This window comes from Hemicordylus capensis, chromosome 3 (assembly GCF_027244095.1).
Source record: "Hemicordylus capensis ecotype Gifberg chromosome 3, rHemCap1.1.pri, whole genome shotgun sequence".
NCBI classification, from domain to species: Eukaryota; Metazoa; Chordata; class Lepidosauria; order Squamata; family Cordylidae; genus Hemicordylus; species Hemicordylus capensis.
Window position 1 is genome coordinate 152,249,290 of NC_069659.1, and position 72,089 is coordinate 152,321,378.

At 43.9% G+C, this 72,089-nt stretch overlaps 2 long non-coding RNA genes across 6 annotated transcripts; one reads left to right on the forward strand and one right to left on the reverse strand.

Annotated features, from left to right (window-relative positions):
- Window positions 1-604: 604 nt before the first annotated feature.
- LOC128352357 (uncharacterized) lies at window positions 605-37,819 on the forward strand. Of its 5 annotated transcripts, none has more exons than XR_008320350.1 (3): window positions 605-1,398; window positions 33,454-33,536; window positions 37,687-37,819. It is a non-coding gene; the product is annotated as an uncharacterized LOC128352357 (long non-coding RNA). The 5 variants fall into 5 exon arrangements; XR_008320349.1 differs by lacking the exon at window positions 605-1,398 and adding an exon at window positions 2,601-2,778; XR_008320353.1 differs by lacking the exon at window positions 605-1,398 and adding an exon at window positions 13,292-13,367.
- LOC128352356 (uncharacterized) lies at window positions 34,643-40,901 on the reverse strand. Its single transcript, XR_008320348.1, has 3 exons — window positions 40,683-40,901; window positions 37,661-39,103; window positions 34,643-35,836 (listed from the first exon to the last, which is right to left on the reverse strand). It is a non-coding gene; the product is annotated as an uncharacterized LOC128352356 (long non-coding RNA).
- Window positions 40,902-72,089: the final 31,188 nt, after the last annotated feature.

Here is a 72,089-nt window from a genome sequence, read left to right on the forward strand (position 1 = left end):
TATATTCACTAGTAGAGGGAAAACCCGTTTTAAAAGACCTTGGCACCATTTGAATGTGCTTTCTCTTCCTACATCTCAATTAATATATTATTACACCACCTGGACTGGGTGAATGACATGGCTGTTCTCCATACCATCTCTGCTTAGGCTGGTGATATTAAAAGGCTTTGGCGTTCTTCAGCTAGAGATTCTGGGAGCCAAATTTTGGCCTACATGCTGCACCATTATGTCAGGGAGCTACAGGTTTGCCTTCTGCAGTGCTCAGTGCCACCAATGCAGCGTCTAGCTCAGCAGTTGTCAGCTGACACAAAACGGCCAATAGGGATCCACCCTAGTCCTATAAAGCCTTAAACTCTGGCTTAGCTCCTCTGTCTGAACAACTGATTATATGAGTGGTGACCAAGATATTTTCAGACCATTTATATTTCTTGCTGAGTCCTTGCTTTGTTTCCAGACCACTAAACTGCCAGCTCAGACTGGTGTAGGAAGGAGCCATGTCATCTGTCTGACCTACATGGCTCATCTTTACGGACCATGTTGTAGGAAACAGCATTGGAATCAACAATAGGGAAGTTGCATCTATACCCCTTTGGTAACATACAAATTGACCCTCTGTTCTGAAAAATAAGTATAAGCTGCCAAGATGAATGGGGCTCTCCTTAGCTGGAGTCAAGAGATTGTGTTTAACACTGAAAGTGGTATGGCAAAGGCATTGTTTATTGGGTGTATACAGGCATTTCCAGTGTCAAGCTGGTTATTTCCAGTCTTCTAGCACTCCTACAACATTAGAACACTCACAACAATGCACACCAGGGGCAATAATGCCCAATACCATCTCACACATAACTTTTGGCAAGAACTCTTGCCTGCATCCAAACCTGCTCAAGCTAATTTTCAATACTAGTATTTTGATTTCATGTCTCCCTATGCTTTCTTTTTCTCTTTACAATGATATTCTGGTACAGGGCCTTTCAAAAATGGGCTGCCAGTGCCAGATGGCCAGCTTGAGAATCTATGCTGCTTCTCCAAAGGCCCTGATTGCCTTTCCTACCAGCTTCATTCTATTTCCAGCTTCATTTTGTTTCCCCTTTGGGCTATCACATTGGAAATATGAGATGTTACATTAATCTTCAACAGGCAATTTCAGACATTTTATATCCACTTATAACTTTGTAATGAATTACTTCACTGTTTGGCAAATATTAAATAACATCTTTTTTGTTGCAGTGTGTTGCTGTGAAAGTGTCTGTGATCTGCAGGCCGCAGCTGGTTCCAGGATTTGTTGCTGTTCAGTCTCAACTCGCCTGCCTCTTCCTCTCTCGTTTGTGTCCTCCTGTTCAAATGCAGCTGGTTTACATCCGTCACGATGGACGGAGAGAAATTCTTCACTATAACCTGGTAATTGCTGAGAAGATCCGGAGTGGATGGGGTTGGGAGCTGCCAATTTGGAGAACAACTCTTGGCTCTTACTGGATAGGACACGTCCGATATGGAAATCATTTATCACACTTTACATAACTGGGGCAATAGATTTGTTTCTTATCCCCACACCCCTTTCTTATCAAATATATCAGGGCCAATTCAAACATGCAGAAATAGCTTCCCATTGTAGGTAGGAGATTGTGAGTCTGAAAACTCCCTCATATTAAAAACAAACAAAACTTCATCTTCATGAAGAAAATAATCATTTTAGGGAGAAGGCTAGGTTAAAGCAGTCATCCCTGTCACGAGAGCTTTCCATGTGTAAAGAATATGGCTTCTAGTCATCATGGCTACATTCTACCTCCAAGTTCAGAGGCAGGATAGCAATGCTGTGCCTTCCTCTCCTGCTTGTAGACTTCCCAGTGGCATCTCATGGCCCATTGTGAGAAACAGAGGGTTAGATAGGCCTTTGGTCTGATCCAGTGGGGCAATTCTTATGTGATTAAAATTAAATTCTCCCTCTTGCATTTGTGTGTGTGTGTGTTCATCCATGCTGAGACCAGTGCTTAGCTATAGAGTAAACAAGTCAGACTGTGTCAGTTTAGGAGAAAGAGAAGCTCCCTACTCGATATCTTCTTTTGGTGGACACAGAATGGGTCAAGAGTAGTGAGAAAGGTTCTATCTCCACCCAATGAATATGCTTTTTCATTTGGCCTTACTAATCAGCTTCCTGCTGTAATAAGAGCATCCCCTTCTCTGTTTGTTTTCAGGAAGAACCTCAAGACCCTCCTGTTCTCCCAGGCTTTTAATCAGAATAAATTTTAATAATTTAAAAAACTTGTTTCTATAATTTTATTCTATTGTTTTTATTGTCATGTATTTTAATTTGTTACTTTTAAATATTTTAAATTTTGTACACTGCCTAGAGATATACATATGAGGTGGTATAAAAATATGATAAATAATATAAATAATAAAAATTTTAAAATTCGCTTGTGAAGCCATGTTGCTTTCCTGCCTTTATTTGCCCCTTGATCGATCAGGTAGGTTTAAAACAGGGCTGCTCAACTTTGGACCTCCTGTAGATGTTGGCCTACAGCTCCCATAATCCCTGGCTATTGGCCATTGTGGCTGGGGATTATGGGAGTTGTAGTCCAAAAACAGCTGGGGGGGGCTAAACTGAGCAGGCCCACTTTAAAATAACAGTCAACAATGCCGTTGTGGTGATAAGTGCTGTCTGTCAAAATAAATAATACTATTTGCTCAACTGAAGTATAAATAACTCTTCAAGTTCATTTGGCAAGGAGAAAGACGGGCCTAACCATGAAACCAAGTGAGCTGTTCAGCCTTTCTGAGGTAGGTCCTCATGCATTCTTCTCATTCTCCATCTCTCTTCTGCTCTTAGAAGAAGCTGTTAACTAGTTGCCACCCCTGTCCTTCCACATGGTCCTTGCTTGTAGCTACTCAGTGCCTTTCTTTCCTCTGTTTCAGGGGGCTCCTCCTAGGAGGACCCTTAGGATGCCTGAGAATCAGAGTAGGAGTCGTGGTAAGAATATCAGAGATGGAGGAGATGTGGCCTGAAAGACTGCTTGTGCCCACTGTTACCAATGTTCCTCACGCACAGCCTCACTCATTCATTCATTTATTTGACATATTTCTATACTGCCCAAAACTTGTGTCTCAAACATTAAAATAATTTAAAACCCAACATCAAAAGTATTAAAACTATAAATCTAATTAAAAGCCTGGGTGAATAAATATGTCTTCAGTGCCTTTTTAAATGTTGCCAGAGATGGGGAGGCTCTTATTTCAAAAGGGAGCACAATTCAAAGTCCAGGGGCAGCAACAGCTAAGGACTGTTCAACCGGAGATGAACCTCTCCAGATGACCTTAACAAGCGGTGAGGCTCATGGTGAGCTGTACCCAGTGTCTAAGCTGTTTAGGGCTTTCTAGGTAATAACCAGCACCTTGTATTTTTCCTGGAAACTTATTGGCAGCCAGTGTAGCTCTTTCAAAACATAGACATGGATTTAAGAGTCCTGTGACAAGAACTTCCTGTGATCAGACTTACTGTCCCCCACCCCCCGCCGCTCCTAAATTCAATCCTAAATTCAAAGCAGCTTCAGAGGACTCAGCTTTTGATTGGTGGGGGTGGGGAGGGGCGATCCTATAGTATGTCAGAGTTCCACAATGACAGGACCCAACCCAATCTGACAATTGGGTGGGGCCAACATGACCTCTCCCAATAGTGCAGCTTTCATGTCTTATCATATTCTGACATTTTTGGCAATGCACAGGCCTAGTGGCTGAGTCCTGCTGCCAGAACTTCTCGTGCCTTATAACTGTAAAAACAGCAATGTGTTTTAAGAACATTTGTTATAGTGACTGGATGCAATACTGAGGACAAGTATTAAAGTAGTCCCATGGAAATTAAAAGGTTAAGAAATTCTTAACTTATCCTTTTAATTTCAGTGGGACTACTTTAAATAATTTTCCTCAGTATGGCAACCACTTTTGGTACCTCCTAACTATAATATTTTCAGCTCAGGTCAAATGGTAATACACCCTGCCACCCACATCCAGACATCTTTTAAGCAAAGAGATTTGTGTTTGGGGTATGCAAATGTAGTACATATATCCATTTCCTTCTGTGAGCTGTTTGGAAATAGAGATACACTGCTGAGGAATAATGGTAGGAGTCCTGCAACACAGAAGGCGGATCATGACTGCTTTCCTTAAGTGGCATTCCTGGCTGCTCCTGCCCCAACTTCATTTGGCTCATCCATCTACTGCCTTTCCCCCTCTTTTCAGATCAGGGTTCTGGATCCTTCTTTTCTATCTTCAGCCTTCCTTGTGACAATTTGAACCTTGTATTTTGCAGCCATGCACAAAATGCACACATACCCCAACATATATGAATGGTAAGCACATATAGACATACGTGTGTACTCAAGTCATCACTTCCAGTGTTTTAAAATCCACTTTGGACAGAACTAGTGAGATTTAGGCTTCCTCAGTATCATAAATTCATGATCAGTATCATTCTGAAACTCCAATTTTATTAGACTGTTTTGAAAATAATTATCCTCGGGAAAACAAAGATATTTATCAATATGAACCTGATTCTACAGCCCTTGTTGTTTGCATATCTCATTCTATCTCCCCAAATAATGCTGTTTTGAATTCCCAATGAAAATGAAGTCATTATTTGAATACTCCACAATCCACACATTATTTGACTAATTCCACAATCCACACATTATTTGACTAATTCCACAATCTATTTGGACCTTTGGTAGCCTTGTTCTATAAAAAGAGTTTGGATCAGAGTATCTGCTCCTTAGAGGAGAGAAAATATGTGATGGTTAATAGAAAACATGGCAGCCAAAGAATTCTTATGAATAAATACCTGGGAACTTTTGTTGATGGAACTGTCTCAGGGGTGTTTGGTCATCACCCCTAGTTCAGGCAAACATGGGGAATTTAGCTCAAAAGGGAAGACACTTCCAAGCAATTTTAATTTGTGCAAGCATCTGAACTCAAGAAAACTGGCTTGAGAAACTGGTTTTTAAATTAAATCAAAAGAGTTTATTGGAAGAAAAACAAATAAAAGGCCCTGGCAACTGTAACTCATGTCCTCATCACCTCTCGGTTGGGCTATTGCAATGCGCTCTACCTGGGGTTGCCTTTGAAGATGACTTGGAAGCTTCAGCTGGCTCAAAATGCTGCAGCCCAGCTGCTTATGAGCAGCAGAAAATATGACCATGTTTGACCTTTGTTGCGATCACTGCATTGGTTGCCAGTTCGCTTCCAGGTCCAATTCAAAGTGCTGGCTATCACCTATAAAACCCTCCAGGGCTTGGTGCCTGTGTACCACCAAGACTGCCTCTCCCATTCAACTTCGACCCACCCTGTAAGGTCATCTCAGGTGGGCCTTCTCAGAGTCCCGGGCCCAGGGGACGTGTGTGGGGCCTGGGCTCATGGGAGGGTCTTCTCTGTTGCAGCCCCCTCCTGATGGAACACCTTGCCACCTGAGATTCATAATGCTCCCTCCCTTCTGTCCTTTAAGAAGCTTCTGAGAATGTATTTATTTTGCCAGGCAAAATAAATTACATTATATTTAGTTATTTTATTTATTTTAGTGTGTGTGGGTCCCCCTTCCTTGTCTTCCTTGTTGTTGTTTTAATTTATGTAAACCACCTCGAGTCTAAGGAAGTCAGGCGGTCAATAAATTTACTTAATTAATTAATTAAAAGCAATAAGACTCAGTTACTAGGTGACCCTAACATAAAGGCAATACAATTATGTTTTAAAATATACCATTGTAAGGCACATTTAGCTTAAAGTTCCAGTTTCCCAAGTGGGCAAGAGAGAGATGGTAAGAGAGGGGGAAGGGGGGAGTTTGAAAAGAAGTTATAGATTGGGGTCCTGAGAGCCAGACAACTGCGATACTGTACCTGTCTCTAGGCAACGAGGCTTCGAGCAGCAGGATACTCATGTCCTTTGGGGACAGTGTGTTGGAAGGCAGGACAGTTGCAGAGCTTAGTGAAAGGATGGATGCCCACGAGATAGGTGATTCGGTGGACCCAGCTCCCTAGGCCTGCTAAGGATGCTGGCTGGAAGGGCACACAGACTGATCCAGGGAGTGACTTTTTTGAAGCTCTTTTGAAGTTGCGAGAGAGCATAGGGAATGCTCAACAAGATCCCAAGTAGAGCATACAAGGGAGCATGGAGATGGTCTTGCTGAAGTCCTTGTTGCAGTGGAATCCCAAATGAGAGGCACGAGGGAACACAAGGGAATGTTCTGCAGTTCAAGTCTCCAGTGAAAGACACAGGAGAGCACAATGGGTCATGGAGTTAGGATACTTATATCCCAAAACATGCTTTGGAGGCATATTTATTTTGTCATACTTTGCTGAATAGAAGAGCCCAGATGGGCTGGCATGAAATGCATTGTGTCTGATTGTCCTTCCTGGGTAGGAGGGGGTGTGAATAGCCTATTGTATGCAAGGCTGATTGTAATGCAAACTAGAGTATGCAGGTACATCAAAATAGTACCCTGTGCTGGAACTAACTCTCCCAATAATAAACTCTCTCAATAAAAGTTTCGATAGGCACAGTTACGTCACAGACTCACCCCTTTTGTGATGGAGACTGTTGCTGCACTTGTCTTATCTGCTTTCCCTTCCTAGTCTAATTGCTTCGTTAGCAACAGGTGTTATCTCTGTTGATGAGGGGAGTTTTAAAGTTCATCCTAAGTCCAAAATGACCTCAGATGCCAGATAACTCGCAATAGCTAATTTGAGAGTCTGCTTAGCCAGGCTCTCACACCATCTTCATCATCATCATCATCATCATCATCATCATCATCATCATCATTTATATTTTGCTCTTCCTCCAAAGAGCCCAGAGTGGTTTACTACATACTTAGGTTTCTCCTCACAACAACCCTGTGAAGTAGGTTAGGCCGAGAGAGAAGTTACTGGCCAGAGTCACCCAACAAGTGTCACTGCTGAATGAGGATTTGAACTCGGGTCTCCCCAGTCCTAGTCCAGCATTCTAACCACTACACCACACTGGTCTCCCGCATAGGGAGAGGGTGTGTGAAGCTAATCCCCTTTGCAATTTGTGTTACCTGAAACCCAAATCTAGGGGTGACCAGTCCACTGCCAACTAGCAACTTGTCCCCATGTGTAACATAAACTGGGAGCTCACATTGTGGTGCAGCTCCTGAGCATAGCAAAAGTGCAATCTCCAAGCCTGGAGATGCAGTTGTAAACATGGAGTTTTCTGGGAGGTGGGCAGAATAAGCTCAGCTAGTAACACTTTCTTGGGCATTTCTTTGCAAGACATAAGTTTCATATATGAAATCTAGTAAAACTATTCAGGTCCTGTGAGAGTATATGTACATTTGGTATCAATCAGTTGATGATGTTTCCCGTTTACCACCAAAACCAGTCATAGATCTGTTACTGTTTGTGTGATCCAGCATCCAAAGGATAGGTAATTACTGATACAGCAGAGTATTTCAGGAGCTAACTAACTCCCATTACAGCAGAAGTTAACAGGGTCTCAGCGGCAACAGCTTGTAAATGCTAAACATTCATTCATTCATTCAACATATTTTTATACTGCCTCAAACCTATGTCTCTGGGTGGTTTACAACCAGAACAAAACAAAAGTAAAACATCAGTTAAAAACAAAAACAAGAAATTTAAAACACAACTATTTAAAATTTTAAAAACAATGTTCTAAAACAACATTAAAAACAATCAAAACAGTATCAGTTAAAAGCCTGGGTGAACAAATGCGTCTTTAAAGACTTTTTAAAAAATTGTCAGAAATGTGGAGGCTCTTATTTCACTAGGGAGCGCATTCCAAAACCTTGGGGAAGCAATGGAGAAGGCCTATCCCTGAGTAGCCACCAGATGAGCCCGTGGCAAATGCAGATGGACCTCCCCTGATGATCTCAATGGGAGGTGGGGTTCATAACGAAGAAGATGTTCTGTTAAATACCCAGGGACCAAGCTGTTTAGGGCTTTATCGGTTATAACTAACACCTTGTATTTTGCCCGGAAATATATCGGCAGCCAGTGTAACTCCTTCAATACAGGAGTAATATGGTCCCTCCTAGACGACCCAGAGACCAGCTTGACTGCCGCATTCTGGACCAACTGTAGTTTCCAGACTACATACAAGGGCAGTCCCACATAGAGCACATTACAGTAACCCAGTCTGGAGGTTACCAGTAGATGTACCACTGTTTTGAGGTCATCTATCTCAAGAAACAGACACAGCTGGTGTATCAACCGAAGCTGATAGAAGGCACTTCTGGCCACTGCCCCAACCTGGGACACCAGGGAGAGACTTGGATTCAGAAGCACCCCCAGACTGTGCACCTGTTCCTTCTGGGGAGGTGTGACCCCATCCAGAACAGGCAGATCAAAATGGTCTCTCGAGTTTTGACTGCGCACAATGAGTACCTCCGTCTTATTTGGATGCAGTCTCAGTTTGTTATCCCTCATCCAGCCCATTATCAACTCCAGGCAGGCATTTAGGGAGGTTATGCCCCCTCCCGATGATGCTGACATGGAGAAATAGATTTGGGTGGCATCAGCATACTGATAACACCCTGCACCAAATGACCTGATGATCTCTCCCAGTGGTTTCATGTAGATGTTAAACAACGTCAGAGACAATACGGAGCCCTGAGGGACACCATAGGAAAGTTGAGATTTTGAAGAACAACAGTCTCCAAGGGACACCATCTGGAACCTGACCGAGAGGTAGGAGCGGAACCACTGCAGAGCAGTGCCTCTCACTCCCAACCCCCTCAGACGCTCCAGAAGGATACTATGGTCGATAGTATTGAATGCCTCCAAAAGGACCAACAGAGTCACACTTCCTCTGCAATTCCCAATTGGAGATCATCCATCAGGCCGGCCAAGGCAGTCTCCACCCCATAGCCAGCCCGGAAGCCAGTTTGAAATGGGTGTAGATAATCAGTTTCATCTAAGACTGTCTGGAGCTGGGAGGCCACCACCCTTTCAATTACCTTGCCCAACCACGGAAGGTTGGAGACAGGCCTGTAGTTACTCAGCTCTGAGGGATCCAAGGTAGGAGATTCATGTAAACATGGAGATTCATGTAAGGTTAAACTAATTTACTTTATTCAGAAGAACATGATGATAGGAAAAGACCTATATCTAACTTCTGGCTACATGTTGGTCAGAGAGAGACCTATAGAAGCATGGTGCTCAGAGAGAGTTAGAAGCATTCAGGGAAGAAGGAGGAGGAGAGGAGGAGGTCACTCCCAGAAAGTTCCTGTGTACATTATATCAATAGATGGATTATAGAGGCAGAGATAAATAGGAAAAGAGAATGAGACCCTAACTATCTATCTCTACTCCCGGTACTCATAGTAGTCATGGGTTACTGGTGCAAAAGGTCACTGCCGTCTGGAGCTGGATCTCCAACAGAGGTGACAAGTTTTAGCTGAACTGGCTTTCTAACAGTGGGATCTATGAACCCTAATATGCCACCAAACTTCCATTTAAGAATGCTTTAGCCCTCCTGAAGCTAATGGGACTTTGGCTGCACATGTTCTGGCTTAAGCATTTTGTGAATCTCAGCTCACAATGTCTTCAGTAATGAAATCATTCTCCAAAACTGGGCTTTCCTTACAATCTTTCATAAGGACAGAAAAAGTAATAGGGAAATATATCTTAATCTCCATCACAGGTAGCCTTTGGCTAGTAATCACTACCTCCCAGCCAGGCCTCCCAATCTGTAAAACAAGATGGGAGATAGTGTGGTGTTGTGGATAGAATGTTAGACACCAAGTCATTCTATAAGTAATGCAGAATGAGGTAGTAGTGAGTTCTGCCAGTCCATGAAGTAGTAGAATTCATGGACTGTAACACAGATTCTGGGTTTTTGTTTTGTTTTTTAACCCCCTCTTTTCAGTATTCCTCCCCCCACCCCCCCAAAAGGCAGGGGAAACGCTCCTGGCATGTTGAAAACTTGTATAACAGGGATGAAGGGTTAGTACAGCCCTCTTCTTAAAGTTCAGGCAGTATTATACCTGGGGGAGAATTCAATAATATGAACCCACTTGCAGTCTGTAGTGGAACAGGTCAATACAGGCCAGAATTCTACCACCTTATTCTGCAAAATCTTAACCAGGGAGACTGGAGTTTCAGTCTTCAACTCCATGATGAAGCTCACTGGATTACTTTGGACCAGTCACTGCTTCTTTACCAAACTTACAGGGCTAACCCGAGCAGGGTTTTCTCCGTCAAATGCCCTTCATGCCTCCCCCCCACCAGGATGGATCCTGTGTGAGTTGTTTCACCATTTCCACAAAAGGCTATGGGTGCCGAGGTGGTCTCAGGGGTCAGCAGTGGACCTCTCTAAGGGCACTCTGTAGCTGACCAATGACGTTAACCCCATTGTAGGATGAAATAACTCCATTTTGGCCACCGTCATCTCATTGATGGGGTACAAAATAGTGACTTAACTCAAAGGTGTTTGGCCAAGAAGATAAAGATTGTACACAGAAGTTAGTAAACAAGGCATAAAAATAAACCCACACAAATAATTGTGGATTATTTCATATCTTCATATCCTTGGCCTTCGCTTGCCAGACATAATCAGAAACCTACTCACATTTAGGATCCAGAAAACTGAAGGGCCACATTACTAGACACAATGCAGATGTCTTACATTTTATGAGGCCTAGGTCTTAATAGCAGCTGTCTTTCCCACATGGTATTGGTTGTGACCATCTGTAGATTAAGCTGAACTGCCAGCTCCTTTCTGAAGTGGAGGCCCCAAACAACAACACCACATGCTCCTGGGTGCTCTTTTCATCTTAGGCGAGCCCGGTTCATTTTTGGTTGTCCCAGCTTTTAACATTGAGCCCTTTGAAGAATGGATTCAATTTTCACTGAAGACTGTTCCCAAGTACATAAAAACAAAAGGCACTCGGGTTCTATGGATTATACATTTAATAGGCAGCAGTAGAGCCGCTTCGTGGGAAATACTGAGCTCATATATTTTAGAAGGCAGTGCCATTTGGCATGATACAGCACGGCACTGGTACACAGTTGAAATCAGTTGCAGCAGTCTTATCCACACATATGCTTAGGAGTCAGGAGGAATATGCTGCTGTTATGAAGGTATTATTTGTACTGAGGTTAGTTACTGCTCGACAAACTGGGCAGCAACAGCAGTGGCTGCTCTTAATCTAAGAGTATAGCATTAATGCCACAGGATAGAAGGCTGCTGGGAACTAGCTAGACTGTGGTTGGGTTTACATTCAATTGCCTTCATAGTAAGAGCGTCGAAAGCCTGGGAAAGTTTGACTAGTGAAGAGGCTGGAGATTATATGTGGGAAGAGAGAGAATAAAAACACATCTAACAACCTCCCATAATGAAAGACTGTGAGGGGAAGGGAACACATCTTGTGGGGATGTTTAATTAATCACATGGAAAAGTTCCTTTGCTTCATATATGTCAAAAAGGATTCAGGTATGTTTTGAAGAGTGTGACCATCAACACTCTCCTCATTTTGCTTCTGATTGTCACTTCCTCCATCTCATTCCCTACTCCACCATATACGCAAGGGTTATTTTGTTAAATAAATGAACAGTCACTCATACACTGCACAGAGAAACACTGACGGTTGCAAGGGGCGCCTGTGGTTCTGCAAAGCAGATCATCATCAGCATTCAGGAGAGCTAGGCTTGGTTTAGACACCCCCCTGAGCAGTAACTGTTTCACGTAATGGAGGATCGGGTTCATGCCCCATCCTTCCTTCTACCATTCACATAACTTAATGAGACTATTCTTACAATCAGGCGAAATCGGGCTAGGGGAACCTGATCGTGAGAACCACCGGGCTTGCAGCTGAGCCCAGTCTCACGAAAGCTGATCACCCACTTAGATAGCCCTCCCCAAGCCCAGGTTAGCAGAGCGAGCGCTCCACTAACCCGGGCTTTTTGGTTGTGTGTTGCCGCACCGTGGCTCCATGCTGCAGCAACTCACGAGTAGACCCCCAACCGGGAGGCTGAAAAGCAGCCTTCTGGCTTGGGGGTCTCTCCAACATGCCCTGTGTTCACGTGCAGGACAGGAAGCAGGTGGATCCCACTTATAGTCTCCAGAGCAGGGTTTCTTAACCTTGGGCCCCCAGATGTTGTTGGACTACAATTCCCATCATCCTCAGCCACAAAGGCCATGTCTGGGGATGATGGGAGTTATAGTCCAACAACATCTGGGGGCCCCAAGGTTAAGAAACCCTGCTCCAGAGCATTCAGGGGATCTCAGGAAGCATGGTGATCTGGGGAGCAGTCAGGCAGAAGGCAACCACCTGGCAGAGCAGCAACATCCAGGCAAGGAGCAATGCTGAACAGGCTAAAGTAGTTTCAGCAAGGCTGGTAAACTGACAGCTTGTCATAGAGCAAGTGCTCTGGGTGAGTTATTGTTTTCAGCAAAGCCAAGGAACTAAAACAGGCCAGGTAGGAGCCACACCCTTTTCCTGCTGGTGGTGGTGACCAAACCTCATCATGAGTAGGCCTTCTGTGGGTTGTTACTACTCCTCATGAAGAGACCCTTCTGCTGGTAGCTTACTTGCAGCCAGGCATGCGCTTCTATGCTGAGCTTGCAGTGCCTCGCACACATGCTGGTGCCAATGAGCTGGAGAAAGCGGGGAGCCTCTTCTGGTGGGCTGTGAATCAGTGGGCCCCCCTGCCAATGGATTGGTGAGAGCCCCAAGATCTGGTTGCTGGAGGGTCCTTGAAGGGGTGCTTCATCTTCGAATGTCAGAGATGAGTGTTCAGAAGTTTGTGTGTCCATTAGGGTGTCCAGGGGCATTTGGGATACTGAGCCTGGCTAAGTTTGGGGGAAATCTCCCTGGCTGGTATTGTCTGTGAGCACCTGGATGGGTGTGGTCCCAACAGAGGGTACTACAAGGGGGCAAACCTGCAGTGGATCAAGGGAGTGCATTTCCTCCTCTACAGATGTTTTCCTTTCATCAGATGAAGGTGTCATGGACCGTTCTCAGCTGGGGGCATTCTGACAGTTGTGGCAGCATAGGGCATGTGATTGCTCCTCCACCATATGAAGACTATTGTCCCTTACACAAGTGTCTGAACTTGATAATACATGTTTATCTTTCAGGAGAGAAAAATGTTGGAGATCCAGCTCTAGGTGGCATCAACCTTTTGCACCAGTAACCCTTATGACCACTAGGGATATTGGGAGTAGATAGTCAGTTAGGGTCTCCTTCTCTTTCCTTTTTATCTATGAACCCCTCAATTGATAGAGTGTACTCAGGAAGGAACTTCCTGGGAGTGACTTCCTATCTCTTCTTCCCAGAATGCTTCTAGATCTCTCTCTCTGAGCACCATGCATCTCTCTCTGACCATCGTATAGTCTGCAGTTAGGTATGTCTTTTCTGTCATTATGTACTTCTGAATAAAGTAGATTAGTTTAACCTTACATGAATTTCCATGCTTATCATTTACAAGCTGTTGCGCCTGAGACCCTGTTAACTTTTACTGTAATGGGAGTGAATTAGCTCCTGAAATACTCAGTAATAATTACTCTCAGTTAAAAAAAATAGCAACAGAGTGCTATGTGGGTTGCAACCAATGGTTGTGGCAGAGAGTCTAAAATTCTTCTCCAGTATACCAATAAGAATATCTTGCTCGAGGGATGATGGCACCCAGGAATTTTTCCTCTATATACCGCAGAAGTGATGCACATGTTGCCTTTTTTTCATCACCTTCTTTCAGTTGCTGCTGATAGCACATTGTAGGAAGATGCCACAAGATAGTTCTAGAACTGCCATTGCTATCTGAGAACAGTCCAGCCATTCTATTTTTGGCAGTTAAAATAAGTTTATATAACATTTCACCACAAATATCTGTGCAGTCATATATTTGAATGTTTGCTATCACAACATTCTTCCCAAATGGCATGTATAATTCCAGAGGGTTCCTTGGGTCTCAACCACAGCATGTGTTATAATTTATACAATGATTGGGAATCGTCATCATGCAAATGGGAAATCACACCTCCTCCCTTCCCCCTCCCCAAGTTAGTGGCAGGAAAACAGGCCAACAAAATTGCTTCAGTTTAATGCCATGTGATATTTCACTGCATTGAATGACAATGTTTTGCTTTGGGAAAATGGGCATGTGCCTTGTGGTTTATACCCTGGTAACTGAAGTGGGACACCGAAGATTACAGCACGATTCCTAATTCTCACCAAGTCACGGAGAAGCAAACACTGTTCCCACACATGAACCATCTCCTAGACATATCTAGTCTGTACTGCTTATGCTCTTAATATGTGAAAATGGGACCAAGCCACATTTCTCTGGGCCACCCAGTAAAACTGTATTCAGGCTTGGCCATGTTCTGGTTTCTGGTTTTCTTTGAGCACCAAGATCTCAAAACCCAGCAAACTTTGGAGCTCACTCAACAGATTTGTTTTATACCCCAGTTACCACTGTAATGTTTGGGGGTCTATAAATATTCACAACAGAACTGAGGGCTGGCATAAAACAACCTTAATAAGCAGAATGACTCAAGAACTTCATAGAGCACTCTCCTGCGTTCCTGTGCTTGAACATGTGGCCTTAGGACATGTCCACAAATTACCAGTTTCTTACAATGATTAACTAATAAGGGAATCTCTCTAAATTATAAATCCTCATGACAACTATGACCCTTGGACCAATCAGGCTCTGACCATGACCCACCAGAGTGTGCCAGGTATGCCCATGACTCATTAAGTTCCACCCTTATCAGGGTGTCACCACCCATGACCTATCCCTGGCCCAGCCCAGATCCATCCCCTAACTTGCCCTGGCTCTGCCCTCTAGCTCAGCCCATGGTCCTATTATAAACAAACAAATCCAAAAGTAGCAAATTCTACTTATATTAGTTCACTCTTAATAAAATATGGACCCCATGGTATTCAGGGGCAAGGGACTGGTGCTTAGCTTGTGCCCATTCTGCTCACAGTTCTTGTTTATTTATTTGCATTTATTATAGCTCACCTCTCTTCCATGGAGCTCAAGATGGCGCATTGAGATTCCCAAGGCACTCACCAGACCTAGACCAGCTTAACTCTAGCAGAGTTGCTGCATCATGTACCTTCAGACCATAGCTGTTGTCAGTGAACAAGTGCAGGCCACCATTCTCCTTTCAGGAACAACCAGAAAGAGTCACATTGCCGTGCATTTTCTTGGACTGGCAGGGTGTGTGCAGTACATGAGCCACTGTACACACGAGCCACTGTATGCGCATTGAGCATACCGTGTGAATAAAGCTTCTGTACACAACATTACATTTAATGCATATACAATAGTACACTTCTTACCTGTACCCTGTATTTGAGGGGGCCTGTATCCCGGTTGACTTTTAAAGTTAATGCATGTAGTCATTCACACAAAAAACATGTACATGTGTGTACAGGTGTGTACATGCATAGATAGATGTATGCACATCCATCAGAATGTCTGAATAGGGTCCAATGATCTTTTGTCACACATTTTGCTTTTCTACACATTTCTTGAGGGAGGGAGGGAGCGAGGGGGAGCCAACACAACATAGGGCTGTGAAATTTTGGCCAGCCACATGTCTCCGGTAATATCTAATTCTAGCTTTAGGATACTCTTTTCTGAATATTTGTAATTCATGCATTCCTAGACATGTGTGGTTGTCAAGGAAGAAAGTATGGTTTCATTCACAAACATGCTGGCAAAAGAACACATTCAATCAGTCTGTATTTTTCCTTACATTGCTGAGGAGAATCTACCAAAGTCTGTGACATCCAACAAAGCTTCAGGAATCTGAATTACCAAGCACTGAATGAACTGTTGCCCAATGGCAAATATTTTTCCATTGTGACAGATGCATATTCCAGATATCCATTACTGGCATTTTTTTTCATCTGCCTCATTGGATACTTTGCTTCCTGCTCTGAATCCAGTGTTAAGCACATGTGGTATCCCATCTTTTATCAAAGATGACAGTAGGCCAGTGTTCAGGCATCTCTTTTTCCCCGCCCTTCAAAATTTTGTGGAACTTTGAGATTCAGATTTAAAGATGATCACATCTTTTTTGAACACCAGCCAATGGCATAGCTAGGACGCTTTCTACAAAACAATTTGAACTGAAAGTTATAAATTTAATTCTATTAAAAGCACTCTCCATTTTGAGACATTGCAGGCCTGTATCTTTATCCTGCAAAGAAACTGTCTGGAGGATTTATTTAAAAAAATAAAACAAAACAGGAAAGGAAAGATTACTTTTGCAGTAGTTAGACAGGACAAAGCTAAATGGGACATAGCTGCAGGATCCCAGTTAAGGGTTGCCAGCATCAAAGCAAAGAAATATAAGAGAAAGACACCAACATCAATCCTTGGTAAGCAATGGTAAGCAAAATCCAGACTAACCCTGTACTGATATTTATTTATTTGATTGCTTGCTTGCTTGATTTATATACTGCCCTTCCAAAGTGGCTCAGGGCGTTTTACAACAAGGTAAAAACAATTAAAACCAGTTAACAGTTAAAAACAGTTAACAGATATGCCAGGGTTTCCTGTTGCATGAAGGAGGAGGGGGGATTCTCACCAACCTCCTCTTCCCTCTGTAATCACCTCTGCCCCCTGAAACTATCACCCTGAGGGTTTGGGGACCTACAGATATATAGTTTTGGAAGGCACAGTTGGCTGCGGAGAGAGGAGGGGATTGCCAAATATCATTTCTCCCAGTTCATACAATGGAAAATCCTCATCCATTGGTACAGGGTTAGTCTGGATGTTGGCCAGAGTCTTTAACATCACTAATCAAAACTTGATCTCCAAAGGAATGGCTTCCTCCTTTCCTTTCCTTTCCTTTCCTTCCCTTCCCTTCGCTTTGCTTTTCAATATTATCAGTTCCCACAGAATAGGTATAATGTAGTTGCCAGGATCATGAAGGGAGATGTATCATTTTAACAATTGTTCCCAGGGGTTTTTTCACTCACCACATGAGCCCAACTTTGCAATTTGTCTTGCATACATACACACATGCAAGTCAAATGATAATGCAGCTGGTGATCATTCCCCTTTTCCTCACGCTTCAGATGTGCTGCACACACACACACACACATACACACACTTTTTTAAATCTTAAAAAAATCACTTTTATTAGAAAATTAATTTAAAAGAGCACAAATTGATTTAAAGAAGAACATTTACAATGTATTCATAAACATCAAAACAGAGGCTTGTATTTAAACAATAACAATAAAAACAGTGGCCAACACATGGAACAGTCTTTGGTGTCATAGTAGAGCTGCATCCCTGAGCATCAAGGTTGCTCCCAGATCAGCCAAAGTATTTCAAAGTAGTAAAGTGCATGCAGGGAGGATGAGGGTGAGGGATTTTTGATTTCCTATGCCTCCATTAATGCTCTTTGTCTTCCAGGAATATGTCCCTGAGGGAATTAAAAATTTCCATTCAAGTTTTGGTGAACAGTATACAAGCTCAGATGTTACTGTTATGCCTTGCCTGCTCCACAGCTGTGAAAATCACTGCCTGCTGTGTCAACTGACTTAATTGCATGTAGGCCCTTAGGATTTGTAGCTCTCAGCAGCCCCACCCCAGCTTCCTACACATTGGTCAGCTTACTGGAGCAGGAAGTATAAAGGGACTTCCTGGCTGAAACAGCCTTGCCTCAGTATCAAGGCTTACCTGATCTGGTGTGCAGCTCCTGCTTGCTTCTCCTGACTACTTGATGTGACTCTTGGTCTGCTGTGCCTCTTTCCTGACTCCTCTAACTCCTGATCTGGCACTGACTGCTGGTGTGGCTCCTGTCTTGACCCTCTGACTGGGCTGGGCTGCCATTCTAGCTTGATCCTCCTGTCCACTCCTGGACCTTATCTCCTGCTTTTGCCCCCAGTTCTGCCTTCTGATGGGCTCCCTTCTTGCATGTGCCAAACTCTGGATTACTATCTTGCCCCCTGGCTCCAGCTCATTGGTCTCTCCAGCACCCTGCTTCTGGCACTCCCAGTCCTGGCTCCTAGAACTACGTTCTCGGGTATCACTGCCCATGACCTGACCCCCCTGATAGTTACGATAGAATGTATCAATGCAATAGAGTGTGCACACAGACTGCAATCTCAGATTTTCTCATGTCTGCCTATAAGTGAATTTTAACATAACTGTTATGCCCTCTCATCCTGAACAAGCAGTCGTGTGTGGGGTGTGTCTCTTTTCTTCTAGTGTGATGCATGGAGTATCCTTACCATTGTCAATAAGCTGGTGATCATTCCGATATCATCACATTCAATTATTCTGTTTAAAGAATTCAGCAAAAGGACTTTTTACCATCTTTTTTTTTTTAAAGTAGCATGTATGTGCACGTATTCATTCATAGCCAGTTTCCCCCCCATACAGCTTGAAATACTCTGTAATGCTGCACAACACTGCTGTTTTTGGCAGAGCTCGCCTGGAATATTGCAAAGGAAATAGTCATGGCAAACTGCAGTCAGAGAAGAGTAAAACCAAAGGCAAAACGGAACCATCCCGGTCTTTACTGGCCACTTCTACAGCAGTTCTGTCCCAGACCACCGTGTGAGAATAGCAGCAAGCACGCATGAGATTTTCTTGTTATAGGTCTTGTTTACAACACATTGGAAAACCCCAGAGCAGAAGAACAAAGACTAATGAAATAACAAGTTCAAATTATTTGAGGACTGTCTCTAGCTGCTGGCCCATCTGAACCATTCAGGCTTCTGATGAGATCATTCAGGCTCAACCATTCATACAGACTTCTGGAAAACTGAATGTGTTCTTTCAGTTCTCTCAGTGGCTGCCATACCAACTAACAAAGCGTGCATGTTGGGAGGCTCTGAGGGGATGCAATGGGGCAGGCACACACCACTCCCTCACCCCAGTCCTCTTCCATGTGCTGCTGTTGCGTGAGTGGACAAAACAAACGTCTCAGCTTTGCCCATGCTCTGGAAATATTCTGTAAGATAGGAAACATGTCGCTGACCATCATTTAGACACCATGAATCTCGGGGTTCCTAGCTGCATACTATATTTCAGCCATATGTAGATCCAGCTAATGAAAGCTTAATTTGGCATAGAGCTCCCATGCCCCCCGGAATTTCGGGTTGCACCAGGATTTTAAGCATCTGACCCAGATTTGCTTAGCCCATTCAGATTCGCCTGGATTTCAGCATTTATTTATTTATTTATTTATTTATTTATTTATTTATTTATTTAAAAAGCTAAGCTCCAGCCCTTGTAGAAGTGGAGTTAGGGAGCAAAATGTGCAGTCACTATTCTGCTGAAAATTTATTTTCAGGCCAATTTACATAATATGCAAATTAGGCACTTGGATTTGGAAAGCCAGAATATGGCATCCCTACTTTGGCCATATGTTTGTAAGTATCCAGCAACAACAATACTGCTTTTCAACAAAAGTTTTCAAAGCGGTTTACAGAGAGAAATAATAAATAAAGTTGGCCCCCTGTCCCCAAAGGGCTCACAATCTAAAAAGAAACATGAGATACACACCAGCAACAGTCACTGGAAGTACTAAGCAGGGTATTCATCCAAACAATGAATATGTGATAATATAGCATTGCCTTCCTGCCTCTATAATTTAACTAATGGTACTAGTTCCTAAGGGCAAGAATGTAAGTACATTGTTTTGTTTCCTCTTTTACAGAGTATTTCCAGAGCATGGGGCAAGCTTGGAAGTTTTGCCCTCTGGTGGAACAATGCATGTGGAGGAAGACTGGGGGAGCTGGGTGTGGAGCATTCCCTCAGAGCCCCACAAATGTGTGCACTTTGTTAGGATGTCAACCACTGTGACTGCTTCATCCAAAGGCTTCTGAGATTGGCTCTTAAAGAGGCAGTACCCAACCGCCGGCACCATCCCTCTTGAAACTAGAACAGTGCTGTTGTGGGAAGAAGCCAGATTTTGGCCTCCTCCCACATAGCCAGTGGTTTCTGACAGCGCTCATGTGTCGAACTAGTTAGCAGGTCCCCTGCTAACTGAGCAAAGAGGCTCCTTTTAAAAGTGGTGATTCTCTTTATTTAGAAGCAGGGAGCAACTGGCCCTATCCATCCCCAGTACAGCATCCCCTTGGTGAGTGTTGCTGGTGTCTAGCTTATGGTTGTTGTTGGGTTTTTTTTAGACTGTGAGTCCTTTGGGGACAGGCAACCATTTTATTTATTTATATCCCCCAGGCTGATCCGGGGATGCTGTGAATGTGTTGATCCAGTGTCTGGAGGCTATAAGGGTTTGGATGGGCCCAAACAAGCTCAGGCTTAATCCCTCCAAGACAGAGTTGCTCTTCTTTCGGTCTCTATCTGGCCAGGTTCCAGTTTCGAGTGTCTCCCTTGATGGGGTCGTGCTCCCCTTGAAAGAGCAGGCTCGCAATTTGGGGGTCATCCTGGACTCACGGCTCCTGCTGGAACAGCAGGTAGAAGCTGTGGCCAGGGGACCCTTTGCCCAGCTTCATCTGGTGTGCCAACTGCAGCCTCACCGCAACTGACAGGCCTTGGCAACCATAACTTATGCCCTTGTCACCTCTCAGTTGGACTACTGCAATGCGCTCTACCTGGGATTGCCTTTGAAGATGACTCGGAAGCTTCAGCTGGCCCAAAATGCAGCAGCCCAGCTGCTTATGAGCAACATAAAATAGGGCCATGTTTGACCTTTGTTGTGATCACTGCATTGGTTGCCAGTTTGCTTCCGGGTCCAATTCCAAGTGCTGGCTATCACCTATAAAACCCTTCAGAGTTTGGTGCCTGTGTACCTTCAGGACCGCCTCTCTCGTCCAACTTCGACTCACCCTGTGAGGTTGTCTCAGGTGGGCCTTCTCAGAGTTCCAGGCCCAGGGGAGGTACATGGGGCCCGGTCTTGTGAGAGGGCCTTCTCTGTTGTAGCCCTCGCCTTATGGAACACCCTGCCTCCTGAGGTTCGTAATGCCCCCTCTCTTCTGTCATTTAAGAAGCTTTTAAAAACTTATTTATTTTGCCAGGCTTTTAGTTTTGAATGTGTATTTGTGTGTGTGTCTGTTTCCCCCTTTTTTCTCTTGTTTTCGTTGTTGTTTTAATTTATGTAAACCGCCTCAAGTCTATGGAAGTCAGGCTGTTGATACATTTGCTAAACAAACAAACAAACAAACAAACAAACAAACAAACAAACCACTTCAGGAACTTTTGTTGAAAAGCTGTATATAAATATTCATCATATTTGTATTTGTAGAATAAGCTTTCCTGTGGAACCTCCCACATCACTCAGATAATGTCAGAACAGGCCCTTTTACTATCTCACGATGCTGCCACATGAGCGCCCACAATATATGGATTCCTACACTGTAGCAGAGTATTTGAAAACAATAACAGACTTTTTTTTTTCATGGTATGGAAGAATTAAATATGGATGAGTACAATTTCAATTTAAGGTTTGGAGGAGGAGGTGGAGAAAGAGAAAGGAGCCTGGAATTCCAGTTGACCATATGTGTCTGGATTCCTTTATGGTCTCGTAACACATAGTTAATTGTAAAGCTCTACTCTGACAATGAAATTAGTGTCATGGTTAAAAAAATAACAGCTTTGGCCTCTGAGTGCACCTGTTTACAGCTTCTTGGCAGACTTGGTCAGGAGGTTATGCGTATGTATGAATAACTGTGTCTGCTTCTGCAGCTGTTCCATTGCCATTAAAACACTGCATTTATTTAGCCTTTCTGAACTCCACAACTTGGGCTAATTAAAAAAAGAAGGAGGTTCTAATGTTATGTCTGGGCTGTGATAGAAGGTGAGATAACAGATCCAGCACATGGTTTTTAATGATAGCATTAAGGTTATAGGAGAGATTTCTTATCAAGCTGCACACAGAGTGCCAAGTGAACTAGTAGGCATTGTGTATTTGGATATTTTTTTTTAAGTTCTCACCAAGTCTCTCCTGATTTAGCAGATATGGACTACAAAAGACAAATCTTCTTAATGTTAACGAAAAGGGGCAGGGATATGATAAAGTGATGGAATATTGCTGCAGAGACAGTGCAGTTAATTTCTTTGTGTTTTCCTAGATAGTGTGAACTTTTAAAAAGTATGTATAAATGTTCCTCTGGTGGAGTGTTAAAGCAGGAAGTACTAGATCTCTAATGAAGTTGAAAAACACATTATCAAGAAACATTTTAAAGCTTTAACAAAATGGTACAGGCATGCAGGGAAGTATGTTGGTCATTGCCAGGGATGGCATGGGTACTAGTCAACAGGTCCCCTCAATAACTATGCAGCCACATTCCAGGGCTTTTCCAGAAGCGCTTGAATAGCTCTTTCCCAATAATTTTTTTTCTCTGTTTCCACACACTTCAGCAGGCTCCCATAGTCCTAGCAAGTGTGAATCCACACTGTTCACATGCATAGCAGGGTTCTAGTGTGGTTTTCTCAGTGCCACCTCTGGTTAGCTCTTGCTTTCTGTGGAGAACCACCATGTGCCACAGAAGTAGAAATTAGTTCTTCATGGAAAGCAAGAGCTGGTCAGCAGGTGGTGCTTAGAATATCACACGAGGAACCTGCTCTGCATGTGAACAAAGTATGAATTTGCACTGGCTAGGAGAGCCACCTAATGGCACAGTGGAAAATGACTTGACTAGCAAGCCAGAGGTTGCTGGTTCAAATTCCTGCTGGTATGTTTCCCAGACTATGGGAAACACCTATATTGGGCAGCAGCGATATCGGAAGGTGCTAAAAGACATCATCTCATACTGTGAGGGAGATGGCAATGGTAAACCCCTCCTGTATTCTACCAAAGACAACCACAGGGCTCTGTGGTCACCAGGAGTCAACACCGACTCAACAACTCACTTTACCTTACCTTGGATTAGACTATGGAAACCTGCTGAAGTGTTCAGAAACAGAGTAAAAACCACGCTTGGAAAATAAGCTGTCCGAGTTCTTACTGCCGTCTGAAAGAGCCTTCATACAGTATGGACGTAAAGGCTGAATGTGGGGAAGGAAGGTCATTTTTCAGGCAACAACATATTGCAATCTGAGTGCTGGGGAAATGCAATATCCCCACAACAGATGTTCTAACCTGGGGAAAGATGTCTGGTTCCTGAAATTAAGTCAGACTTGTGTATGCTGTGATTCTGTGGGAGTGCAGAAAAAGTGCCTCCAGCACTCATGGATAGGATGGGCTATACGTTTAAATCTTAAAGAAATAAAGGGCATTTTACAAGTGGAATACTTTTCAGAATTAAGGTGCCTCTGAGTCAAGGAATCAGGACAGTCTAATAGCTCCCTATTACGCAAAGGCTGGAATGATGTAGTGCTTCCCAGTAGCAGCAAGGTGGGCAGTACTTGACTCTACTTGCTGATTGGCTTCCTGGCATTTGAATGCAGAGCCTTATTTCATTGCAAGGCCTGGCAGCCTTTGCACATTAAAATTCTAAGTCGCCTAAGTAGGTGTGAAATTAATTCTCTGTTTATTTTTGAAAACCACCTATGATCATGGAGAACCATCCACTCTGCCTTGGACATCCTTTTCACAGCTGTAGGTAGGCGAGCATGAAATAATAAAGCCCACTTCTAAAAAGGATACTTTTCTGAGCTATCTCAATTTGAATATTTTGAGAACAGTTGAGAATATTTTGAGATACAGCTCTTCTCGCTCAGGGTCTATTTTCCTAAATAAGGAGAACTTGGGGGGAGGCACACTCTTGGCTTAATCTAGACTTTAAAGGAAACAGAAGTTTTCCTAGAGCAGTGGAATTTTTTTTTTTAAAGTCACATAGTAACCTCATTGAAGAAAGTGCATTTTACACCAGGCCTTGGAGGGCCTGCTTAACAAACAGGATTTTCTCATTAATGCACATGTGAAAGGCAAAATTATAGTACATTTTCCCTTCAGCATGAAGCAATGTTTGCGACTTCCATTGAAATGGGACATCCCTTGTGCCTACGGTTGCCAAACGGCCTTCTCTGCTCTTGGGCAGTTTAAGCTGAAGGGGGGGGGGAGGCTTTTCAGGGCCTGGAGGTTTTACAGACATGGCTTTTATCTCGCATCCCCTCCGGAGTGAAAGCTGCAAGTCCACATATCAGCAAGATTTACCCCGAAGTCCCTGCGAGCTATCGGGGACCAGTACACACCCAACTCCTCCCCCCCCCCCAAATCATGGCTGTGCATTCTGGCTTAGCCCAAATTATGTCAGGTGTAAAAAAATCCTCTAGTTTCAGCAGTATTTTTGAAAATAACAACCGAGGCTTCTGCTCTGCTCCGATGCTTATCTGTGATGTGCGGAGGGGCCACTGATGATAATTCGGCTCAGCAGCAGCGAGGAATATTAGTTCCCTCCCTCCACATTGAAAGTGGGGAGGGAGTTTGGCTGGTAGAAGAAGAAAGTGAATGGCCAGGGCTTGAGTGCCACATTCCCAGGAGGTAGGTAGGAGCTTGGAGGTACTGCTAGCTCGATTGCCCTTGAAGCGTTCATGTGCGTGTCTGTCTCTCCTCCTTCCCCTCCCCTGCCCAGGTTGGTCAGGTGCCCCAGCCAGCCAGCAGGCTGTAAGGTGCACCTGTCTCTGCCTGGTCTCTTCTGTCTGTAGCCTCCTCTCGGCTTCTTGCACTTTCTAAACAGGTGGAGAGTGGACAGGAGGGGATCATTTAATATGGCCATCTACAGGGATGGCCTCCCCTGTCTCTCTGGCAATTGGAAGAGGAGGCTGTGCGGGCACTGTAGTGTTGCCCTCTTTCTCCCATCCCGCCTCCAAATTGCAGAACATACCAGGGTTTTAATCTGAACCAGAACTCAGCTGCCACCATTTGGTTTTGAGATGCCAAGACCTAGCCCTGGGTTGTATGAGGTAGTAAGCAAGGCAAGCTGCAGCCCCTACCGAATACAAGAGTCAAGTGCCTAGCCGTATTCCTGCAACTCTGGCAGAAGAAGAGGGGAAAGGAGAGGGGAAAGGAAAGGAGACTATAGCAAGCTAGGTGAGAGATTGCCAGAGTCTGGGAAAGGATGGGCAGAAGAGTGTGCCAATCTCGAAGCTAGAAAGAGGGAATGCACAACAAGGGGAAGTGGGTGGAATTTTGCATTGTCCTAAAACACAGACTAGAGACGGGCCAAAGTTTCCCCAGGGAGTTCAAAAATGTTATTCACACATAAATCCATGTGTGAATAACTCCCAGGTGCATCAGCATGGAGGTCTCGGGGAAGAGCCCTTTGAGGGTTGGTGGGGGATTCCTCCTCACCTGGCTGGTGGTGGTGGTGGCCAAGATGACCTGCTATGAGTTCGAGCAGTAGTGAAGTACGTTGGGCTCTTGGAGAAAGACCTTAAGCAGCTGCTTGCCTTAAAGAGGTCCAATTAAAGTGAACTACTAGAGTGACATCATACTCATACCAAAAATGTGGAGCATGTTGCAGATAGTCTAAGGAATAACATTGAAGTCCATCTTGTGAAGCGCAGAGAATATAATGAAGAGACCGCTTTTAAATGTCTGCTGGGTGGACTTCAGTAACACAGAGAGGTGGGTCTCACAATCTGTGAGACCCACTTTTGCCAAAACTGAGGGGAAAGCGGGCTGAGCCCGCTCTCCCCACAGATGATCGGGGCAGTAGCCCTGGGCGGCCGGATTGGCCACCCACACAATTGCCGGCTCCGTGACGGAGCCGGTGGGGGCTTGGGGGAGCAGGGGCCAATTGGCCCCCGCAAGCTCCAGCATGCCCTGCATGAGACCCCCAGAGCCAGTAAGCGGCTTTTCGCCTCACCTCTGGGGGTCTCCTCGTGAGTAGCCACGGTGCAGAGCCGCGCCACGGCTACTCACGATCCAATAGCCCGGGTTTGTGGAGCGCTCGCTCCGCAAACCTGGGCTAAGGGGCGGGCTACTTGAGCAGGTTAGCTGCTCAAGAACTACCGGGCTCGCAGCCAAGCCCGGTGGTTCTTGCAATTAGCAAAAATTGGGCTAGGCTCTCCTAGCCCGATTTTTGCTAATCATGTGAATAGCCCCTAAGTGTCAGCAAAGGAGAGCTTGACAGCTCAGTCTGGTGTGTTCTTTGAGTGATTTGCAATTGCAAGTGCTGGGAGGCGGGGCGCAGAGGGGTTGTGGCAGATTGATGCAGTTCTATGAAGGGAGTCCAGAAGGGGAGGGGGAGAGAGGAAGAAATTCCGGAGTTTAATAACAACAACAACAATAATAATAATAATTTGATTTCTATAAACACAAGCATTTGCATCTTGTGTCTCCTCCTGGGATGTGATTGGTTGGAGGAAGAAACCAAGGCAAGCAGTGGGAATGCTCATAGGAGAAAGATTGCAGGGCGTATGGGGACGTGCCCATGGCTGTGTGAACTGTCCATCTAATCCCCCGAATTAAACTTCCTCGAATCTACTGCAAAGTAGATTCGCTTCTCAGATATCCTGCAGTATAAATCCATGTGTGTATAACTCCCCGGAGAGACAAAATTAAGCCAAAGGCGTAACTATCATTGAACAAGATGAGGCAGGGTGAGTGGGGACAAATGTCCCTGGGTCTCTGAGGGAGAGGGCCTCACCAGCCGAGCAACAGCTTGCTTTTCACTCTCCCTCTTCAGCTTCAAGGTGGGGGGAAGGGGTGGGGGGTGGGGAAGGGAACCTATCTTCACTTTTTATCCCAGGGACCACTCCAGACTTACTACACTCCTGCATTAAGCCCTTCTCAGAACATGTGGGTCAGGAAGAAGAGTGCGAATTCAGCAGTAGTCTCTGCTTCTGACACACACACACGTTCATCTGAAGGCCTGCACAGAGCCTATGCATAGGAATTCCTGACTGCATGGAAAAAGCGCCATAGCCCTGTTCACATGTTCTCCTCTCCTCTCTCAAATGTACACTGAATGTGTGAACAGGACCCCTCCTATTGGCCAGACCCCTGTTGCTGATACATGTACTGGACATGCCGTTGCTGCACAGTTGATGTTTGTGTGAAAAGGCTATACGTGTTTTTGGCTAGATGTGTGCAGAGCCCTGTATGTACACTGCATGCTAAATGTGGAATTACTGGGCCAGCAGGCTTGATCCTGCTCCTCTTCTGCTTGTTCAGTGTACATGTGTGTGTCAAAGAGGAACATAAGAACAGGGCTTGTGTAGCAACAGTTGTATGTATGTGGGCTCTGCACACCTTCCAATGAACTTATAAGGGTCAAGGAGAGGGCCTGTCATGATCCCTTTTCTCCAACCCAACCCAACGTTCATTCTAGCCTGCACATCTTATGAAAAGGACTTTTCATGCATTTCCAAAGCCAGCATTTCCAATGCACCTTTGTGTGGAACCTAGCTATCTAACCCACTCTCTACTGCTTGTAAGGGCCCCTTAAAGAAAGTAGAGCCCGACTACATTGCAGTACCATCTTGGAAGGCGTACAAGGAATGCTGGGAAGTGGAATGCTTTTCAGTGCTTTCCCCATGGAGATCTATGGGGAAATGGCTGGAAAGGATTCCACTTCCTTGTGCTCCGTACATGCCTTCAAACGGCAAGGATATATAGCTGAGTCCTGCACATAGATGCACATTGGGACCGCTCACCTACATTCAGTGCCAGCAGGGCTGTGTGGATTATTTGGCGTAGGCCAGGGCTGCAGTGGCAGAGCCAGATCACCAGCGGCCTGTGTGCAGCCGCGGCAGCAGCCCCGCTCACCCCGCCCCCCGTGTCTGACGTCAGATGCAGGGACTAGCCATGCCCTCGCGCTGACTAGTAGCCAGCGCATACCCCGCACTGACTACTACTTGGCGCACCCCACGCTAACGTGTGGTGTGTGGCTAGTTCCCGCATCTGACGTCAGACGCAGGGGGCAGGGTGAGCGGGGCCGCCACTCCGGCCACACACAGGTCGCTGGCGGTCAGGCTCCACCACCGCAGCCCTGGCCTACGCCAAATAATTCACACAGCCCTGCTGGCACTGAATGAAGGTGAGCGGTCCCAATGTGCATCTGTGTGCAAGAAATGCGGCGAATGCCGCAAATGCAGCGCCGGCCATTTAACTCCTGAAGGCGCCACATGGCCTCTTTGGGAGTTAAACTTCTGCTGATGCTGCGTTTGTGGCGCAGCCAGGAGCGGCAGGAAAGAGCCACTCCTGGCCGTGCCGCTAACGCAGCGGCCCTTTAACTCCCAAATGGGGGCAGTGTGCCCCCCACTTGGGAGCTAAATTGCACCCCCACATCTGACGTCAGAAGCCGGGTGGCGTGTCAGGGCCGCGAAGCATGGTCCCTGATTGGGCGTGGTCCGGGTTCTTTGAACCCATTGGCTCAATGGTGGCTCCGCCCCTGCAGGGCTACACAACTCAAATACCATCAAATGGAACCATCCACAACTTGGCGTACAGGGGCTGAGGTCAATTTTTAGCACACTGAAATTAAAAATGTTATTAGTTACTTGTGGATCTATTGCCCCTGTCAATGGACCCATAGTTTCAACCAAGGGCAGTGGCCAGAGAAAAGGTCCTGTCCCTGCTCAATCAATGGGGCCCTGGAGTGCATGCCAGCCCCAAACAAACAGCCCCCAAGTCCTCCCCTCTCCCTAAATTGCTGTTGCTTTCAGGCTGCAATCCTAGGCATACTTACATGGGAGTAAGCCTCACTGGGCACACCATGGAGCACATTTCTGAGAAAGCATGCACAGGATGGCGTTGTAAGGCAGTTTCCAGCTTCTGTGTTGCTACAGGATACCTGGGGGCCAGTAAAATAGCCCCTGCGGGCCAAATCCGGCCCCCGGGCCTTATGTTGTGCAGGCCTGGCTTAGGCCATTCAGAGTCAAATAATTGCACAGGTCTATCTAGTCCAGCATCCTATTTCAGATGTTATTTCAGAGCCAGCCTGGTGTAGTGGCTAGAGTGCTGGACTAGCACTGGGGAGACTTGAGTTCAAATCCCTATTCAGCCTCATGATACTAGCTGGATGACTCTGGGCCAGTCACTTCTCTCTCAGCCTAACCTACTTCACAGGGTTGTTGTGAGGAGAAACCTAAGTATGTAGTACACTGCTCTGGGCTCTTTGGAGGAAGAGCGGGATATAAAATGTAAAAATAAATATAAATAAATAAATATTTCACACAGTGGCCCACCAGATGCCTCTGGAAAGCTCACAGGCAAGAGTTGAGGGGGCATGCCCTCTCTCCTGCTGTTACTCTCTTGCAGCTGGTATTCAGAGGCATCTTGCCTTTGAGGCTGGAGGTGGCCTATAGCCACCAGACTAGTAGCCATTGATAGACCTGTGCTCCATGAATCGTTCTAAGCCCCTTTTAAAGCCATCCAAGCTAGTGGCCATCACCACATCCCATGGCAGAAAACTCCATAGATTAATTATGCGCCATATGAAAAACTACCTCATTTTGTCGGTCCTAAATTTCCCAGCCTTCAATTTCATGGGATGAGCCCTGGTTCTAGTGTTATAAGAGAGGGAGAAAAATTTCTTTGTCCACTCTTTCTACTCCATGCTTCATTATATACTCTTTGATCATGTCTCCCCTTAGTTGCCTCTTTTCCAAACTAAAAAGCCCATTTGCTGTACCCTTGCCTTATAACAGGCCTGCTCAACTTCGGCCATCCTGCAGATGTTGGCCTACAGCTCCCATAATCCCTGGCTATTGGCCACTGTGGCTGGGGATTCTGGGAGTTGTAGTCCAAAAACAGCTGGGGGGCCTAAGTTGAGCATGCCTGTCTTATAAGGAAGGTTTTCCAGGTTCCTGATCATATTGGTTGCTTTCTGTACTTTTTGGAGTTCTACAATGTCCTTTTTAAGATATAGAGACCAGACTGTATGCCGTACTCCAAATGTGGCCACACCATAGATTAGTATAAGGGCATTATAATATTTATTTATTTATTTATTCATTCATTCATTCATTTAATTTCTATGCCGCCCTTCTGAAAATGGCTCAGGGCAGTTTACACAGAGAAATAATAAATAAATAAGATGGATCCCTGTCCCCCAAAGGGCTCACAATCTATAATATAATATAATATAATATAATATAATATAATATAATATAATATAATATAATATAATATAATATAATATAATATAATATAATATCTAATATTATAAATATTAGCATTTGTATTTTCAATCCCCTTCCTAATGATCCCTAGCATGCAATTAGCCTTTTTCACAGCTGCCGCACACTGAGCTGACTCTTTCAGTGAGCTGTCCACCATGACCCCATGTCCTGGTCAGTCACTGACAGCTCTAAACCCCCTAAAGTGTATATGTGAACCTGGGGTCTCGCCATATGTATCACATTACACTTGTTAACACTGAACCACATTTGCTATTTTGTTGCCCACTCACCCAGTTTGGAGAGATTCTATTAAATTAATAATTATAATTAATGAACAACTTTATTTGTTAGCTGGCCCATAACAAATTGTTCTCTGGGTGGGTCACAACACAGCACTAAAACATACAATAAGAATACATAACACATTAAATCTTAAGAGACCAAAAGAGAGAAAAAAGAAAATACAAATATAATACAAAGCAATTTAAAAACTCTTAAAATCAGTTTAAAAATCAAATTTAAAAATCAAAATTTCAATTTAGAAGGCCTGAGTGAACAGGATTCTGTTGGATTGTTGTACTGTATTCTATCCCTTCTTTAATATACAATGCTACTCCACCCCCAGTCCAACCCTTCCTGTCCTTTCTGTATAGTTTGTACCCAGGAATACACAGGTTGCTATGCTTTCATTAGCAGCCAAGTACTACAGCTTACCCATCCTGGCTTGGAGGCTTCTGGCATTGGCATATAAATATCTATATGCTCCACTCATCTCACTGGCCCTGTGCATGGAACAGGTAGCACTTCATAGAACGCTACACTGGGGTTCCTGGACTTCAATATGCCAGACTAGATTTGGCTTCCAGTATCTCCCAACTGCATTTCCCCACATCATTGGTGCTGACTCCTCTCCAGCACTGCCTATCTAGATGTTGTGCGATGTTCGCAACTTTCACACCAGACAGGCAAGGCACTGTGCTGTCTACACATGGTCACAGACCCATATCTCTATGTCCCTAATGATTGAATCACACACTACTAGGAGGCCCTCAACCCCTGGAGGAGTATCCTCTGTGCAAGATATTGGCACATCACTCAAGGAAGGGGGTCCCTTCTAAGGGAACATGCTCCTCTACCTCAGACAGTGCCCTACTTCCCTGAGACCTTCATTCTCCATGACAGCAGAGGAGTTGTCAGCCTGGGAATCGGATGCCTCTATCACACCCCTGAGGGTCTCACCCACATACCTTTCTGCCTCCCTACGCTTCTCCAGGTCAGCCACCTTGGCTTTGAGGGAATGAACTTGTTCCCTGAGAGCCAGGAGCTCTTTGCATCGAGCTCACACCCAGGACTTCTGCCCCTCAGACAGATAGTCATACAAGCAACACTCTGTGCAATGTACTGGGAAGCACCCCCACCCTGCTGGCATTCTAGCTTCATAAACTGGTTTTATTGGCTATTTAGAATATATAGAGCTTGTTTATTTGAAAGCTAGGTATTATCTGCTGTTGTCAGCCTATTAGAGATTTTAAGCACTGTACTCCAAGAAAATTACATAAGTAGGGTAGTACTTACCTGCCCCTCATGCTAAGTGTCTGCTTTGTGAGAAAGAGGGGCTGTTTCTTTCCTCCCCGCACAATTCCCCACTAAACCCCATGCAAAATGCCTTTGATATCTGTTTTCAAAGTCCTGTTCACAAAGTTCCAGGGAGCAAAGTTCCCCTGTTCTGAACCTTGTCTTCTCGAGAGCTGCTTTCAAGCTGAGTCATCTCAGGAATGTGGTACATCCCACAAGCAGTGTGACTCACCTGCAGTTAATGCCCCTCCCACTGCCTCTCTAGGTACAACTGGAAAAACTCCCCGGCCAAGAACAAACCACCAGCCAGCCGGAAATCAAACTGTTGAAAAGACTAACCCTAATAAACTTAGCTAGTCCCTTTCCTCATGTTTTCTTTCTTTCTTTCTTTATATATGTTCCTGCTTGCTTTCTTCTTTAGGGGGAAAAAAGCACAAAGGTTTGCTGCCTCTAGTCTGAGCCTTCTCTTCTCAAGAGCTTTCAAACGGAGACCCCTCAGAAACGTGAGGGCAAGGCATGCCCTTTCCCATCATTGCTCCTCTGAAATGGTTATTCATGCTCCTCCTGAACCTGGGGGTAGTATGTAGCCAGTCCATCTAGCCTATAGCCTAGTTTACATTGCAGTTTTGGTCCTGCTCAGCAGGGCTCTCCTTATGTTTTGATTCTGGTAGCTGCCCCTGCAATTATTATCATTACAGACTGACTAAAGTCCAAATCCTGAAACCATTCAGAAGTAATTTAAGAACACCACTGTGGGAACACCATTGGGTTCTGCGTTAAGTTTGCAAAGGTTAAATTGTCAGCTTTGGCTGATACGTCAGCTATGCCCATTTCTGGAGGTAAATGACCTTAAAACAGTGGTACATGTACAGCTAACCTCCAGGCTTGACTGCACTCTACATGGGGCTGCCTTTGTATGTAGTCCAGAAACTACAACTGGTACAGAATGTGGCAGCCAGACTGGTCCCTGGGAACCTGAAGGGACCATATAACACCGATTCTAAAAGAACTGCGCTGTCTACCAATATGTTTCTGAGCTAAATACAAAGTGCTGGTTATTACCTATAAAGCCCTCAATGGCTTTGGTCCAGGGTACTTAAGAGAGCACCTCCTTTGTCATGAAGCCTGCCACCTGTTATGATAATCTGGGGAGGCCCATTTACAGTTGCCACCGGCTTATTTGATGGCGACCTGGGGCTGGGCCTGCTCTGTGGCTGCCCCAGGCCTTTGGAATAGGCTCCCTTTCAAAATAGGAGCTTTTCCATCTCTGATAGCTTAAAAAAAAAAAAGATTCTCAAGACAAACAACCTTTTCTCTTGCTTTTAATTAACATTATTTTTAAACTGTTTGTTTTTATTCTGTGAAATTGTTTTGTTTTTATTCTGTGAAATTGTTTTAATTGTTTTTATTCTGTTTCATATTTGTTGTATTTTGGATTATGTACACTGCCTAGAGATACATATATCAGGTGATATATAAGTATGATAAATAAATAAATTAGCATAAATGAATTCAGTTGATTGATTAAGTCATCCATCCATCCATTCATTCAAGTAACACATACTTTTCTCTTGGTTGTGATGACACTGAGGGTAAATGCTTGTGTAATGGCTTAAATACAGAGATAATCTCTGCATAAGAAAGAGTGTGCATAAAGTTATTTATGAAGGATGGCACAAATCCTTATTTGTTTTTGTCATCATTAATCTGGAATTTTAAAAGCACACATTATCACTGAATTGTGAGATCTCCATCAAAATGCATTGAAAGATAAGGAAAGACATTACTGCTTCAATATCTTTGATATGTTTCCTTGTGCTTGGAATAATAATCAATATATAGATGTAGGTATTATCATTTCAACCTTGTTCATTGTTTAACTGGGAGACTTCTTATCTTGCAGACAGACCAGAAAACTAGAGATAGCCCCAGATTCAGTACCTATGTTTGGATGGATCATTCCTTTGCATTATACTTATGCATAAAGTAAGTCCTACAACTGATGAAAGTGGCATTTAGGAGAATAGATTATTTATCTATCTATTCATTTTTAAATTGTATGTATAAATTCATAAAATAAGTGTGTACATGAAAAGTGAAATAAGTTTCATGATTACAATACAGAAGACAAGGTATATAGGTATACTGAAAAATTCATTCAGCCTAGCATAGTGGTTAGAGTATTGGCCTAGGACTGGGAAGACCCGAGATCATCCCCATTTAACCATGAAACTCACTGGGTGAGACTGGGCCAGTCATGTATTCAGCCTAATCTACCTCACAGGGTTGTTGTGAGGATAAAAATAAGCATGTATACCACTCTGAGCTCTTCGGAGGAAGAGCGGGATATAAATGTAACAAATAAATAAATAAGTTAACAGTTAACAGTAATTTTCAACAAATTTGTCCAATTAGTCGTCATCCTTACATTTCCCTGTAAAAGGTGAGTTTCTTCATAGTAGCTGTCCACACACAATTAAACCAGTCTAAAACAACAGGCAGATGTTATTTTGCTATTATTTGCTGGTGTCATTAACTGTCTATGGTGCTATCATGTTCATCATAAGGTTGCCCTTATGTCTGAGCTGTAAATAATCTGGATGACAAACATCTTGGGTTCAGCTGAGATGAAGAGGGGTGAACATTCTAACTTTGAACAACTGACAACCTTTTCAAAAATAAAGGCATGGAAACTCTACTAAATATCAGCCAGTTTGACACTTAAAGCAGACAGTAGACTGCAAGAAGAATGGTGATATAATAAATGCACTGCAATAAATAACTCTTGAACATTTTCCACCAAAAGGAGTACTTCTTTGCAATGTCTCTTTTTCAAAGTGCACCTATATCCAGTTCATGAGAAACATGGTCCCAAACAGGAAAAGAGGGACAATTTGACAGCACAGAAGCTGAGTGATGTCCCCCACCCCCACCCCTCTATTATAATTTGTATGTGTCTCACTAGACATATAGTGGCTTTCAGCTACAATAGACACCATTTCTATGACATGTTCCTCTTCAGAAACCAAGTCATTCTTCAGTGGAGCAAATTATCATAGAGCTTCAGTGATTTCCACAAGTAATCACATTGATTTAAATTAGTTAGGTGATATTTTATTTACTGTACATTATCTTGTATACAGTCGTAAAAAAAATGATTAATGACAACAGTGGTGTATCTTGGTACATGAGATTATTCAAAGGAAATCCTGAAGGAGAGGACCCAAGTCATTCCCAGCCCTCAAAAGTTCTTGGGACTACCTACTCCATGGTGGTTTTGTACAGATGCAGAGAGTGTGTGCATGATAGCTGTTATATGAAACAGATATGGACCCTCCAGGGGTGTAACTATAATAGGGCAAGGGGAGACAGTTGTCTGGGGGCACACTGCCTTGCCCCCCCGCCCAGAGGCAAGTCACATGACTGACTCCCCCAGCCACGCACCTGCCCAGGCTTCCTTCAGTTGTATTCATCCTCCAAAACTGATGTGAGTGTTAAGACCTGGAGCTACCAGATCAGCATGTCTTTCTCTAGTACCATTAAATGATTTACAAAACCTGTTAAAAAAAATAATTTAGGATTATGTTCTATTGTGGCACATAGGTTCAGCCTCATATAAGATTTCTTTACTTCATGAGCTGAGCTTCAGTGAGGAGGGGGCCCATTTTAAAATCTTGTCTCTGGGCCCACTCCAACCTTGCTACACCCCTGGGACCATCACCAGATGGATGGTGAAAATTGTAGACATCTTTACACCTCAGAAGCAGAAGGGTTTGTGACTGTCTTAAGGGCGTATTCTTCAAGATAAGAAATTCCTCCTCTTTTTGTTCAACCTTTCCTTCTCTCACTAAACACTGAGTTCTGTTAGTTCTGCACATCTGGTTGTCTGTTAACTGCCCTCTGTCTGAACACACAACTCCATTGAGTTACACTGGGACAGTTTGGGGTTGTTGTTGTTTTGCTCCTTTAGTTTTTTTCTTCATATTTTTGTGACACTGATGTATCTGTGAGTTACCCTGTGTCTCCCGATACCTCCCTCTCACCTGAAGGTGCTCCATAATACATCCATACAAATAATAACATTTTCAGCTCTTACAGAAATAGATATTTACTTAAATATTAGACTTTTTGGTGGATAGGATCACTGTCTCTGACCAAGGACTGTAGATGCCATGCGTGTCCATTTTTCTTCTAAGAATTGCTGATGCCTTTATGGCTCTTTCCCTTTTTTTCTTCAGTTGCACAACACTATTCACTCCATTTCAAATAAGAGATTGCACTAATGGCTGTAAGTAGAAATGCATACTTGAAGGACTGAACTACAGTTTCAGTATGAGACAGTATTGATAGACAGATACAAAAGAAAGTTCTGAAACAAACTGGACTAGGCAGTAAAAAGAAAGATGAAGATGAGTAGAATACTTATTTATTCAACTATTTGAATAAGTCGATATGTCGGCGATGCAATCCACATATAAACTCCAAACTCTCAACAAAAAGTCCTTTGTATTTATGTATTTGTATAGTTTTTCTTTGTGTGTGCAATAAAAAGCCATTTTTGTGGAGAGTTTCAACTATTTGGTTTAAAAACATCTATCCTGATTTATCATAAAAATTCAGAGCATATTACAGAATTATGAAATGAAACCATAATAAGAAATTATTCCAATAAAATTTTAAAACAGACAGCAACAACATTAATCAGCAGAAACACATATAACATCCTGAGGGAGAACCTGGTGGGAAGACTTTTTTAAATAGGAAGATCTTCAATAGTCTTTTAAAGGCCACAAGTGAGGGAGCTACTTGGATCTCTTTGGATAGAGAGTTCCACAAAGGAGGGACCACCACTGAAAAGGCTCTGCCTCAGATATCCACAAAATGAACCTCATCTGATGACAAACCTGAGAGCAGGACTCTAAGGGCTGATCTCAGAGACCAGGCAGATTGATAAGGGAGAAGGAGGTCCATAAGATAATTTGGCCTCAAAGGGGCCAATGCTTTGAATTGGGCTCCAAAGCAAACTAGGAACCAATGCAGTGGAACAATATAAGTGCTGCATGCTCCTGGCTATCTTTCTCCACTAGCAATCTTGTAGCTGCATTTTGAACCTGACATTTCTGAACCATCTTCAGAAGCAGTCCCATATACTGCACATTACAGTAGTCTGCTCTGGATGTAACTAACATGTGGATAACTGCAGCCAGGTCCAATTTCCCTAGACAGGGACACACCTGGCATACTAGCTGAGACTTCATAACCCTACTAAGTACTGAGGGCCAAACTAGATGTGATGAGGAGTTTCATTTCTCCCCCACAAAGCAGCTGCCAGGGGTCTGATTTCAGGGTCACAGTTCGTGGTAACAAATGGGGATCTAACCTTGCCCCCCAGGCCACAGCCCCAATTTAAATCTCCAACAAAGCCATAGAGAAGAAAACTTACAGGCACAATCATTATTCCTGTAAACATACCCCTCCATGGCTAATAGCTGCTTTGAGGAGGGACTTAAGTTGGGGGATCAACACAAGGACAAAAGGTCAGACCCCTTCAGCTTCAGTAATTTAAAAAAAAAAGCCCCCTGCTGCTCACCTAACAGGTAAGGCCCCTACTCTGCCACCAATGCATTGAACTGATATGATTTATCAGCTTGATTTGATGCATCCAATCCCTGTCTGTCTAGTTGATGACACACATTTGGGCTGTCTTTGGGCAAAAGGGAGAAAGAAAGAAAAAGTGGGGAGTTGCAAACATGGCACTCTGATCTCACAACTAGGTTCCTCCTAAGCACGCTAGTTCCTCAAAATTGAGCCTGTCCCCACACACTAAGAATGAAGATGCAGGGCTTCCTTTCAGAGCAGTGTTCCCACACAGGCCTGAGCAGTGATCACCCACAGAACAAGGCAGGTGGAACTGGCCCATTGTGGAGTTCATTTATGCTTCTTTGTCCTTTGTGTTTCACAGTAAATCCTGTGACATTCTAGTTAGAATTAATTAACTAATAATTACATTATTCTATGAGACTGATGCTTGTAGGGGGAGACAGAGAGCAAAAGAGGGAGATCAAAAGTATTTCAAAAGTAGAAAATGGTATGCCAAACTGTTTTTATACCCATCTCTCTCTCTTTGTTATGGCAGCTAGATCTCCATTTGAAAGAAAGCAGAAGTCCACATTTCCTTCAGCTTGCGACCACCTGAGCCTTCCTCCAACACCTTCTCATTGACTTCTCTTTGTTCTTACTCTGGATCCATTAAATTTATGTGCACAGCCTTTTTGAATCTCTCTGGTACTCACTCATCAGGAGACTGTTCCAAACTGGTGGTCGTTCTTCAACTTAAATCAAACCATGCTGTGCAGATCTATATTTAACCATCTTCCAGCTGTACAGTTCCACCAATAAACAGATGCACACTTTGAAAACATTGTCAGAATTTCATTTCAACATATTTTAGCAACCCATCCCTTCCCCCAAACTGCCCAGACCAAATAATACATTTAGGCTGGTGGAGAGTGGAGGCCAAATTCATTCTTCTGATGCCTGTATTGGACTCTCATTGAAGTTAATCAGAACCACCTGTGCACTGCTAGATGCTGGATCAAAACTTTGATTAACATGAACTCAGGAGAGGAAAGCTTGGTTGTTGTAATTTTATTGCCTGAGCAACATTAATGATCAAAAGATGAAAGTTACACACCTCACACCATCGCATTAAAAAAGCAGTGAATTGTCATCTGTCTGTGACTGATGTCTGTTTTTACAAGGCACTGAAACCACACAACCACCTTGCACCAATAAGAAGTAATCCAAAGCCCACTGGCTTCTTAGATGCACACTAATTGAACAAAAGCTGCTTATTGACCTTAGAATTTAAATGTGAGCTCCCCTTAGATACTCCATTGCGTATCCAGCGTGTGGTCAGAGTCCATCTGTGACATCACAGCAACCAAGCCAATGACAGACAGAGGGACTATGACATGTCTGATTTCTCACTCCTACTCACAGTAATTGGTATTTCCTTATAATGATGACATAGAATAACTGCCACACCTTTCTGACAATCAAAATAGCTTCACTCCACTACCAAGTAATACTGGTTGCTGGCATTATGCTGTCTTTAAATGAGCCAGAAATGGGCAGGCATGGGGGAGACAAAAAAGCCTTAGTTCAGTCAAACATGAGGGATTTGCCACAAATATGCCACTGATAATATGCATAATTTGGGGAGTAAGCAGAATGAATTATAAATTCTTGTACTACTATTTATTTTACATTTATTGAAATGATTTATATCATCACCCTTCTGTCTCAATATGAGACAGAGTAGTGCACCATGGACAAAACACAGTCATAATATCAAATAAAAACAAAACAAATAAAATAATAATATAATATATACAATAATAATATATACACATAATATAAACGAATGCAGCAGATGAAATACAGCGACACTAATCCTGTTAGGCCAAAACCAAAAACAATCAGTACCTTGCAGATCAGAAGCCTTTTGGAATAAAACGTTCTTCAGCCTAGAGACATTCAGTTGGAATGACCTTAAGGAAAAGGCAAAATGGATCTCTTGAGGCAAGACATTCCACAACAGAGAAGGTTATCTGTTTTTGACTTAACACTTTAGGCCTTATCTCCAATGGAAACGTAGCCTAAATATGTATAAATGCATTTGCTGTTTCTATTCCTCTGATGTTACTCTTGCCTGTTCCTTTCTGTCTCTCCCTTTGTTGTTTTATTGCACTGGGTGGGTTTAAATAAACACCAGTAAGTAAACAGGAGGGAACCAGAGATTCTTGGAGAGCATGTGCTCCTAGCGTGAGCCAATACTTCCCGCCATTTCTGCGTTGTCTGAACCTGAAAATATTGAGTTGACAATGTTGGGTTTCCTCCACCACCTGACATTCACCTGGCAATTGAAGCTGGGTGGAGAATGTCAGGCAGTAGAGGGAACCCAACATTGTCAACACAACATTTCTGTGTTTGGACAACGTGGAAATGCCAGAAGTATCAGTTCGTGCTAGGAGTGCACGCTACTTGGTTTCATCCTACATACTTAGGAGCAGTTGTCTAAACATGCTCACTGCTGAAATTTAGACTGTAAGCTGCTTAACATAGGGACCTGTCATTTTTGCTTATGTTAGCCTGTTAAGAGTCGTGCAAATTGGAAGTGTTCTACATTAATAATAAGGAATAACAATTAATGCAGGAGAGGATTTGTTTGCCTTCAATGTGTAAAACATAGCAAGAATAGAGTACATTGTTAACTAGGCAAAGAGCAGGGGCGTAGCAAGGTTGGACTGGGCCCAGAGACAAGATTTTAAAATGGGGGCCCCCCACTCAAAGTCCAGGGCCTCCGCACACCCCAGGCCCCCACGGATTTAAGTCTGATATTCCAGAATAAGTATGCTGCCTGGAAATACATTTCACTGAATACACACACGCACACGTCACAATATATAGTGATATACATTGAGTACTATACATTTGTTTTACTTTTAATGCCTAGAACACACTAGAAAGATGAATGATTAAAATGGGCCCCTCGCTGCAGATTAGCCAAGGCGACTTTCAACCATGCAGGGTGAGCCTATGTTTGTTTTCTCAGAATTCTGAACAAATTCAGTCAAGTTTGATTCCAGGAGGTTTTTCACAGGAGGCTTTTAAAGCCCTTTAAGACACATCTCCTCTGGAATAGAGGTGCTGCATTCACATGCTGGCCAGATTTACCCTGAAGTCCCTGCAAGTTATTGGGGAGCAGTTCACACACAAGAAAAATAAAATAAAATAAAAGCAGAAGACATGCTTCACAGTTCTCACTCAGACCTTCTGGGTTGCAAAACAACTTGAACATAAGTGCATTTATAAATGAATGAATAAAATAAATATAATACTGTTTCTTCCAGAAGTTTTTGTAATTTTCTGCCATGAAACAAGCCACTTATAGGGCTTTTTAGATAGTTTTTTTTAAGCCAGCAAATTTTCCAAGCTGTTTTAAAATAAATATTCAGAGACTTCTCAGTCCCTCCCCCCCCCATATCAAAGCCCTATGGCAAGCAGATCCCTATATATCCGGGTGGGGTGGGTGGGGAAGGTAACCACAAAAAGGAGTTCACACTCTACCTGGCAGCAGGGGGTCTTCTGCTGCAGAGAACAGTGGTGGCCTCTCTGGCTGCCTCCTCCTTCCTGGCTGGCTTGGGCCCTACTGGAGTTCAGGCTTCACAGAGGCCTACACCAGACCTCCGTGGAAGCCCCACCCACCCGCCGATCAGCTGAGAGGCGGGAGAAAAGTTGCTCTTTGCAGCGTGTCTGCTGCTCGATTGCCGGCCAGGAGAACAAGCTGGAGAGACGGCGAAGAGGGCAAGTGGCTGAGGGGCCCTGGGGCTGGGCAGGGGGCAATGGGGAGTCACGTGAGGTGCCTCTGGGGGGCCCCTCCAGGCAGTGGGGCCCCCAGACAACTGTCTCCCCTTGCCCGATCGTTGTTACGCGCCTGGCAAAGAGGCACCTTTTTGACGTGGTGATTCTCTTTCTTTAGCAGGGGGAGAGGAACTGGCCCTATCCACCCCCAGCACAGTACCTCCAGTGACTGTTGCTGGTGTCTATCTTGTGTTCTTTGTTCTTTGTTTAGATTGTGAGCCCTTTGGGGACAGGGATCCATCTTATTTATTTATTTGTTTTTTCCTCGGTGTAAACTGCTTTGAAACCTGTTGTTGAAAAGCAGTATATAAATATTTGTTGGTGTTGGTTGCTCTGGTATGAAAACCAAATAGATCACATTCACAAAAGCAGCAAGAACTTTGGTAAGTTTGCCTGCAATTTTAGAACATTGTTTTCTCCTCTCACATCTCCAATTTTCCAATGAAAGTTCGACAGTGAGAACATTTGGCTTAGCAGTAGTGGGAAATCATCTTGGCCAAGATGGATTGGATAAGCAGTGACCCCCCTGAGTAGCTCTTCATGTAATCTCTACTGAAGAGAGTGATGGTGTTATAGGAGAAGCAGTTAGCCATCATCACCTATGGAAAATGTTTACCAGGTTTTGCCTCATATAAGCAGCTATCCATATCACTCGTGTGCAGTATTTCTATCAGAACTACTCCATCCATTTCATTGCTGTAGAGCAGGCTTGCTCAGCTTAGGCCCCCAGCTGTTTTTGGACTACAACTCCCATAATCCCCAGCCACAGTGGCCAATAGCCAGGGATTATGGGAGTTGTAGGCCAACATCTGCAGGAGGGCTGAAGTTGAGCAGTCCTGCAGGCCTGAGTTTTGAAGTCAGCAAGTCCCTTATCCATGTTACTTTGCTCCCTCATCTAAACTGGCTGTCCAATAGGAGGCAGTAATGTTTCGGGTCTTTGAAACAGTGGAAATGCTGTTGACAGTAGTCTTATTCAGACTTTATGTTGTATGAGTGTATAGATGTTTGTACATTCATACATGTTTTTGTGCGAATGACTGTACCTGTGTTCATTTTAGAAGTGAACCTGAATACAGGCCCCTTAAATGCATGGTACAGATAGCACGTGTACTGCTGTATCTGTGTTCAGTATAATATATGAATATTATATTATATTATATTATATTATATTATATTATATTATATTATATTATATTATATGCACATGTGTATCCTGTAAACTCATTGTACAAGTGTTCACTATTCACAGAGTGAAAGAGCATTGCACATTCACAAAAGTCCTAATCAGACATTAGCCCTATCCCCATGTTATGTTCAACATCCGTGCAATCTGTTGCAGGGTTACTGTGTGCTCTGCAACAGATTGCACGGTACCAGTAGGGTTATTCACACATTATGTTGAACACAGGTGCAGCAGTACACTTCCTATCTGTACCATGCATGTGTGGGACCTATACCACGGTTCACTTTTAAAATGGATGCAGGTACTCTCATTCACACAAAAACATGTATCTGTTTACAGACACCTGTACACTTTTACAACATATTCTCTGAACAGGGCTATTATGTTGTGCAAATGTACAGATGTCTGTCTACTCATACATGTGTTTGTGTGAATGACTGTACCTGCCATCATTTTAAAAGTGTACCTGGGTACAGACTCCTCAAATGCATGGTACAGATAGGAAGTGTATTTCTGTACCTGTGCTCAACATAACACGTGAATAGCTGTACCTGTGTGAAGATCTATACCTTAATACACTGCACACTCATTGTAGAAGCGTTGAACATAACATGGGGATAGGGCTAATGTCTGAATAGGGCTCCTGTGACTGTGAAATGCTCTCAATTAAAGAACTCACAAAACAATTATAACGTATCCACACAACTTCTGAAGCTTTATTTTTTCCTCAGACTGTTTTAACAAGATATAAACATGTACAAGGGACTGAAATAAGCAAAAAAGTAAATAGCCTTTTAAAGCAACATGGAAGTTAGCATATTGGTTGGATAATGCGATAATGTGGGTGATGTCAGACCTGTGTTTTAGAACATGAGTTGATGCTGTATCCTTCTAAAGCAAGACAGGAGGTTAAAATGTACATGAAATGTACATGCAGTTTAGCTCTGGAAGATATTGATGACAGCCAAAAACCAGGTCTACCATTACATGGAAATCTGATAAGTTTCCATCCATTAGAGAACAGTTCAATAAAATATGGCATACTGCCAAATCAGTAAAACTGACATCTTATGTGCACAAGATACTGCAGCTATTAAAAACAGATAACTTTTATTCAGCTTGGAGACTTGTGGTCATATATTGGCTCACATAACTATGCAGCGAGTCATCTATCTAAGTTATAGGTGTGCCCACTGCGTCCTCGGCACTTTGAACCCAGCAGGTGCAGCTGATGAAGCTGGGGAGGCTCCTTGCCTCCTAAGGAGTGTGGCCATGCACTGCCACTGCAAACCCCATTCTAAAAGGGAGCAGTAATGGAAGGGCCAGGATGCACTCCTTAGTAAGGAAAGCAACCTCCCCACCTTTGCAAGGGCTTAAAGGGCCGCAGAACAGCAAGCATGCCTGTTGCTTAGACAGGAGCCCCACTTCATAGCTTGTGAGTCGTCAGTCTTTATTTCAGTACTAAATATTGAGGCATATTTGCTGTCATATGAAAAGATATCTGGACAGGGCTGTTTGTATATCAGGTTAGCATTGTGGAAGCACAGACATCAGGCTTCTTCCCACACCACTCCAGTAACATAAGAGCCCCAAATTCACACAGGAGAAGCTACCAATAAGGGAGAGACATTGATGGTGTGGGAAGTATCCACAGTGGAGACCTGTCTCGTGTGAAACTGGGGTTTTTACATTTCGGGGATGACATGAGAAGAAACTGAATGCAGCAGCACACACGGCACTCCAATAATGTTAGAATAGTCCTTAAGCATCAGCTGCAGATTTCTTAAATATTATAATTCTCATCTCTAAAGGCCCTTCAGTATCCACCCCCCACCCATATCAATAGCCCATCTATTTCCCCTGTTAGCCTATTTGGAAGGGAAAGGCCTTTAGTAACTCATATTACTGATAAGAATCAGTAATTATTACTGATTTTAGTAACTCAAAGTAGTAAAGGCCTTTAGTAAATAATAATAATAATAATAATAATACTGATAATAATAATCTCCTGAATGCTAATGTTTGCTCATATGTGCAAATGAAAGGTCATTTGTATGATCTCATATGAGCAAACGCTACCCAGGTTTTCCTCCAATCTTGCTTCCACACAACCAAAAATTGGGAGCACACACAGCTCCCAAACCCGGGTAGAACTCCGTTTCTGATTGTGTGAATAACCTCTATTTTTATTTTTATTTTTAGCAAATATGTTATCATTTTTCAGTTCACAGTAAAAACATCCAAGTTTGCCATATGAGCATTGTTACAGCATATACTTACTTCATAAAAATTAACCACATAGAAATAAACAAACTAGGAATACAGCAAGATAAATATTATTCAGAACATGTTATACAAAGTAATGTTCCAAAAACAGTATTACAGCAAACATAAATGAGTAAAACCCTCAAGCAAATTATTCAGGGACTTTTCTGTCTGCCAACCATTTTACCATTCATTCTTCTACATATTTGCACCGGATACATGATAATTCTCCTTAACATTTGGCAAAATAACACAGATACCCAAGCTATTCTAGAGTGTGAGAGAATGTGTCCTGGGGAAGTTTGCACATTCAAATGGATTTGCACAATATTTGTGTTTCCACAAAAGACTTTGCATGCATGCAAAGTTACTGAGTTGACATACCTTTGCATGGTATATTAGCCAGTGTTCCAACAGGTTGTGTGTATAACTGAAAAGCCAGTCTGAATGGAGGAATAGTGTGGCACAGGAAGGACTCGTTAATATTCTTCCTTTCTACCATTTGCCCATTCAAAATCCTGCCCTCCACCCGCAATATTTTGAGTTCTGTGGCTGGCATCATGCTTATTGAATCAACAGGAGAAGCATTGATGCTTCTCAAAAGTTCAGCTAACTTTCCTCTACTGCTGACTCAGTGGGTGGGAGCAAATTTCAATGAGTTCCCCTTCCTCCTGAACACAAATACATGTCCCCAAGGATTGTGCAGCCCTCAAGGATATATTTTTGGGTGACACAGAGGGCTTCCTGGAGAACAGGAGGTTGTGAAAATCGCTCCCCCTCGCCCATGCAATGTCTCTTCAGAAGCACTAGGGCTATATTTGTGCTTCCCCCAATGCACTGATGCTTCACTCGTGAAGATGCCAGCCACGATCTTTTGTTCTTAAGGAAGGAAAGGAGCTTGAAGAGAGCAGAAATGCAGCATGAGAGAATGCCCAGACTTCCTCGGGGTCCACTCTATGCTAGTCTGACCTCTGCAATTCTATCCCCAAACAAGGGAGATACATCAGGTGCAGATTTGTAGAAAAACGTCTGATGAAATGGGTTACTGGTCAGAAAAATCCCTGAATTTTGACCTTTTGACTTAACCTTGCCTCTCCTGTGTCTGCTGGAAATCAAACTCCCAAAGCTACTTTCCTTCCCCCTGGATAAAAGAAAGAAGATGCGGAAGCTTTTCCCCTGAAGGAAACTGGGAAGCAGGAAAGAGGCAAAGGGTTACGCAGCCCCTCCCCTCTGCTGCTCTTCCATTCCCAATTGCAGCCTCCAGGGCTGCTTTTCAGTGAAGAAAAGGGACTGTCGAGGAGCCAGCTCAGGCCTCTCCTGTGCAATGTCTCATTTGGACCACAGCTGCATGGGAAATGGGTTTTTATTAATGAAAACAACATACCTTCTTTGATTTGAATGCTTCCAGAGTGCTGAAAAAATCCAAAAGGCATTGCTTCCTGCACCAGCGGCATGCCTTTATGCTTCTCAGTAGTTCACTTCTACCCAGCCGCTCCATCTCATTAACAAGCATTTGGCTAGCCTAGCAATCTTGGGAGTGTTGACACTTGAAAGGCAGTCGCTGGCAGATCCTCAGCTGCAGCCACGGCAAAGTGCCCGAAGACAGCATGGAGGTGGTGGTGGGGAGATGGGCAATGGGCAGGGCGCTCTATATTGCAGGACCCCCTAAGCAGCAGTGTCTGGGGTTGCCCACCCCTTTCTACTGTATCCCTGGCTGCACTCAAGTCACTTTGTCCCATAGAAGACTTTGGAAGCTGCTGAGAAGAAAGCCTGTCCCACCTCCCGAGTCCCTTCATCTGCAAGGCATTATTTTGTTTTCTATTTATTAGTCATCGGATTAAAAATCAGGAAAAAAACATTTTTCATTCCCATTCCCCCCCCTCCCCGCCCCCACACACACACCCCCTATCAAGTTTGATAGCAAGGCAACTACTACAGGTTGAGTTAAGCTTGCCTTTCCAGTCCTGGCTCTTTTTCCGATTCTTCCAAATGTTTACATATTCCAGGGGATGCTGTGTTGTTAGTGAACACTTTTGGACCTCTGCAGCTCATGCAGTTTTGGGGAGCTGCTGTTGTTGGGTGGAGCTTCTGCAGATCCCGCACGTGGTGACAATAAAGAGCAGTTGTGCTTTTAGGCCCGTGCGATTCCCTCCATTTTTCCTGCTACCAACACATCACAAACCAATCATAGGGTTGCCATGTCCATTGGAAAGAATTCCTGGACATGACTGTCAAAGGGGGTGGGGTGTGCAAATATTAAAAACCCACTTTTTCTATTGGCAATGCTGTTGCACACATTTCCCCTTAGAGAATGCTTCACGTAGGAGAGGGTTAAGAGTCTTTCACCTCAATGAGCACAATCAAATGTGTGAATGAAATGAAATGGCTGACGTGATGGGTAGCTCTACATGGATGTTATGGACCTGCTGGGGCTGCTGTTCAAGTTGAAGGGCAGCCCCAACAGTGTAGCGTGATGGGGTTGCTGCAGAAAGGCTTAAAACTGCTTCCAGGCAGTCAAACAGTGCTCCTGTTGTTTCTAATGGAAGCAGAGCTGTGCTTCCCAGAAGCAGTTTTAAGTCATTCTGCAGCAACCCCGTCACGCTACGCTGTTAGGGCTGCCATTCAAGTTGTGCAGGAGCTCTGGTGGGTCCCTAACATCAACAAGAGCTGCCTGTCATGTTGTCCAATGACGGCATCACAAGTACTGATGATAAATGGGGGGGAAACCCTGTATTAAGTGTTTAATTTGTTTAATAACGTTCTCCCTGACTCTCCCCCCTTCAGCCCCATTTTGTTCTCCCCCCACCCCAGTACGTTCCCACCCACCCCTAGTTCATACCCACCCCCACCCTCCCAGTTTGTTCTTCCTCGGCCAGGCTTCTCCCGTCCACTGCTGCTTCTCCTCTCCGCCACTTCCAAAAATCCTCAGTTTCACAACCACTATTTGCTGCTGCCGTCATCTAATTAGCCGCCACTTTTCTTCCCCGTCCACCTCCACTGTTGTTTCCCTGCCAGGCCAGCCTCTGCTGCCATTTCCCCCCTTCTTCGCCCACCCACTTGCTGCCATTGCCGCCATTTTCTTCCCAGCCGGCCGCCCTCGTCCGCCCACCCTCTACCCCTCACCCACCGGCTATGCTGCTGCTCGCTGGCATTTTGTTTCCCCACTGGCCAAATGGCCGGCAGCTGCCACCGCCACCATTCCTCCCCCCACCAACCATGCCATCACTATCCCGAACTCTCGCAAGAGCTGCCACACATAGGATTAGCGACAGGTATGCCTAGGAGAATTAAATATATAGCTTGTTATTTACTGAGCTATACAGAGAGAGCCAATCTAGCCAGTTGGCAGTGCTGGTGCCAGAGAAAGGGTAAGAATATGGGGCTTTTAAACATTGACACCATGTATCTACTATGTCCGGAAGTACCAGAAAAATGGATAAAAGTCAATATGCATAAGAATTAATAATATTTATTTATTTATCTTTATTTATTTATCAAATTTATACCCCACCCAAACCTACGTCTCTGGGCGGCCACAATATAAACAATATAACTTCTTACATTGTCTAATAAGGAGATAAACACACATTCACACAGGCAGGAGAAAAACAAGTTCCCCGCTAATCTTTGAATCCATACTCCATTAATATTCTATATCTGTTTATATCATGCTTATCTTTCATAAAGATGATAAATGGAAGCCAGCTACAAAAACAGGCAACCTTTTGTCTTGTATAACATAAACATATATACTGTATTCAGTAAGCTTATTCATTTCAGCTAACAGCCATTCTCTGAGTGCTCCTGAAAAATGGTCTCAATTTTTTAGCGATAAGAATTGTGCAGCTGTTAGCATATTCCAGATTTAATCCCCTACTGTTCATCACAACCTGCTCATCTAAGAACCCCTGTAAAATTACTATAGGATTGAGGGAGAGAATAAGATTTGTTATGAGTACACTTGTATCATAACATGTATTTTCAGACACTTGTTTGTCACATTCATAGATTACATTTTAGACACATACTTTAAAAAGTCTTGGGTGTACTAAAAAAAACCCAAAAACCTAATGTGTGAAGAGGCCCTACATTGGATGAGGAAAAGTACACACACAATTCTTTGTGGTTTCTAGAATGTAAATTTTAGAACTGACTTTTCCCTCCAGGTTCCCCCCACCCCCAATATTACAGCTATGAAAACTGGCATATATTTGGATAACTCTAGTTTTTACCTTTCATTTACAGGTGTGACTTGTACCTACTATTATAATTACAGAGAATGGAAAATATTTTCCAACCCTCATGTACGTCAAGCTCAGGCAGCTTCAGCTAAAAGTAGATTTTATAGTCCCTTGTGTATACTTTGTGTTTCCTGTCTAGGAGAACCACAAAACAGAAATACTCTGCCATTTGAAGTTTCCTTTCCTCAGAACTAAGCTCGGTTGAGTTATGCACAGTTTTGGCCACACTGACATCTGCTTCTAGCTTTTTAATGTGTGGTTCAGCTAAGTGAAAAATTCAGAAGATGACATTCTTTCCTCTGTCAATATTGAACTTTTGCCCCAGTGTACTTTACAGTTGCCATCTTACAACTCTATCACATGACCAATGTATCCTCTCATCTCTCGGCCTCAAAGGGCTCTTTCAAGTGTCATAAAATTGGTTCTGGGCTGGTCAGATGTGGAAACTTCCCGGGCCAGCCACAATATTCCTAGCATTCCATGACTGTAGTCTAGCAATAGTGAAACTCCCAGGGTGCTTCCAGACTGGGGCTGACATACTGAGAAAAATTACTCAATGTAGTTCCCTTGAAATTGTCACCATAAGTGACACAGTGGGGAAATGCTTCACTAAGAAGCAGAAGGTTGCCGGTTCAAATCCCCACTGGTATGTTTCCCAGACACCTACAGGTGAAACTCGGAAAATTAGAATATCGTGCAAAAGTCCATTAATTTCAGTAATGCAAATTAAAAGGTGAAACTGATATATGAGACAGATGCATTACATGCAAAGTGAGATAAGTCAAGCCTTAATTTGTTATAATTGTGATGATCATCGCGTACAGCTCATGAAAACCCCAAATCCACAATCTCAGAAAATTAGAATATTACATGGAACCAAGAAGACAAGGATTGAAGAATAGAACAATATCGGACCTCTGAAAAGTATAAGCATGCATATGTACTCAGCACTTGGTTTGGGCCCCTTTTGCAGCAATTACTGCCTCAATGCGGCGTGGCATGGATGCTATCAGCCTGTGGCACTGATGAGGTATTATGGAAGACCAAGATGCTTCATTAGCGGCCTTCAGCAATTCTGCATTGTTTGGTCTCATGTCTCTCATCCTTCTCTTGGCAATGCCCCATAGATTATCTATGGGGTCAGGTCAGGCGAGTTTGCTGGCCAGTCAAGCACAGTACACTGTATACTTTTCAGAGGTCCGATATTGTTCTATTCTTCAATCCTTGTCTTCTTGGTTCCATGTAATATTCTAATTTTCTGAGATTGTGGATTTGGGGTTTTCATGAGCTGTACGCCATGATCATCACAATTATAACAAATTAAGGCTTGACTTATCTCGCTTTGCATGTAATGTATCTGTCTCATATATCAGTTTCACCTTTTAATTTGCATTACTGAAATTAATGGATTTTTGCACTATATTCTAATTTTCTGAGTTTCACCTGTATGTTGGGCAGCTGCGATATAGGAAGATGCTGAAGGGCATCATCTCATACTGTGCAGGAGGAGGCAATGGTAAACCCCTCCTGTATTCTACCAAGAGAAAACCACAGGGCTCTGTGGTCACCAGGAGTCAAAATCGACTTGATGGCACACCTTTATTTCCCTCGAAATTAAAGGTATAAGTTAGGCAATGCTTAACTGTACAAGGAGCAAATCTGAAACTGCCATCAGAATGAATTTAATACAAGACCAATCAGCAGAAAAGTGCAGAGACAATTTTATGTTTTAAATAAAAATAAAGATCTAGCCAGGGAGGATGTTCTCACAACCAACGAACCCTGCTTGGGCTGCCCCAGACAGGGTTAGGCTGGTCGTGAGAAATGGCAGGATCCTTTGTGGGTATTTAATTAAATACCTATTTGCATCAAATATGTATTTAAAGATATTACTATGGAGCATTTATACAGGGCTTTTTGAGTGTGCTGATTATGTATATACTTAATCTTAATGCAATTGTTACAGCAACCCTGTAAAGAAAATGAGGGGGTTCATACCATCAAACACTGGGGCATTCACATGACCACGGGGTGGGCAGTTAGGTAGGTGGGGGTGGGGGAAGGCAGGGCTCAACCTACCTTCCTCCAGATGATCAATCTTAATTGCTTCGGTATGTGAGCCACATGCCCACATGACCCATGCTGCCAAGAGCAGCACGGATCACTATCCGCACAGCTCCCAGCACAATGCACTGTGCGATGAGCATGGTACCTTGGGGGATTCCCCCATCAGGTGGGTGCTCTAGGCACCTGTCTCGGTGTCTCCTTGAGCTCTGTGAAGCCCGAGGAGACCCACGATCCTGGCAGCTGGGCTAAGGGAGCACTTGATCCCTTAACCTCAGCTAAAAGCTAGGCTTGGAAGTGGGGTTAGGCTGGGTGGGAGTGCCGGGATCTGTGCAGATCCTGGCACTCCACACAAACAGCCTAACCTGGGCTAGGCTGCCCTAGCCTGCAGTAGGCTGCTTGTGAAAACAGCCTCACTGTGTTCTAGGTAGGAGGAAAACCTGGGTAAAAGTGATTGTGTGGAAGCAAAGTATGAGGAAAAGCTACTCTGGTGTTCCTCTTACCTTGCTTCCATACAACCAAAAATTGGGAGCACACACAGCTCCCAAACCCAGGTAGAACACAGTTTTGGATTGTGCGAATGACCTCACTGGGTTCTTAAGCTGTTTCTCCAAGCAATACACTTTAAAACACAACTAGTCCCTAGTTGCAGGGACTATCGGCAGTGTGTGCTCTTGGGAATTTGGCTGAAACTCAATGATTGCCCCAAGAAATGGAAAGTACCACGCAAGTATTTACTCACCTCATTTGCTTCGGGTGACCACAATGCTGGAGAGAGAGACAACAGCAAGAGAACCGAATGCCCATTTGCATAGTATTCTGTGCCCTTGTTAAGTTGGTACATTTGCATTTAAGCAAATGATGGAGACCAAAACCATCAGAGGGAATAATAATATTCTTTGTAAAGGCAGGTTAAAATAATTTAGCATAGAGGGAAAAGACAACAGGGGAATATTGTATCCCTCTTCTCAGCAGTGAAGATCAGGGTGACCTCAGTCTCACCACTGTCTCTCAGCCTGATCCAACCCACAAGGGTAGGATATGAACAAACCATGAATGCTGCCTTGAGTCACTTGAATGTAAGGTAGGATAAGGATGCAAATGTAAAAATTTAATTCAAATAATAAAAACCTCTAATATAATGACTTGGATGAATAAAGAAACTTAATTCTCTACCTAAGTACAAGACTTTTGTGGTCTGCACCCACTGTACTGACAGGCAGAGAAGTATTTCTTAATATAACACCGAATTAACCTGTGGAATTGATTGTCAAAATATACTGCAATGATCCTGACGTAAGTGGCATTTCGAAAAGATAAGGTAACTATAGGGATGATAGTTCTATCAGTGACTACAGACCATGACAGGCAAAATCACGACTGGTTTTGTGTTGTGGTTTCTGGCTGGCTAGTGTCAGAAGGCAAAACACTATTTTCTATTCTTGAGGCGGGTCTCACGATCTGTGAAACCCGCTTTGGCTGGGTTTGCGGGGAGAGCGGGCTAAGCGGGTGGGAACCCTGGGTGGCCAGATCGGGTGCTCACATGACTGCTGGCTCCGTGATGGAGCCGGCGGGGGCTGGGGAGTTTGGGGGCTGTGTGGCCCCCGGAAGTTCCAGTATGCCCTGCGCAAGTGCACAGGGTATACTGGAGAGACCCCTGGAGCTGGAGAGACTGGAGAGACCCCTGGAGCCGGGAGGTGGCTTTTCGCCTCCCCTCCGGGGGTCTACTTGTGAGTAGCCACGGTGTAGCGCTGCGCCGCGGCTACTTACGCTCCGCAAACCCGGTTTAAGGGGAGGGGTACTTAGGTGGGTTCACCGCCTGGGAGCCACCAGGCTCGCCTGCAAGCCCGGTGGCTCACACACTCAGCCGAAATCAGGCTAGGCTCCCCTAGCCCGATTTCAGCTGATCGTCAGAATAGCCTCCTTGTGTCATAGTGCTAATTGGGCATTATATTGAGGAGACCCCTGCTGGGAGGCTCCAACAAGCCTCCCAGCCTTGGGGTCTTTCCAGGATGCCCAGCGCACTTGCACAGGGCATCCTGGGACTTTAGGGGGCCAGCCGGCCCCCAATCCCCACCCCCCCTGCTGGCTCCATGACGGAGCCGGCAATCGTGTGGGTGGCCGATCCGCACAAACCCTAACAGCGCTTCACACTAATTGTGTGAAGCACCTCAGGGTCTAAGGGACAAATCATAACATGGTGGAATTTTTTAAAATTTGAATCTACCCTAAATTTGAATCAGCCCTAAATAGACATTAGCAGCTACTGACATCTCTTAGATCATATGATGTTAACATGTTACACAAATATATAACAACCAGGAATACTTCTAATACATTTTCTAGTGCTTGGGAAAGTATCAGATGGAATTTGCTCCCAAGTTTTGGCTTAAATCTAAGAATTGTGGCTGATATGGCTGAGGAATGTGGCAAGTGAGCTCTCTCTTTTGGTAATACCCACTAGCTTAGGTGATTTTTAAAAAGGGCTTAACAGGGGTTCTCAGACTTGGCCGTTGTGACTGGCGATGATAGGAGTTTTTACACCATCAAATTCACAGAAGATAGATCTGTCAACATCTCAATGGAACATACATGTTCAGAGGCAGTGTACCTTTGAGTACTAAATGCTGGGGACAGACAGCAGGAGAGGGCTGTTGCTTTCATCCTTCATGTCAGCTTCCGGGAAGCATCAGATTGGTCACTGCAGGAGATAGAATGCTGATCTAAACAGATCTTTGGTGCAAACAGGACTCTTCTTAGGTTCCTAACAGCTTTGCTTGAAAGTGTAATAAAATCCCAGTTGGAGGGATCCTTATAGAAATGTTAATGTACTAATTATAGAGACATGATTAGGCATCCTGCTCATAAAATCACTCTCCAATAATATACCCATTAAACAAAGGCTGAAGTCATGAATCACTTGGCCATCAAATTACATCCACAACAGTAAATTAATTGACTTCCTGCACCTGATCCAGTAAAGCACATGACAAAGTTCAGGCTCTTATGTATAGTTTAGAGTTTTGTGTCTGCTCTGTGCACACACGTTTTATGGTGGGTAGCTTCCTGGTGCATGCATCAAATGTTATTGCATTCATGTCATCTCTCACATTTATTTTAAAAAATAACTGCAAGGGTGGACAAACTGGATTGGGACTACAGTGTGGCTGATGGGGAATTTAACCTTTCTACCCACATGCCGTTTTTCTAGGAGAAAAGTTACTATTAGTGTTAATGTACTTACACATTCACTGATTTACCTAATAGTACTGAAGGTAAAGGTAAAGGTACCCTTCTCAACCTGCACCAAGCAAGGAGTAAAGGCACTCTATCGTCTTGCACATTGTGCTTGCTTTCAACTTAGCTTCCACAGCTAAAAGAGCTCTCAACATCCAATCCAACTCTGCTAACATTACATCACACACTTGCATGACCAAGAAACAGAATACTGGGCAGAACCATGTAGATAAGGGTTGATTTGTTTCTCAATAGCTTCTCTGGAGTTCTGTGTGACAAATGCAATCAGGGATGCAATCAGGGAGTGGAAATAAGGGAGGGCAGGATGCCATCTTATCTGAAGGAGGCGGTAGTTAGATCTCTTCTTAAGAAGCCCACTTTGGATTCCCTGGTGATGGATAATTATAGGCCAGTCTCAGATGATTGAGAGGGTGGTGGCTGACCAGCTACAAGCAGTCTTGTAGGAAACTGATTATCTAGACCCATTTCAAATTGGCTTTAGGGTGGGCTATGGGGTTGAGACAGTCTTGGTCCACCTGATAGATGACCTTCGACAGGGAATTAATGGAGGGAGTGTGACTCTGCTAGATCTTTTGGATCTCTCATTGGCTTTCGATACCATCGACCATGGTATCCTACTGGATTTCCTGAGGGATTTGGGGATAGGAGGCACTGTTTTACAGTAGTTCCGCTCCTATGTCTCTGGTAGATTTCAGATGGTGGCGCTTGGTGACAGTTGCTCCTCAGGACTCCATTCTGTCACCAATCCTTTTTAACATCTACATGAAACCGCTGGGTGAGGTCATCAGGGGATTTGGTGCTGGGTGTTATCAATATGCTGATGACACCCAAATCTATTTCTCCTTGTCATAGACATCAGGAAATGACATTGGCCCCTTAAATGCCTGCCTACAGGCTGTAATGGGTTGGATGGGGATGGATGAGACTGAATCCAAGCAAGATGGAGGTGCACATTGTTGGGGGTCATAATCTGCAATTCAGGATATAATTTCCTGTTATGGATGAGGTTACACTCCCCCAGAAAGAACAAATTCGCAGTTTGGGAGTGCTCTTGGACCCGGGTCTCTCCCTGGTGCCTCAGGTTGAGGCTGTGGCCAGGAGTGCTTTTTACGAGCTGTGACTGATTTGACAACTCCACCTGTTTCTTGAAGAGAATGTCCTGAAAACAGTGGTGCAGCAGCTACTAAAATCCAGGTTGGACTACTGCAATCCACTCTATGTAGGGCTGCCTTTGTATGTAGTTTGGAAACTTCAGTTAGTACAAAATGCGGCAGCCAGATTGGTCTCTGGGGTATCCCGGCAAAGTACAAAGTGTTGGTTATTACCTTTAAAGCCCTGAATGGCTTAGGCCCAGGTTACTTGAGTGAATGCCTTACTCTACAAGATCCCCATCATCCATTGAGATCATCAGGAGGCGTCTGTCTTCGGGTGCCATTGGTTCATCTGGTGGCAATCTGGGATAGGACCTTCTCTATAGTCACGCCTAGGTTGTGGAACATGTTCCCTGTGGATATAAGAGGATTGTCTTCATTAGAGGCCTTCAGGAGAACCATTAAGACCCATTTTTTAGTCTGGCTTTTAAAAATGATATTTAGTTTTAATGTTATCTAGTTTTAACTGTAATTGTAATTTGCTTTTATCTGTTTTATGTTTTTAATTGTTAATTGTTTTTTATTTTAATGTGAACCGCCCTGGAAGGGCAGTATATACATCATAAGTAAGTGAAACCACATTCCAGAGAAGGGTGTGTGTGTAAGGTTCGAGAAAGGGCTTCAACTTTGCATTTCCTCCTCTCCCCTATCTATCAAGTTTGACACAACTACACAACTATGGCTAATAGTAACAGTAATCCTCCTTCTCTTCCTCCTCCTCCTCCTCCTCCTCATGCCTATATATCGCTTTTTGATTACTTGAAGAGGCTGTTCTCACGAGCAGCCAAGACCAGGCTAGGGCAGCTAGGCCCAGGCTTGGCTGCCTGTGGGAACCGCCGGGAGCCAACCAGCTCCCTGCAGTGCCTTGGCGGCAAACTTGGCTAAGAAACCCAGCTCTTAAACTAGGTTAAGGGAGTGAGCGCTCCCTTAAACCCATTTACCTGTGTGTCAGTGCCGGCTACTTTCAGCCAGCGCTGAAGCACTGACGGGCACCCTCCTATCACTGGGGAGATCCCCACCATGTCACTGGGGAGACCCATCACTGGGGAAATCCCCACAATTGTGGGATTTCTGGGGACCAGGAAACATGCCCGACCCCTGCAACTCCATGCTGCCCATGGCAACCGCGGACCATCTGGGTGTGTGATCTGTGGGTCTAGACCTCCCACCTGGATAGTCTGCAGGAAAGGTGAACTTCTGCTGTCTTCTCCACCGCCCGCCCCCAAGCCCTTTCATGCGATCATGAGAAAGGGCTCCAAGAGTTTCATACATACTATCTCAATAATAATTTACAATCATTTCATAAGGATGTTCTGGTAATATTAACAGACAGATGTGGGGCTGGGTTTCTCATTTCTTGGGGACAGACAACAATATAGATAAACTATCAAAGGCCAGATTGTTTCTACTGTTGCAATGCAGCTAAACAAATGAATTCCAGCTGGAGCTGGCGAACAAAGTTATCAAACAAGAACAGTCCTCATCATCATTGATCATGTCAAGTGATGTTATCTTTGTATACCTATGAATCATTTTGTTTGGATTTTAAATAAACAAGGATGGATTTAAAATGTTCTGGTAGTTGTGTATTAGTTTAAACTTGTCTATATTGTTCAATGTGCTAAAAAGTTATCTTTAGATTGGGAGTTGATATTATCTATTTCTGAAAGACCTAGAAATGTTATGATTTTAATGGATGCCTAACTGGAGCACCTGTGGGCGAGAGGGAGGTACCAGCTGACAGGGCAAGCTGCAGATAGTCTGTGTTACAAACATCTGACAGGGGAAAAAACCTGAGGGCAACACTGACTCCTAACTACCCCAATGTATCTCAAAAGAGTAGAATGTTTGCGTATTCAGAGAGCTGTTAACAGACAACCAGGTGGGTGGAGCTAATGGAACTCAGTGTGCAGAAGGGGAGACTGGGGGCTTGAACAAAAACATTAGGAAATTTTTCAGCCTGAAGAATATGCCTTCAGGACAGTCACAACTTCTTTTGCTTCTGAGGGGGAAAGGTGTCTGAAACCTTCACCATGCTCAAGCACAGGCACACCACGGATATAGTGTACCATTCTGTTGTGGGTCCATACTTTTGAAATTTTGTTAATAATTAGCATGTCCCAAATTCTATGATTGATGGGATTTTCCCCCAACCTGTTGTTATTACAAACTTTGCCACCATTAGGATGATTGCAGTTATAAATGTGATCATTCTGAGCAAAATGGCATTTTTGCTAAATGAGCTCTTTGCTATGTGTTAGCCATGGAACTGCATGGGAAACTGCTGCAAGCTAACCCATCTGTTTGCTGTAGCGGAAGTCAACCATCTCAGCTCAGCTTGAATATTTACTCTTTTGGCAACTTTTCTCAGCAAGGTCTTTCGATGTAAATCTTTTGTAGCAGGAACAAGGGTATAATTGGAAACATACACACCTTCAGGGTCCTGTGCCAGTCTTTAATTCTTTGGAGTTATTAAATTTAAAAATGTTTGTTTAGGCCTGTCCGAGTATACATTGCTGAAGAAGATGCCATCATCACTCTAATCCTCCTATATATCGTGCTTTTAGTGTGTTCAAAACACTTCACACACATTATTGTAGAGTTGCCAACCCTCTGGAATTGGCCTGGAGTCTTCAGGAATCAGCATCGATCTCCCGGTCACTACTGACAACAATTCTGGAGATTTTAATGGATCATTTTTGTGAAAAATATTGTGGGGCGGGGGAGACTCCAGGAACAGCTTCAAACAGCACTGGCAACCCTAGTCCTGTAAGCGGAGGGGCACCTAGGTAATTCTGGAGCACGGACTTAAAAGTCTTTGGAGACCCCCACCCACCCCGCTGCAAGTTAAGCATCATTGTGACACATGCGATATTTTAAACCCATTGTTTCTTAAGGGCACAAATGACTCTCAAGAATGTAAGAAAATAAAACAGGTATATTTATGCAAATATGCAGTAGCACAAACCTTTCAACACGCAACTTAACATATTCCCATCCTACATATTTCTTTGTCTACCTACAGACCCGCCTCTCCCATCCAGTTACATCCCATCTGGTCAGATCTTCTCAGATGGCCCTTTTGTCAGTCCCTGATTTCCGAGTGGTTCGGGGTGCTAGGACCCGTGAAAGGGCCTTTTTGGTTGCTGCCCCACTTCTCTGGAACTCCCTTCCCCTTCAGATTTGTTCAGCTCTTTCCTTATTGATTTTTAAATCCCTGTTGAAGACTTTTCTTTTTTGCCAGGCTTTTGCCCTGTAGTTTACCTATTCGGGTTCCCCCCCCCATTAGTTACTTTAGTTTTTAATTTAGAATTTAATTTTAATGCTGTCTTGCTTTGCATTATTATTATTATTATTACATTTATATCCCGCTCTTCCTCCAAGGAGCCCAGAGCGGTGTACTACATACTTGAGTTTCTCTTTCACAACAACCCTGTGAAGTAGGTTAGGCTGAGAGAGACGTGCATGTTTTTGTACACCACCCAGAGTCTTCGGAGTGGGCAGTATATTAAATGTTTCTAATAAAATATTAAAATAAATATTTATTTCCCCACTCTGTCTCTAAAGCAGAGGTCATGTTCTGCCGTCTGGCCCGGTGCAGATCACCATCATGTTTGGCCACCTAATGCAGGTCACAGTCACATTCAGCCATCTGGCACAGGTCACAGTCCTGCTTGGCCACCTGGTGCAGCGTGGGCTGGTGGTGTGGCACAGTGACCACACCGCCCAGGACATACTGAAGAGGATTTGGTGGGCCAGGGATAAGAGCGCTTCTGCCTGTAAGTAGGTCAATATTATGATTCCCACACTGGAAAATTCAAAGTATAAATGGATAGATACCTATGGTCTCAGCCAGGAAAATCAAAAAGAAGAGTAAATGTCAGCCTAGATGTCAGTGTGTGTGTGTGTGTGTGTGTGTGTGTGTGTGTGTGTGTGGTGGGGAATATTTCCCATATCATCTAGTTCAGTGGTTCCCAACCTGTGGTACTCCAGATGTTGCTGAACTAAAACTTCCATCATCCCTAGCCATAATAAATTGTAGATGGGGATGATGGGTGTTGTAGTTCAGCAACATCTGGAGTACCACAAGTTGGAAACCCCTGATATTGTTGTTGTTGTTATTATTACATTTATATCCTGCTCTTCCTCCAAGGAGCCCAGAGTGGTGTACTACATACTTAGGTTTCTCTTTCACAACAACCCTGTGAAGTTGGCTAGGCTGAGAGAGAAGTGACTGGCCCAGAGTCACCCAGCTAGTATTATGGCTGAATGGGGATTTGAACTCAGGTCTCCTCGGTCCTAGTCCAGCACTCTAACCACTACACCACGCTTTCTCTCGTAGTGTAGTTAACTAGTTAACACTGAGTCCTTCACAGTTATGTTTTGTCATTGGTGATGTCTGTGTAAAAGTGAGGCTGGGACCATGAGCAACATTTCCCAGAAAAAGAACTATGAATACTTTATATTCTTCAGCTGTGGGTTACTCCTCAAAGGCTCAGGAGCAACATCACACTGAGGAAAATGGTTTCCCCCATATGTAAGCTGATTTAACTATTATTCTCATTCCCAAGAGAGCCCCAGTGACCAATAGTTTTGTGAGGGGAGCAAACAGAATTTTCAGCGTGTTGACTAGCAATGTTCAAGACTTTGAAAAATAACAAAATAAAATAAAATGACACTTTTAATTGGTGTTAAGCCATTGTAAAGCTGTAATATGTAGATAACCTCAAGAACACAGTGAAGGCAAAGTCAAAAGCCAAAAAGCTCATTAAAGCCAAGAAGACAATCTTGAGTTTGAAGGAACAGGAATGAGGCAGGTTGAGGGAAAGGGACTCAGAACATGGAAAGATGTTGGGACAGAGAAAGGGACAGATCCTGGGAGAATTGGAACTCCTTCTTCAGAAAGTTAGAGCTCAAACTCGGAGCCTAGATGGCATTAACAAGAAGTACTGTTGTGCTCACCAGGCAAGGTCAAAAACACACACACACACAACCCTAACTTACAGCAGATGAGATGGAGTATGGGGTGAGAGGTTTTGTCCTGAGGAGCCACAGGCTAAGAGAAATTGTGGCTGGATCCTTTTTTAAAGGCATCAGAGATGTTAAAGAGATACATAGAATCTCTAAGTTGCATCCTGACAATCTTACGTGCAAATGTTTAAACTTAGGGAAAGAAATACGAAGAGACTGCAAGATAATTTCTTAGGTTCTTTGGCTCTAAGTAGGCCAGTTATTGACAAGTGACAGAGTGTGCTTGCCCACTGCTTTGTTGGGTAACAAAACCCGCAAGTCAATGAAAGGGGAAGAGAGAGTCATAGACACATCTTAGCACAGTGGAGGGAGTTCTTCAGAAGGGCTGAGCTCTGAGTTTGGAAAGTAATTGCATTGTTTGGAAAGAGACAACAGGAAGTAGGAGCAGACAGCCTCTCCCCCTCCTCACCACAAACATACACAGACTTAACCTACCACAGAACCTTTGCCCTTGAGTGACCACTGCTATTAGGACAGAGGTCAAAAGGTTGCACAGTGACAGAAAATGGAGCTTTATTGAACAAAGCAGAAAATGAAAAATGCCTTGGTTGTCATTACTTTGTGTGGTTTATAGAACTGGTGTGATCCCATAATGGAGTCTGGAGTAAAAATGTAACTTGATTTATCGTATTTGTAGAAAAGCAATGGAGAACTCAAGGAAGAGCACACATAAGGGGAAAAATAACTGTAATCAATAGTGGTGCTTTAAACCCTGTATGAAAAGCTGAGAAGTGCTTTCTTTTATAATGCCCCTAAGAGCTTCCACTCTTGATGTGTGCTACGCTTCAAATTTCACAAACAAATATTGGCTGTTCTTATCAACTAACCATCCACCCCCCATTAAATTCTATGGCTGGAATGTCAGGGTTTGTAATCTTTGACATAACAAGAAACCAATGGGGCTCACTTTAAACACATTTAAGACTGAGCTGAAAGTTAAACTGTGGGGCTATTCTGACAATCAGCAAAAATCGGGCTAGCTTCCGCTACTAGCCCGATTTTTGCCAATAGTCAGAACCACCGGGCTCGGCTGCGAGCCTGGTGGCTCTCGAGCGGTTAACTCACTCCTGTAGCCCTCCCCGTAGCCCAGGTTTGCAGAGCGAGCACTCCGTAAACCCGGTCTATCTGGTCGTGAGTAGCCGCTCGCGCAGGGCATACTGGGGCTTCCGGGGGCCGCGTGGCCCCTGATCCCCCCAGCCCCTGCCGGCTCTGTCACGGAGCCGGCAATCATGTGGGTGGCCAATCTGGCCACCCAGGGCTCCCTGCCCGATCGTCTGCAGGGAGACTGGGCTTAGCCCGCTCTCCCCGCAGTTTTGCAAAAAGTGGGTCTCAAGGATCATGAGACCCGCCTCTGTGTCTTGTAAGCACAAAACCTGGAGGGGCTGAAGCCCTCTAGATAAATGTTTGGAATAATTATTTATTTCACATGTTTATATACTTCCCAAAACTTATGCCCCTGGGTGGTTTACAATAAAACAATACAAATAAAAATAAAATAAAAATGTTTAAACAGTAAAATAATTTAAAATTTAACACAATGTTAAAAACTATAGGTTTAATTAAAAGCCCGGGTGTCTTAAGTGCCTTTTAAAAAGGCAGTTAAATTATGCCTGGTTCAGATATTTGGCAGGTTCTATGTGATTGCCCCAGGGAGTGTGCAAGATCTTCAGCAGGCTCATGATCTGTAAGGGGTTTTGTAGGGGTAACAATTGTATTAACCTATGAATATTTATCTCTATGTGGGGACTACATGCATGGTTGCCATGATTTGGGCAATCATGTGGTGGTTCTTTTTTGAGCTGTTGTGATCTTGCAGATGGCATTTATTGGTAAGAAAATAAGGACAGCCCTGCTGGATCAGGCACAAGGCCTATCTAATCCAACATCCTGTTTCACACAGTGGCCCACTACATGCCTCTGGGAAGTCTACAGGCAAGAGCTGAGGGGGCATGCCCTCTCTCCTACTGTTACTCCCCTGCAACTAGTATTTAGAGGCAGCTTGCTTAGGCTGGAGGTGGCTAATAGGCCTCAGTCTAGCAGCCATTGATAGATTTGTCCTCTGTGAATTTATCTAAGGCCTTCATAAAGCTACCCAGGGTGGCTGTCATCACATCTTGTGGTTCCATAGGTTAATTTTGCATTGTGTGAAAACGTACTTCCTTTTGTCGGTCCTAAATGTCTTGGCAATCAGGTTCATGGAGTGACCCCTGGTTCTAGTGTTATGTAAGAAGGAGGAAAATTTCTCTCTCTCCACACCATGCATGATGTTATAGACCTCTATCATGTCACCCCTCAGTCTTGTTTCTAAACTAAAAAGTCCCAAGTGTTGTAGACCTACCTTGTAAGAAAGGTGCTCTGGGGTTCTGATCATCTTGGTTGCCCTCTTCTGTACCTTCTGCAGTTCTACAATGTCCTTTTTGAGGTATGGTGACCAACTGTACACAATATTCCAAATGTGGCTGCACCATAGATTTTCATAAGGGCATTATGCTATTAGCAGTTTTATTTTCAACCCCCTTCCTAGTGATTCCCATGTCCTAATGATTCCAAGCATGGAATTAGCCTTTTTCACAGCTACATGAGAATATAAGTACAACCCAGTTGGATCAGACCCAAGGCCTATCAGGCCCAGCATCCTGGTTCACACAGTGGCCCACCAGCTGCCTCCAGGAAGCCCATGGGCAAGAGGCAAGGGCATGCCTTCTCTCTCGATGTTGCTCCCCTGCAACTGGTATTCAGAGGCATCATGCCTCTAGGGCTGGGGGTGGCTCCTAGACACCAGACTAGTAGCCATTGATAGACCTGTTCTCCAAGAATTTGTCTAAGCCTCTTTTCAAGCCATCCAGGCTGGTGGCCATCACCACATTTTGTGGCAGAGAAGTTCATAGATTAACTATGCACTCTATGGAAAAAGTACTTTCTTTTGTCAGTCCTAAATTTCCTTTCAGTTTCATGGGATGACCCCTGGTTATAGTGTTGTGAGAGAGGGAGAAAAATTTCTCTCTGCCCACTCTCTCTATTCCATGCATTATCTATCTATCTATCTATCTATCTATCTATCTATCTATCTATCTATCTATCTATTTTTACATTTATATTCTGCTATTCCTCCAAGGAGCCCAGAGCGGGGTACATAGTTATGTTTCTCCTCACAACAACCCTGTGAGGTAGGCTAATAATATAGATCTCTATTATGTCTCCCCATAGTCACCTCTTTTCTAAACTAAAGAACCTCAGATGCTGTAGCCTTGCCTCATAGGGAAGGTGCTCCAGACCCCTGATTATCTTGGTTGCCTTCTTCTGCACCTTTTCCAATTCTATAATCATCTTCTTAAGATATGGTGACCAGAACTGTATGCAGTACTCCAAATATGGCCGCACCATAGATTTGTATAAGGGCATTATAATATTAGCATTCTTATTTTCAATCCCCTTCCTGATGATTCCTAGCATGGGATTTGCCATTTCCACAGCTGCCATGCACTGAGTCAATACTTTCAATGAGCTGTCCACCATAACCCCAAGATCTCTCTTCTGGTCAGTCACTGACAGCTCAGATCCCATCAGCATATATGTGAAGTTGGGATTTTTTGCCCCAGTATGCATCACTTGCTTACACTGAACCTTATTTGCCATTTTGTCACCCACTCACCCAGTTTGGAGAGTTCCTTTTGGAGTGCATTACAATTGACATGTATAAATCACAAACAAGATTCCTCATTACGCCCACTGGAAAGCACTCACTGGCACAACTTGTGCTTTGGATTTAGAAAATCCTAAATTTGATCCCTGATATCTCCAGGTAGGGCTGGGAAAACCCCCTGTCTGGAACCCTGGAGAGATGCTGCTAGTCAGTGTAGACAACACTGAGCTAGATGGATCAGGGGTATGACTCAGCATAAGGTAGCTTCCTATGTAATTCTATGTGTCATTCTGTTGATTTCAAATTTTATTTATCTATTTATTTTTCAATTGTGTAGACCACCCCAAACTTCCATCTCTGGGTGGCTTAAAGTAAAGTAAAGTGCGCCATCCAGTTGATTTTGACTCCTGGCGCCCACAGAGCCCTGTGGTTTTCTTTGGTAGAATACAGGAATGACATAAAGCAGATTAAAAATGAAAAATTTAAAAATGAGGCATATAATTTTCTGAAAATTAACTTTAAAAAAAAATCCACAGAAAGAACGCAGGTATAGAAAGTCTATACTATAAATGTGTGTACAGTCTGGTTCAGACACTTATCAGCATCTGAACCAGGTTTGTGGTTCTGTCTGATTGCTTATGGGAGCATTCAGGGCTGCCAGTAGTCTTGTCACCGTGGGGAAATCATTTGAAGACACTCTTGCACATGGAACCTATATGTGCCATTTGCACAAATACAGCAGAACTACACAGGACTGCCACAGTCGCCCAAATCATGGCATCCGTGTGTGGAATAATTTGTGTTGTCACAGATAACATATGCCTGCAACAGCAACCAGTATACCTGGAAAGGATTTCTCTTCATGACTGGGAATGTAGGAAGAATGAGGGCATGGATAAAGAGTGCACCAGAGCAGTGGACGGGACTAGCCAACTTGAGTCCTGTACCCAGATACATCACTTCTCAGCAGGTCGAAAGTATGTTACAAATAATGTGTATTTCCAGTTCCCACAGTGTTTGGTCTCAGAATTGGCTTGAAGGGAGAAGGAAATAAGAAAACAAGTCTGCTGAAATATGTGCTGCAACAAGCTTCTTTTTGATTTGAGTACACTACAAAATACATTTGTCTTGTGGTAGTTAGGAAAGGATTTTTCTGACATATTTAATTATTGTGGACGAGCATTCCACCCCCACCCCTTGTGTTCCTCACAGACGCCAAGTTTTGAGTAGGAAGTGCTTTGTCTTTCAATTAAAAATATCCAAACAACCCCACAGAGTCATGATGGGAGAAACCAAAACAAGTCCTCAACTGCAGATAAATGAAGGTTGGCTGACCCTGATTCGCAGGGAGGCAGAGGAAGCCCCCTTCGCTGACCTCATGCCCTCTGGCATCACAGGTGGCGAACGAGCACAAAGGGGACTTGGCTGTAGATGCTGCTTGGGGTAACTTTACATAGGCCAGATTGTAAACTTGTCCATTTATAAGCACCCTGCAGGGTTCCCACCAAGTCAGCAGACTAAACTGCGGCTGGAGGGAAATAAGCATATCCATAAAAGCTCCTTTGATTGCCAATATTAATAAAATGGAGGCTGTAAACAAATTTATAGGGTGTTGTTTTCTACATATAGGGTGGGGCTTAGCAATAAAATGGGTGTGTGGAGGATGGGCAGAAGGGTGAGGAGACGAGGGGGGAAATGTAGCACAGCAAGAGGACAGCAGCAACAAAGAAGGTAATGCAAAGAAGGGCTCTTCTTGAGCCACCTCCTTTGTCTTCCAAATGTACCTGAATATTTTCATCCAGTGTTCTTTCCCCCACCAAAGCCTGTTTGCTTGTTTCCAGAGCAATGCTGAAACAGATGCCACTTTTACACTCCTACATTTGGAAAGATAGTTGGAGGATGAATCCCACTGTTTGCATATTTGCTAGTCTAGCAGAAAAGTATGTTTCGTCCTTTTTTTATCTGGACTTCCAAAAATGGTAGCCTGCTCTTTATGTACATGGTCATGATCTAAGATGGTAACAGTTTTGCAGTTTTCACTGTAGGACTCAGAGTATGGTCCAACAAAACATTAGTCCCATTGATTTCTTCTGAGAGAAACTGAGGAACAGGCTTGGGTCTCACTTTGAAATTCATGGGACATGAAGGCTTTTCCTATGGATGGGTGCACTGAGCCCAAATTAGACATTATGGGAAATCATGTCCTTGTCAAATACAAGCTTGCTTCATTCATCTATAAAGTGTGTGTGTGGGGGGGCGGGGGTGTATCCTACTTTTTATACCAAAAAGAGCATGTGGTGGCCTCCCAGCTCCAGGCAGTAGTGGAGGAAACTGATGACCCATTTCAAACTGGCTTTCGGCGGGCTATGGGGTAGAGACTGCATTGGTCAGCCTGATGGATGATCTCCAATTAGGAACTGACCAGAGTATGACTCTGTAGGTCCTTTTGGATCTCTCAGCAGATTTCGATACTATCGACCAAAGTATCCTTCTGGAGCATCTGAGGAGGTTGGCAGTGGGAGGCACTACTTTTCAGTGGTTCCGTTCCTATCTTTCAGGCATATTCCAGATGGTGTCCCTTTGAGACTGTTGCTCTACAAAATGATCTGATTTCTCCCACGGCTCCATATTGTCTCCAATGCTTTTTAACATCTATATGAAACACCTGGGAGAGATCATCTAGAGATCTGGTGCAGGGTGTTATCAGTATGCTGATGACACCCAAATCTATTTCTCCATGTCAACATCATCAGAACCTGCCTAAATGCCTGCCTGGAGGCACTGATAGGCTGAATGAGGGATAAAACTGAGTTTGAATCCAGATAAGATGGAGGTACTTATTGTGCAGGGTTGGAACTCGGGAGATGACTTTGATCTGCCGGTTCCTGATATGATCACAATTCCCCAGAAGGAACAGATATACAGTGTGGGGGTGCGTCTGGATCCAAAGCTCTTCCTGGTGTCTGAGGTTGAGGTGGTAGCCGGACCCGGACTGACTTTCTAACAGCTTTGGCTGATACACTAGCTGCATCTGTTTCTTGAGATAAACAGCCTCAGAACAGTGGTACATATGCTGGTAACCTCCAGTCTTGACCACTGCAATGTGCTCTATGTGGGGCTGCCCTTGTACATCATTTGGAGACTGCAGTTGGTACAGAACGCGGCAGCCAGGTTGGTCATCTCAGAGAGAGACCTTATTACTCCTATACTAAAAGTGCTACATTGGCATCCAATAAGTTTCCAGTCAAAATACAAGGTGCTGGTTATAACCTATAAAGCCCAAAACAGCTTAGGCTCTGAGTATTTAAGAGAATGAGCTGGGTCTCACGATCAGTGAGAGGGGAGGGCTAAAAAAGCAGGCTAGCTGCTTGTAAGCCACCGGGCTTGCCTGTGAGCCCGGTGGTTTACACAATCAGCCAAAATCAGGCTAGGCTCTCCTAGCCCGATTTTGGCTGATCGCGAGAATAGCCCCAATGTCTTCTTCACCATGAGCCCCACCTCCCATTGAGGTCATCTGGAGAGGCTTGTCTGCAGTTGCCACCAGTTCATCTGGTGGCTGTGCAGGGACGGGACTTCTCTGTTGCTGGCCCAAGACTCTGGAATGTGCTCCCTGCTGAAATAAGAGCATCTCCATCTCTGACTCTTTTAAAAAAGTCTCTAAGGACTTATTTTTTCACCCAAACTTTTAAAATGGACTATGATTTTGAATTGTTTTAAGGTTTTCATTTTTAATGTTTCATGTTGTAAAGTGGCCAGAGCTGGCAGCTTGGGGTGGACTACAAATCTGAAAGAAAAACAAACAAACAAACAAACAAACAAACAAACGGGGGAGAGGAGGAGGGAAACCCCCCCTCCCCAATCTTACCTCACTATGCTCAGTTGTTTTAAACAGCTTTATTCCTGCCCAGTTCACGTTTGGTATGAGAGCCAGGAAACCTGCTTGAAAGCAGTGGGGCACAAGGTAAGGTGGAAGTGGGTTTCACCCCCTTCCCTATGCACTACTTTTGTTATTAAAAATAACATCCTCTACCTCATAGATAAGCAGGGCAAGCATGTATTTACAAACACATAGCTGCCTGTAACGTTTAGTGTGGTCTAGATTTCAACAGGTGTTACTCTCAAATAAATGTTCATAGGATTGCTCACTTAAAAATACTTGGTTTTACTGTAGCTATAATGTGTGCCTACTGTCCTGGCATGCTTGCACACACTTTTTCTCTCTTTCCTCCAATTGTTGGAATGCCTTTCCAAGCTCAATTTCCTTCAGAGGAAAGAGAGTGCTGGGCACTTTTGTGAAAATATGTCCATTTGAAGATTTTAAGTGCAAACGGAATGAAATGGCAATAAACGCTACATACATGAGGAAAAGGGTTAGAGAAATGTAAATACCAACACATATGGAAAAGCAAAGATAAAGTGGAAACTTAGTGTTGCACCATGACATGAGGTTGTAAAAGAAGCAGTGCATTCCCCAAATCTGGTTAATTTATCTGGCTAGTCCCATCCTTATAATATCTGATGACATCTTAGTTTCTCTTAGATCCCGGTGAGGCAATTGTCTTACACGCCTTCATAACCTCAATGCTTCTCAAGTGACATTATGTGCTTTATATGGGACTGATCTTGAAGCAGAAAACCTCCCTTTCTTTAGACACTCTGTCGTGTTGTTTATTTCTTTTATACTGCTTCTCTATTAAACTTAACAAACTGGTGTTTTGAGCTGACACATTTTTGAAAGATAAGAATGCTATTCACATACTAGATTGTACACATATACATACAGGTGTCTGTATGTTTGCACATATTTTCATGTGGCCAACTGCACATGTGTTCATTTAAAAAACCAACACAGGGATTGGACCCATTTAAGAACAAAACAAAACTCTGTTCAAGTATCATCCCTACATATTCCAGAGAGCATAGTAATGGGAGTGCATCATCTGGCCACACCACCATGCTGATGCACCCCTCTAGTTACACACTCTGACCTCCTTGGGTTCTGTGCTTGGCTGCAGAGGCAAGCGCTGAACTCAGGGAGAGTTCCTTCCTATGATTCTGAATGCTGGCCAGCCAGTGTTTGAGGACATGGGGGTGGGGGAACTCACTCTGGGTTCAGCACTTGCTTCTTCAGACAAGAGCTGAATCCTGGGAGATTCCAGGGCATCACTAGAGGCATGAGTTGTGTAGGGGTGTGGCTAGCCAGCACACTTCCATTTCCCCTCTATAAGTCTATATGTCCAGACTGAATACTTAAAAAGAAAGAATGTAGAGTACTGAGTGCTGCTGTATGCGCATTACATTTAATGTGTGGATAACTGTACACATGCGCCATTCAATAACCATATATACACTGCACACAGATTGTATGCAGATTGTACATAATGTGTGAATAGGGCTAAGTGGCAAGTCCTCATAAGGACTTTATAAGGAAGTCCTTGTAAAAGACAGAATACAACACAAAGCTCCATAAACAGAAGAAAAGTTGTGAGATTTTGCCCCAACCAAAGTTACTGAAGTCTCCAAGGAGAGTCCCATACAGAGCACATCACAATAGCCAGTCCATGAGGTTATTAAAGTATGGGTTATAGTTGTAAGAATGCAGCTGGTATACCCGATACCAGCGAGCGCGTGGGGCATTCTGGAGAGACCCCCGAGCCGGGGAGGCTGCTTGCAGCCTCCCAGTTGGGACTCTCCTCGTGTGTCACCACATGCTGCGGCAAAACACGAGTAAAAAGACGAGGTTAGTGGAGCACTAAATACCACAAGGGGAGGGGTATTTAGGGCAGCTAGCTTCTGGGAGCCATATGGCTCCTGTTGTAGCACACAGTTGCCCAAAAGCGGGCTAGGCTCCCTTAGCCCGCTTTTGGGTGATCGTGAGAATTGCCTCACTGAATTCAAATTATACGATTTGATTATTTCCCCTTGTTCCTTCCAAAGGGAGGGAAATTTTAATTTACAGACAGCAGACGTCAATGCTGAAAGTCAGAAGAAAGTAGATACTTAACCTAGAATGCTCTGTGAGAGCTGGTATAATGTACTGTAGCAGCAGGGAGAGTGAGCTGTGAGCCAGAAAAATCCTTCCTTCAAATCTTGTTGTAGTCACGCCTATGTGATATATAAGGCCATGCTCTCCAAACGGGACCACTCTAGGAGTACTTCTTTACCAGGACTTTGTTCTTGGAGGATCAAGTGGCATCTGTGACCACAGGTGCTTTCTGCTGTGAACTGCTTTTTTAAAAAGGCAAGCCCAAAAGGCCTCAGGAAGCCCAAGTGGCATAAGTGAGAAAGCAGCTTCAGTTTTGCAGCAGAATCCTGTGTGAATGGTTGGACCTGTACCATTTTCTCACAGGCCTGAACAGCTGTATGCCTAAATGGACTAGAAACTACAGACCATTTGCATATGTCATGCTTGTTTTTGTTGTTTTGTTTTAATCGATCTAAATGTATACACTGAGCTTTTCTAGTGAGTTGTGTTAGCAATAAATAATTCCCAGAAGGGGTGTGCTGCTCCTGTGTGTGGCTGTTCTTGCATATCCATTTTTAGTGAATGGTTTTTGGGTTGTTAAGACCCCTCCCCAGGTCGGGCCCTGACTGGTATACTGCTACCACCATCTGTTCCTAAGCTTTGGAACCGTATACTGACCCTTTCCCCTAAGGGTTGAGTTTGACTAGACTGGGTCAAACATGAAACCCAGTCCCCCTCACAGCATCTCTAAAAGCCCCAAACTGTAAATTGACCCCCTTGGGGTATAATCTTGGCAAATTGGGGTTCCTCTGGCCCAGGGTTAGAGAGGCATGTGACTGGTGGCCCTCCTTCCCTACTTAACAATAAAGCTTTATTGTTATAAAAAGATATGGAGTAGGGCAAAAGGCAAACAATAGAGGAGAAGGCTTCAGCCTTGTTAACACACTCAAGCAACTTGTTAACAGACTCAAGCAACACAGGAAAAACAAAAGAACAAACTAACACAAACTTTCTTCAAGTACTTTCCCTGTAATACCTTTTATTCTTGTGTCCTTGAGGCTGTTATTCTTCACAGGCCTCCAAGTAATCTCCTCAGCTCACACTGAGCGAGGTTCCAGACAGAGAGATACACACACGGGGGCACTTTCCCCACCTTCTCTAGTCTCCTTCCCAACTCTCTCTTAAAACACTGAAGAGACACACAAAAGAAAAACCGTCCTCCCCAAAAAGAGGGAATAGTCAACTCCCAATTCAATTGGTTCCCTGTGGGAGACTGCAGCCAATCACAGGGTTCAGTGTGTGGTCTGACCTGTGACATCATCTATTCCAGGAAGATGATGCTCGCACGGGGCATCCTGGAACTTCCAGGTGCCACGCGGCCCCTGATCCCCGCAGCCCCCACTGGCTCTGTGACGAAGCCAGCACTTGTGTGGGTGGACCATCCGGCCGCCCAGGGCTGATCGTCTGCGGGGAGAGCTCTCCGCTCTCGTCCACTCTCCCTGCAAACCTGATCGTCTGCAAACTTGATCTCCATGCAAATCCGATCGTCCACTCTCCCCTCAAACCCCCTTAGCGCCTCTCACTGATCATAAGAATCGCCTCAGTGAGTATGCTTCCGAAGCATTGCTACAGTGTCTTCTCATTCTGGAAGTAAGTAGCCCTTCCTTCCTTCCTTGGTCACATATTTCAGGTAGCACTCAAGACCCATTGTATGCTGCTGAGGTCAACAGTCATCCAACCAAAAACTGTGTCTTCCATACAAAAAAAATCCCACTGCAAGGAAAATAAAAGAATTTTGTAAGGGTGGAGGGATGTCCCACTGAGCCAAGGCCCTCAGCCTTTTATAGCAAGAAGTTGTTTCTGATGATAGGAAAAGAATCTTCTGTGGCCATGGAAACCAAAAAGCCACACAAAAGCTAGAGGGTGCTTTCAGGGTAAATAGCAGGACTGGAGAGACAAGATGAGGGGTGATGGTGGTTTTAATTGCTCCATTCAATGTTTTTAAAGTGACTTTGGTTTCATTCCATGTGTTATCATCTCTCAATTTCAGTAGCATGCAAGACAAGTTTTTGTCCTACTGCGCTTTAAAACAAAGGCATGTAATTCTATCACAGATATGGAGGGCTGTTACTGCACTGTTTTTATCCCAGCTAATGTAACCATGAATCCTGCCATTAACCACAGAAATGCTTAATCCTTTGCATTTTGTTCAGTTTATCCTTGCTGATATAATAAGGAAACAAGGGATTTCTCAGGAAATAAAATATTTTACACACACACACACACACACACACACTTGTTTTTTTGTTTTG